Genomic DNA, 72,089 nt, shown 5'->3' with positions numbered 1-72,089 from the left:
GCTATTTCATTTTGTGTATTACAAAAATAAAAATTTGAATTAACAGTTTTATTTTACTGATGCAGGTTACTGAATATTTTAAGGAAATTATGTGGTTCAAAAGAGAAATAACAAAGACTTCAGGGCTATATCTGGCAATTCTCTAGGACTATTCCTGACTTAGTAGTTAAAAATTACCCTTAGAAATACTTGGGGTCCATGTTTGGTGCCAGAGGGATGATATGAGGTTCAATGAATCAAACTAAGTTTGACTTCACATAGGGCAAGTGACTTACCTCCTGTACACATTCAATCCCTAAAAACAAGAGATTATTTTCCCACAGAACATAAATTGATGGAGTTCTGTGGCATTAGAACTATAAGTCATCAAGGTTCTTTGTAGACACTGAAAACATGGTAGTATAACAAAAATAATGTTATTCTATCCAGCGTTTTGTGAGTTAAGAACAAAGACACAAAATGTAGTGTTAAAGGCTCATCTCTTGTCCAGCATCATGTGGCATTGTGTTCTAATTTGTTCTTCAGCTGGTTCTTCTTTAGGGGCTGGGGTGTTCAAAATGAATTCTTCATTCACTTAGCTCGTGCTTAAGCTAAGCTGTCCTGGATGAAAATGCTAAAACTGGTCCTTTCTGTTTCTCTATAAAACATCTTCATATAGCTTAGAATTCTGTGTAGTCAGAACAGTTACAAGTATTTGGAATTCTTGTTTATCTTCAATGGAGAAAGACATTATTTTTTGAATTTTATTTAATTAAATAACTATTGTTTACAAAATTATTGATAGTAGAGTTTTAGGCATATCATATTCTAATACCAATCCCACCACTAATGTAACTCCCATAACCAGTGCTCCCATACTTGGTCAACCTTACCCCCAGCTAACCTCCTCACCCACCTTCAACTTTAGATGACACAACAAAATTTGGTGGTTTCATCTTAGCTCTCATATTTTCAGTGTTGTTGAGTCTATGCCTTGGATGGACAGGTATACCATTCTTCTTTATCCCCAATATAATCAAAGACCAGACCCCTATTTCTCTATTACTTCCCTTTTCATCTTTCTTCCAGTGTTGATTTCTGTTTTCTGGAGACAGGAGGTTTTATTGATGCTAATTGGGGTAGGAAAAGTCCCCAATAACACAGAGGGTAGAGTGGGCACTTAGTCCTTTATTTTCTCAAGATACTATGGCTACTTCTTAAGAAACAGAATATTAGTGCCACGAGGATCGAAAGGAACTATAAGAAAAGGTTAGGTAATGCTGAGACTGCCTGACCTGAGAGAAGGCACCACAATAGGCGAGGACATCTGTAAAATGATGAATTAACTGGTTAGTAAGGGAAGATTGGAAGGGGGCACAGAGTTGGCTCCATGGAGAGGAGGTCCATCCTTGGCCTTGGTGAACTCCTGAGAATACCTGGTCTTCCCAAGCAGAGTGGGAAAGGGCACAAAGTCCCTTTGACTGTGGACCTATGTAAGGAGAAAAAGGCATTCATAGAAAAGGACATTTAGGGAAATCTCTGGCAAAGGGGCTCCAGAATTAGTACTTAAGTCATAGTTGGGCCAGACAAGATGGCCAAGGCACAACTGGTGATAGGCAAGGAGATGCATCTGAGCCGAGGGCAAGGATCTCGAGAGAACAAAGAGTCAACCATGCTTGATGGGTGTGGGCTGAAGCAAGGCTTAGATAGTTCAGCAAATACTTCTTTGACATTTTCTAACTGCAGGACCAGCACTCAAGTTAGCACACTGTATGTAACTGCTCACCCAGAGCCTGACCCTACTGAAGTTTAATGGACATTTGGCCCTTGAGGCACCATTGGTTTCATGCTGGGCTTTCAGGTCCTTCTTGGTGCTTATCATTAGTGCAGTGGTGACACACATTGAGATGCTTGTTGTGCTGCAGATTCTCATACGAGGGCAGACTGGTAATAAAGAGATGACAAAGATCTTAGTCTGGGTATAGCAGAGTGTGTGGGCAGTTGTACTCTCCAGGCCAACTCTGTCTCATAGGTTTGGGTTCATCTGTGCATGTTTATCAACCTCTAGGCAATATAACTGTTGAACACTGGGGGATGTACTCCTTGGGGAAGGTGTTCATAATGTAGCAGATTAGCATGTGCATCTTGCTAACAGCTCCATCGCCCACTACTACACACCTAATGTTTTACATGGTGGGTACCAGCAGCTCTACATGAAGGCAAGACCTTCTCCCACTTCTTCATGCAACCTGGTCTCCTCCCTTAAGTTCAGACATCTTGAGAAAGTAGTAGTTGTAACCTTTTTATAACTAGCTGTTTTATTTAGATACCACACTTTGCAAAGATTGTAGTAATGAGAGATTTGGACATTAATTTTTCAGACTCCAAATTCACCACCTGTGTCAATATTACTGCCACCAATCCCTCCCTCTCCCTGTGGCACCTCCTTAGAAAATTATTTTAATTTTATTTTCAATAATTTTCTTATTATAATTTGTTCATTTATTTTTAAATTTTGTATTAAATTTGTTTAAAGAAAATGCATCACATAATTGACATAACTGATCATAATGCATTTATTTCGAGATGACCAAAAACAAAGGTATTAAAAAATAGAAAATAGAAAGATAAACTAAAGAAATGGAAATGAAAGGAAAGAAGAAAAGTTCAGTGTTGTATATGAAAATATTTCCATAGGCTTATCCTTTGCCTATTGTCCCACCTTGACCTTCCAGGTGGAGGCGCTGTTGAGAGCCAAATAAATAGCTTGGGTGCCAGGCGTTCAGGGTCTTTTGCCAGAGTTGGCTGGCTGGCTGGAGGTGTGTTTTGGAGCTAGCAGTAGGCTGACAAAGGAGTCTCTTCGCCCAACCATTTACCGCTTAACCCTCCTGTCTGTGTGGATTATTTGCTGCAGATAAATATTACCAAGATTTCCCCCAAAAGGGACAAGGGGATGGGAATCAATTTCTCAATCTGGGAGCTCTTTGTGGATAAACAAACAACCAATAAAGAAGTAAACGGGACCCAACAGTTCAGTAGCAAGTATATTTATGAAAATAATTGTATCACCAATGAACTCATTAAAGCAATAGCAGAAGGTTTAGTAAGCTCTTCTTTTTTTTTTAAAGATAAGAGTTAAAGAAATACAGTAAAAAATGGTGTGAAAGTGGCAATTGTTTGCATAGGCCCAGAAAAATATGGGGGAAATAGAAAGGAAAGGCTTTGGCCTAAATACAAGGAGACCTTAACCCTGAAATATTCTGGCATAAGACCAACTCTGGGTTACAGGCATATTGGGTTGTCCTACCCCTGAGTCATTCTCTGTGGCAATTTTTTTTGCACACTCTCTGTTGTTGGTATCAGGTTTCTGTAGTTAGAGAGCTAGGTTTCTGTGCATATCCTACTTCGAAGTCAGGATGATGTGGAGCATCCTCTAGTTTCACCTCACCATTAGATTTTGTTCAATCTTTAAAAAGTGTTGCCTCTTTGACGTTGATGCACATAAGTACCTCATCTCTAAACCACAAAATATATAAGACCAAGGGATGAAATTGCAATTTTTTATGCAGTGTGAATCTGTAAGGCTTCCTATAATCTAACCTCAAAAGTTAAAGAGCAACTTTTTTGTTGTACTGTTGATAAATAAGTCATTAATTCATCCAGTGTTCAAGACAGAGGACAGTAGGCTCTACATTTCAATGGAATAAATAGCAATATTTAATATCTTAATATTTAATATAAATTAAAATATTATGAAATATCTTTTTATTAAAGTACATATTAATGTATCTCCCTATTGTCTAAATTGCAGTGTTCTCTTGGTGAAAAAAAGTGAGGGCAAATAATATGACATTCTTTGCATTCTGCCTGATTTTCAAAATAACGAATTAAACTTCTGTTTACTTAGTTTTTCTGCATCAGAGACCATTGATAACATTAATAGCTATTTTATGCAATTATTTTTGCTAGGCACTCTACTTTTACATATTGGTTATAAAACTCTATAAGAGATAGTTCTTACTATTTGAACATTACAGATGAAGACAGTAAATATACTTTTCTCAAAATTATAAGTGTAGAGATTATGTCGGTTCAAACAAGGTTTATCTATAATTACATTCATCCTAATATTTTCTTTTAGTAATTTTATATCAACTGAGTAGCACAGTGATTCCTAACTATAAAAATCTGATTATCCTTATTAAATTTATAGTTAAACCCAATTTCTCTGTGCTACAAAAATATCCTACTATAGTAGTTCCTTGGGTAAAGTCGTATTTACTTTCTTCAGCAAATACGTTGAATCTTTTTTCCCTTAACACCTTAAAGGCCTTCCCCACCTGCATCTTCCTGAAAACGTTATCATTTTTGTATCTTTATTCATACTAAAGACTGTGTTTGCAATACCCTATCCTATCTGCCCTACTTGACCATTCCTCATTTGGAAGTACTCTCAGAATATTCCCAGGGGCTTCACAGATGAAAATTGCCTAAATTAAGGGGACACAGCACAAGAATATGGGCCAAACTGGTAGAAACTGTAGGTCAATGAAGAAAACAAAGTAGAGAAAAGGCTGTAATTGGAAAAGGGTTGTGAAAAACTCTACTAGTTCATGTCAAACCCCTCTCTATTACTGTATACTTCAAGTCCTCTAGTATGTCCAGTGGCCTTCAAGATGCCTTTTAACCTTGTATTTATATGACACATAATTATTTATGTTCCTAAATTTCCTACTCTTTTTTGGATTTCCCATTCATTGATTTCTTCTTGAAGCTTTATTTTTTTCCTTCCATCTCCCGATTTTTGTTTCATTTTGTTGTTCACTTTCCAGTTTTGTAAGCTGTGACATTAAGTTATTTATGTAGGCATCTTTTTCCTTCATCATGGATGCTTGCAAAAGTATAAATTTTTCTCTTAATACAGCTTTTGCTGTGTCCCACAGATTCAAGATATTTGTGTCTTCATTATCATTTGTTTCTAGAAATCTTTGGATTTCTGTTTTGATTTCATCTCTGACCCACTGATCATTAAGTAGTGAGCAGTTTAATTTACAGGTATTAAAATTTCTCCTCTGTGTCCGCTTGTTATTCACTTCTAATTTCAGTGCATCATGGTTTGAGAGGTCGATAGTACAATTTCTATCATCTTTATTTTATGTTGGTATGTTTTATAGCCTAACATGTAGTCTATTTTGGAGAATGAGCTATTTGAGTTGTAAAAGAATGTATATTCAGTTTCCTGTGGTTGGAGACCTATATATATACTAGGCCAATTTCTTCCACTGCTCCTTTCAATGTTAGTATAATCTTCTCAGGTTTCAGCCTAGTTGACATATCAAGTGGTGACAAAGCAGTGTTGAAGTGTCTCACTATTATTTTGTTGTTTATTGATATCTTACTTCAAGTTTTTCAGTAATTATTTAAAATATTTTGTTGATCCCTCATTGAGTGTATATATGTTTAGGAGTATAATTTCTTCCTGTTGAACATATCCCTTAATTATTAGGAAATGTCCATTCTTGTGCCTGATAACTTTTTAAGTCTAAAGTCTGTCATCTGATTAGTATCTCCACTGTGGCCTTTTTAAGGGAATTATTTGCTTGAATGATTGTCCTCTGTTCTTTGAGTTTGAGTCTGTGTTTCTTGTAGACAGAAAAACGTTGGGTATTGACTTTTGATCCATTTTTGTCACTCTGTGTCTCTTAACAGGTGCATTTAGTCCATTGACATTGAGAGAGATGATTTTCATGGGATTTAGTATCATCATTTGGTAGGAGTTTGATATGTTGTGTCATCTCTCTTACCTTAAATTAGACATTTCATTTCATCCTTTAAGGCTGGTTTTGAGTCTGTAAAATTTCTAAACTCTTGTTAATCTTTAAAGCGGTGCATCTTTCCTTCAAATATGAATGTAAGTCTGGCTGGGTAAAGTACTCTTGGCTATGCAAACATTTCATTGAATTTTGTTACTATATCCCATCACTGCCTTAGGCCTTGAGGGTTTCTTGAGACAAGTCTACAGTAAATCTTAGGGATGCTCCTTTGAATAAAATTTTCCTTTTTGATCTTTATGCATTAAGTATCCCATCCCTATCTATGTAGTTCATCATTGTGGCTAGGACGTGTCTTGGGATGCTTTACTTTGGTATCTTTTGGGTGGTACTCTTCAGGTATTTAGGATTTGGTTGCATTCAATCTTTAGCTTTGGGAGTTTCTCTGTGATGATGTACTTGATTATTGAAAAGTCATGGGGGATTTTTTCCTGTGCCTCTGGGACTTCAATGATTCTTATGTTTTTTTTCTGTTGAGTTTATCAAATATTTCTATTTTCATCTGTTCCCATTTTTAGGGCTTTTCCCATTATTTGATCATTTGTTTTTAGGCTCTTTTCTATCCTCTTCTGTTGTATGGAGTTGTTATGCATCTCATTTTTCAGCTCACTGATTCTGTCTTCAACTGCTGTTACTCAGTTGGGGAGGCTTTTTAATGAGGTTTTCACTTTGCCTACCAAGTTTTTTTGCCCTGCTCTTTTGGTTTGAATTGTTCTTATTTCTACTCTTATGTTCACTTGATTCTTGTTTGTGACACATTCCATTTGTTCCATGCTTTCTTTGTGTTCTATGAACACCTTTCATATTTCTTCTCTAAAGTCCTTATCTGAGAGGGTCAATAGGTGTTGGTATTTTTCTAGTCATTAGAGCTACCATCTTTGTTCCCAAAGCATGGTGGGGCCCTGCATTGTTTTCACATAGTTGTGGTTGTAGTGTGATGTTTTCTATGTCCAGTGTAGGTGCTCCTTGACTAAAATGAGTGCGTGGTTGCAGGTGCAGAGAGAAGCAGAGTGGCTGTGCTGTGGTTGCTCTGTTTGTGTGTGTGTGTGTGGAGGTGTCATACCCAGTGGCACTCAGGAGATACTCCTGGCTCTGCACTCAGAAATTATTCCTGGCAGGCTCAGGGGACCATAGAAGATGCTGGGAATCAAATCAGAGTTTGTCCTGGGTTGGCCACATGCAAGACCACTGTGCTATCACTCCAGTCTTCTGGCTCTGTATTTTACTTGGATTCTTTTTCTCACCTGGATGCTTCCAATGTAACTTCTGGCTCCAAAAGTCTCCAGAACCTAAAACCTCCAGGTCTGCCTACTGCAGCCTTGTTTCTCTATGCAGCTTCCCTAAATTTCCTACTGTTAGACTCTCAAGTAGAGTAGTGTGTGAAGTTAACTTACACTGGAATATAAAGTCCTGTATTGCAAAAACAACGCTTCATTGCACGTTCCCTATTCTATCAAATAAACAATGTTTCACTGTTATATGTGTTGTTATTATAATTATTCTGAATACCTGAGAGTGGGTGTAATTGAAACAAAGTGATTTAAGCTGGGGGCCAGAGTCAGAGCACAGTAGGTAGACAGTTTGCCTTACACGTAGCCAACCTGGATTCAATCCCTGGCCTAATGGATGATCCCCAAGCCTTCTTGGAGTAATTTCTGAGTACATAGACAAGAGTCATCCTAGAGCATCACCAGGCATGGGCCCCAAACAAAAAAAAAGTGATGTAAGCTATCAAAACAGGCACTTATTTATGAAGATGTTGATAAATGGAAAAGTGAGTGTGAGATGTTAGGATAAAACAAAAGACTCACTGGGGTGAGGAATCAAGTTAAAATTAAAAGTAACTCGTGGCTTTACTTACTCACCTTTGGAAGTAAGAACTGAAGGAAAGCAATCCAGCATATTTTGGTCTGCCTAACTGTAACTCTCCAAATTATCTCCTTATTTTGACAATAGATATTCCCAGAAGCTCATTCAAGAGATTCCCATTAGCCTACCACTTCTCAAGGACAGTTCATAGTAAGAGAGCCACTCACTTGGATTTCTCTCACTTGTCATCATAAACACACTTTAGTATTTTGTATCTGATCCTCTTTATTGTCTATTGAACTGTATGCTTTTATCACTGTAAAGTGTTTTTATATCAATAGATATGATTTTAACTTTATCTGATTGTCTTTAGTCATAAGTCAAACTTCTCCATGTAGAAGTTAACACATGTGATCTGAAGAACATGTTAAATAAATGAAGTGAAAACTCTATAAATTCTTGATTAATTGAACCATGCACTACTATATACTGTGAAACATTTTAAGACTCACTGACTTAGATCCTGCTAGTTCTTGCTTGAGCTATGTGACCTTGTGGAAAGTAATCTCTGATTATAAAAGGCAACAATAACCAAGTCAATGAGTTTTGATAAAGATTATATGGCATTTCGTTTAAAGTAAATGCATTAATTGCCATACTATATGTAACATTGTCTCCTGAATATACGTCATTAAATGAAACAATTTGTGAAAATTAGGAATTTTGTGATAAAATCTTTTTTCCTATGAAAAACTGAGTTTTAATTGGTATAGGGGCATTATATAAAGAATATGAATATAAGTCTCAGATCAGCCAATTGTAGAAGAGATGATGCTCTCATATTTAGAACCTTCTATATGCTCCTCCATTCTTTAAAATTAAACACTAAAATAGCGTTAGTACATGTAAAGCAATAGATAATTTTACAGGATAGTCACATGAGTTTTCTATTTAAACTCCGTGAGTACAAAGTTGTTCATAATTGAGTTTCAGTCTTACAATGTACAGCACACTTTACCCGTAAACTTTTCCTACCACGAATACCCTCTGTTTCCCTTCCTAATACTCACACTCCACTGCCTGCCTCTTGGGCAGGGAAATTTGCTCCTCTTTCTCACTTTCTCTCTTTCTTTTTTAGACACTGTGGTTTGCACCACTGTTAATTAATCCAACACCAAGGAATTTTGTAATTAAATCTTAAGTAGGTTAATATGTCTTACTATGTTAAATGAAAATAGTTGTTAATATCTTTTTGTTTGTTTTGGGGTCACACTCTGCTGTTATCATGGCTCTGTTCACTTCTGTTCATTTCTGAAAGCTTGGGGGACCATATTGGTTGCCAGGAATTGAATCTGAGTCAGCTGTGTGAAAGGGTTTATCTGTTGTTCTATCTCTCTAGCCTAGAAATAATTAATATATCTCATATTAACCCATCAACCTTAACACATTACATGAAATTTTATTTTAAAGGCATCAATTAATTATAATTTAATATTCAAAAGTATAATTTCTCAAACATGTAATAATATATTACTAACAAATAGGCTTTATTTGAAATAAAGCAGCCATTTATTTGTAGTAGTTTGACTTCTTTTAACCCTAGTAATATAGAAGTTATTTGCCCTATTTTATGGTACTTAGTAAGAGTTTTAAAATGTCTACACTATACATGGCTCAAAAGTGTTTCACAATATATTTTGGTAAAAAAAATTTATACCATTTTATGCTCTAAAAGAAGTAGGGGAGTATATTTGGGATGGGAACGTTAGGAAAATGGTTGTGGGGAAAGATGCCTACTCTAGAGGCAGACTGAGGGTCAGAAGGGAAACTACGGATATTGATAAAGGTGAGTGAACACTGGTGAAGAGATTTATATGTCTAAAACTTCATAATGACATTATAAGTCTAATTCATGGGCCACCTATTTCACTTGTTCTCATTTTGTTTCTTCACTTCAAAATAAGATATATGCAGTGTGCATAGGAATTTGTTCATAGTTTTAATTTTTACTATAGGTCAGTGAACTGGCCCCCTGTTTAAAAAGTTTGAGGACTACCTCTATTCATTTGCTATTTAGTGTTTTCATAGAAATCTGTCTTCTCTTTAGTAAAAATTATCTGCATAGACACATCTACATATTTTGTATTGTTTCTTTTAACTTTATTATATAAGAATGCAGTAAAAATTTTTTCTTTCCTTTTAAATTATTCTTGGGCTAGTAAGCAAGCAAATAATTATCAGATTAGTAGAATAAAATTATTTTTAAAATAATATATAGAATTTGTGAGGAAATTATACCTCCTCACTGGAAATACACTGGAAATTCTTGGCTCTTTGCTTGGGAGTGACACCTATCAGTTCTTAAGAAACCATATCTGAGCACAGGGATTTAACTGGGGTCAGCAGTAAGTGTTTTAACCCCTGTACTATCAATCTATATATACACATGTAAATTTTATTTTATTTTTTTTATTTTTTTTTTTTTTTGGTTTTTGGGTCGCACCCGGCAGTGCTCAGGGGTTATTCCTGGCTCCAGGCTCAGAAATTGCTCCTGGCAGGCACAGGGGACCATATGGGACGCCGGGATTCGAACCGATGACCTCCTGCATGAAAGGCAAATGCTTTACCTCCATGCTATCTCTCCGGCCCCACACATGTAAATTTTAAATGGATGACGTTCTAGAGTAATTGAGACTAAGTGAGGGTTTATATTCTGAGACAAGGAATGAGATAGTATGAGGCATCAATGAGAGAGAGGAGGTGATCTCATTATGAGGAAGGTCTGAATTCATATGATGAAACATGCCCTTGATTGGTGTTTTTGAACCATGGACTATATAACCCCTCAGGGGCATATACATGGAAAAGATATTTTCAAGAGAGCCATAGATAAAAATTGCAGAAGACTAGCAGGGCAATCTGTGGGGTTGGAGGGTCACAGAAGGGATACAAGATAGGTAGGGTTGAATGAAGAATGAGAAACACTGCTCAAGAAGTTTGTCCTACCTTAATATGTGTTTAGTTAATAAATATTTTATTTCTGATGATGGTCCTTTATCTAATAACTTTTATGCTTTTTTGTTTGTTTTGAGGCCATAAAGGGAGGTGGTCAGGACTTAATCCTGTTTCTATACTCAGGGATCATTCCTGACAGATTTGTGGGACCAAATGGGGTGTTAGTGATAGAACCTGGGTCAGCAGAGTACAAGGCAGCTAATGTACTATCTTTGCAACATTGGATACTCTTTATTCTTTAAAAAATTGGTAATAGATTCTCTTGAGAGCAGTAGGACTTCTAATAATGTTAGTTCCAAAGATCAAGGTGACACATATTGAAAAATGTCTGCTTTGGGAATTTGGGGGAAAAGTCTATCTCAGGAGTACTGTCCTTCAATTATTAGAGGAGTTTACAATAAGTAAAAAACATCATGGAAAGTGGTGTTTGACCTCTTTTCCCTCTGTATGCAGTTACTCATAGACTGAAGATCACCGTAGATGACCTTTTCTGAGAGAGATTAAATGAGTAGAAAACAGAGGCAAAAAGGAAATAATGGGGGGCCCTGAGAGATAGCACAGTGGCATTTGCCTTGCAAGCAGCCGATCCAGGACCAAAAGTGGCTGGTTCGAATCCCGGTGTCCCATATGGTCTCCTGTGCCTGCTAAGAGCTATTTCTGAGCAGACAGCTGGGTGTGGCCCCCCCCCCAAAAAAAAAACAAAAAAAGGAAATAATGTAATTTAGTTGAAGTTACAGGGGTAGACAAGTGTCCTCTGCTTAGGGAAAAATTATTTTCTTATTTGAGAAAAATTCCCTTTACTGTACTTAATTTTACTGTTAATGATCATCTCTTTTATGTCAATTTAGTTGCATTAATCAGGCATTGCAACAAACTACAAGTGTATGCTTGCTGTAGAAAACAAACAAAAACCAAAACTCAATTTTTCTAGTTATTGCTTAACTAGCTTAAACATATAGCTTAAACATAAAGCAAATGGTATTTTTAATATATATTTGTCTGTGTGTTTGTGTGTGATACTAAAGTTTTTGTTGACCCTAACATTTATTTTCTATGAATAAAAGCCAATGGTTTAACAGATAATTATGCTGAAAGAACCAATTGATACCTGAAAGGAAATTATCATATTGATTATATATAAAAATTTCTAGGATGAGATGGGATAGGAAAATAACTATCAGTAAATTTCAGTATTGAAATATGAGTCTTACACCAGGATATTCCATAAAGAAAATAGACCTAGCATTGTTCATTGTCTTCTAAGGTTCAGTGTAGATTTATTTGTAATCAAAAACTATTGCAGGCCTGTATAATGTGGTAGAATAAAGGAAAATTGTAATCAAAACATGGAATTACATTTTAGATAAGTTACCACTGTAGGAATATGGATGAAGATTTTAATATATATTTGTGTAGATGATGGAAGGATGAGTAAACATATGAATATATATATATATATATATATATATGCACAGTCTATACATACATATATTTGTCTAGCCAGGGGGAAATGGGTGAATACTCTTATTGACGTACAAAATGCATAGCTATATAAAATATATGTATATACACATACACACATATTCTGAATATATATATATATATAGAAAATGACATCACAAATTCTCTTGGCTACAAGTTTTTTGAAAATATGCAATATTTTTGGCTTTTAAACTTTGGGGGGGTTGAGTCACACCCGGTGGCTCTTAGGGGTTACTCCTGGCTCTGTGCTCAGAAATTGCTCCTGGTAGACTCAGAGGATCACCTGGGATGCTGGGAATCGAATTAGGGTTTGTTCAGCATTGGACATGTGCAAGGCAAATGCCCTACCACTGTGCTTTTGCTCCGGTCCCTTACTTTTGGCTTTTAAAAAGAACAAATCATCTCCCATCTGTTATTATAGAGGGCAAAGCTTTTTAACAGCAAACAGAACTTGAAACAGACATTTTTAGGTGACAGAAAATGCAATTTAAAATATGTACGTATTCATATATATAATGAAAGTGCATCTTCATAGACTCAACATGAAGTAGGTCAAAAAGAAATAAAAAATAATACTGAAAATGCACTAGTAGCTATGACTCTTAGGAATATGACCTTCCCAAAACAACCACCTTTACTTTTGATAAATCACCTCCATACTATTCGCAGAAACATATTTTTCTAGCAATGACCTTAAGAATAAAAATTTTTATAAGCAACAAGATAAAAAGCTTTTTACAAGGTAGAATTAAGCTTTTATAAACAACAGTGTCAGAGAAGGGCATTTTTAACAATAAGATGGTAGACTAGAGGATGGCAGACTCCCATCCTAAAGAATTATTTTGCCTTGCATGCTCACAAGAGAGACTTCACATAGGAAAAGAAAGAAGAGTCTCCTATAGGAGAAAAAAAAAAGCAGGTTACAAATTGGTAGCTCTGAATTCCCTTGAGGGCAAATCCTTTGAAGTATATGCCAATGTATTTACAAAACTAAAGAACAATTTCTGTGTCACGCTGCATCTACATGGATTCTTCCTTTTATTGACTTTTGAAGAATGACATGATAATGGAAAAATTATCTACATTCTCATTGGCCCAAGTCCAAAGGAGTTTTCTGACTCTGGGTTTTGAATCCACTTGATTCTTTGGGCAGGGATTCAGTTTTTATTAGTTCATTAGCAAAATATTCCCAGAGCTACTTATTTTTTTAAAAATTTATGTTAAATTTCAACTTACTGAGAATGTTTCTGAGAATAATATTTTATATTAGAAATAATATAGAAATTACTGTGATTTGATCAATTATTTCAAAATATAATATTTTGGTGATTATAATAAGTTTGAGATGAATTTTAGCTTAGTCTTTGCAGGGAGCTGCATTTTTAAAGCACTTAGCCATTTAAAAATAATTTGAGTTTTAATTCTTTTAACTCTTCCATAAAAAGACATTAAATACAGTTTTATTTATAAAATATTAATATTTCTAAAATATATATACCTCTTATCTTATATTCTTGTACAGAAGATGTCCAAAATTTCTCGCACCAAAATCCATGATTTTCTATAGTATTACTGCACATTTTTATTTCACCTTTTCCTTTACTACACATATTCCATTCGTAATGAATATGAATTCATATTCTCTTTACAATAATTTTATTTATATTTAATAAAAAAGTTATGTAGAAAGAAAAGATAGGGTATTATATATTTGGGGACACAGGTCTGGCTCTTGGAAATATGTTCCAATTAGTTCTTTGCCATGTCCGAAATGGATATCATGATTTTATCTCTTAGCTTGGTCTTATATACTCATAAAAACTTTTATTAAGTATTGTGTTACAGTACTGTTTATGTAGGTGGTACCTCGCCTATTGTGGAAGAAATGGCCAACTCATTAAATATGGCAAAGGCTGAAGATGCTTAATGACTTTCCCAACCTTGGCAAACTAAGGCCAGTAATTGACCATATATTTGGTAAATAGAGTGTACACTAGAACATAATCAAGCATCGCTGCTTTACAGGGTAGAGTTAATCAGGTACCACCAGCCCTAAAAGTTTACTAAATAGAACTTTAATAAAATTCTAACCCTCATATTACAGAACAAGATTCAAATGCATTATCTTGTTTGTCATGTTTGGCTGCCCAATATTTTATTCGCTTTTATAATTTTGAAGGTAATCTTTAATTTGTGACACTTTTCTGATTAGAAAAGCCCAGCTCAATCTTTCACAGTAATTACATTAGTATTATCCTCCAATTTGTTTCAAATGCTTTCTGGCCAAATTGTTCCTATTAGAGAATGGCTTTCTTGTTTCCTTTTCTGTGCTCTGCCAGTATGGTCTGGCTCTCTTTCAGGCCTTTACAATTTATCTGGGAACTTGATAATTTCTCCAAGTCCCCTTGAGGCTAAAGATACTTCTATTTTCTTTACACTATTTTCTAGCCAAAGTATCCTAACATATATTAAGTATAAAAATACTTTCCTATCCATATTCAGGACTATGAAAAATTCCATCAAGTTTCATTCACATTGATATCATGATGAATGACACTTCTTGGAGTTATGCAATTCCCAGTACATTGTTGTAAAAGATGCAAGATCCCATTTGGTTTTCATTCATAATCTAAAAATCTGTCAATTATTTATGCAGACAAGCTGTAGTATCAATTAGTCTTCTTGTGATGTATATATTCCCACTGCCAAATGCAAGCTCTTCAATTTGTTCATCTGAAGATATAAATCCTTTAATGTTTTCCTAGATATCACTTACACTTTAAAACGTTTCCTGACACAGTATTACCCACCTACATATTTATAGTAAGTGATATTATCAAATATGCCCATACCACTTTGTGTACATTTATATCTAGTGATCTCATGATGGTTTTATGCTAGTTTTCTTTGCTAACCTGTGTACATTTGGATCAACCAGATCCATGTAGTTGTGCCTAAATAGAGAAGATTCTAGCATGATTAAAAGAATAGCTCTTTAATTATTATTTAGTACTCATTTTTACTAAATAGATCAAATAGTTTAAAACAGAATTCCTAATTCCCCATTAACCCATGGATATATATGTAACCATATTTAGTTATTTCTGCTAGTTTCCAATGTCAAGTAAAAACAAATCCCAATTTAATAAGGAGAGACTTGATTTTAAAGAATAATTGCTAGGTCTATAGCAATGGAGAAAAGAAGAGTATTGTACTAGGAAGAATGCTGTTGCCCTCAGATCTTTTAAATATCTCAAAGACTAATTTGTACGGATTTTGCTTCCATAGGGAGAAGTAAATAAAGCCAGATAGGGTAGAGGATAGAATAGAAGGATGAAAGAATGACTTGACAGGAGAGTAGATCAGAGACTATTTAACCTTGGTATCTGCCAAATCTTGGGGAAATTTGTTCGCGCAGGCTGGCAATAAGTGAGATTTCTGGATCCTAGAGTAAGGAATGAAGCTTTAACTAACTATAATTAACAAGAATTTTGTTTCTATTGATTAGCAGGAATATGCATTTTAGTTAATAATTTATGAGGCAAATGGAAGAGAGTTGAGAAGATTCATAAATTAAAAACAAGGGGAGTCTTTTTTAAGTTACACAGGGAGGCTTGGTTCTTTGCAATAAGTTATGTTCCACAATGCATATTAATTGTCTTATATAGTTACACAGTTAAGAGGGACAGTTTAGCTCTTGCTGTTTTTAACACTTATAGGATTCAGGTAAAATTGTCACTAATAATAAAGTTTTCAATATAGTGGAGAACATAAGATCTGTGTAATCATTTTTCTTTTACAGTGGTTATTGGACAGCCAGTAAGGCTTCTACTTGTTCAATTTACTCTTTCTTTTAGTAAGTTCCCTAAGGTAAATAGGTTAAGGACATTTTTTGTAAAGAATCACTTATCTCTTCTCTGTCTAAATTAGAATGTCAGCTGAGTATCAAACTTAACAGATTTCTTTCAAGTCACCTTCATTCACATGATAGAACTGTAGAGGGCACAATTATACTGGAACATAGCCTGACCAAAAGACTGAGAAGGTTATTAAATAAAATACACCTCACTAATATCTGAGTGTTTGCTTTTTAGTGATTCATATCTGCCTTTCAAAATAAAGGGTTTCCAAAAAATATGGTTCTATTGTTACTGGCTTCTTTTTAATTAGTGCTAACTGCATTTCATGTGGGAAAATGTTTGAAGAGATAGAATTATAAATTAGCCTAGCATTATTGTTGTATTCCCTTTGCACTAAAATGTTATTGTAAGGCTCAAGCAGGAATAAAAAATAGAAGATGAAGAGAAACTTGTTGAGGAGAGGAGTATGCATTGTTCACAGCAAGAGACAGGCTTTACTTTCTTTGAAATGTCATATAGTGGTCTAAAGACTAAGGAATTAGACAAGATGTAAGCTATTTGAATACATGTTTTATTTTTCCTTTGGATAACTTAAATTTGTATAACTTTTAAACATTATTTAGGCACTGTGATTGACCATACTGTTAAAAACAGCATTTCAGGCATCCAGTGTTTTAACTACATATATATCACCAGTGTCATTTCTCCTCTACTCTTGCATTAAATAATTAACGATGGAGCTGGATGGCGATGGATGGAGGCCTTTGTGCTTAGGCCCCATCCACGTGGCTTCATCCCCCATCCAGCCGGTGAGTTTCAGGCCCAGGTAATCGGCATAATCACTCACTCACAGGCAGGCGTCAGGAAGCAACAACTTTATTCATGCCCTATCCACCACATGTGTGTGGCCTACTCATAACCTTTCAAGCATTCAGCCATTCTTGGCTAGCCCTGCGTCTTAACTCACTTCAGCCATATTCAGGGCCAAAGGAAACGGCCAAAAGGGCCGAATTCCCTTGGTCCCAGCCTTATCTATCTTTTCCAAGACCCCTCCCAGGAATGGGAGGGTTTTGCAGGTAAGGTTACACCTAATATCCGGTTCCCAAGACCCCTCCCAGAAATGGGTGGGTCTTAGGTATCTGCACCCAAATTCAGGGTTTCAGCTAGGTACACCAACACTCTACCAATGTCTCTCTCAAAGTTACCTCCCCACAACCTACAGAAAACTTTAAAAAGTATTATAACTTGCATCACATGATTGTAATAGTATAACACGGTTCAGATGTATAATTCACCTTACCCCCACAAAAGTGTGCAATATAACATGTCCTTATATTATATCCAGACCACTTTATTTTTCCCTATCTAGTCCCCTCTATTTGACATGCTCGGTTATATTATTCAAGACCTAGGTCTGTAATCCAGGTCTGTAATTCAGGCCATTTATTCATACCTCCCATTTCCTTATCTTGTTTTATATATAAGCCATAGATGAGAGTAATTGGATCATATTATATTTGTTCTCCCTTTGGTTTCCTTCATTTAACAAGCACACCTTTTAAACTTTTATTTTATTGAATCATGTGAACTGTAAAGTTAGAGAAGAGTTTGTTGTATTTCAGGCATACAATGAACCAGCATCGTTGCTTCTCCAGTGTCCACTTCCTTCTATCAGAATCTCTAGTTTTCTGCTTACATCACAGTCTGCCTCTGTGGAAGATACTTTATAACCCCCTTCAGCTTTCTGTCTCCTTCAAAGTGACCACTTTACTCCACCAATATCATATTGTACCTTTCCTTGACCTATTCCCAACTCTCATCTCTCATTAAAAAAGCTCCCTATTGGAAACCAGTTCTCAAGCACAGGTTTTTAAAGGCTAAGTAAAGTTCTCTTGAAACATGAATTCATTCTCAGTATGTTTGATATGTGCCATCCTCACTGGTGTAAGATGATGTCTCGTTGTCATCTAAATTTTTATTTCCTAATGATAAGACATAATGAGCATTTTTTTTTTCATGTGACTGTTGGCCATCTGTTGGTCTTCCTGAAAGAGGTGTCTGTTCATTTCCTCTCTCAATTTTTGATTGGAGTTTTTAGATTTGGAGAGGGTTACCTTTTGTGAATATTTTAAATATCCTAGATAACAACTCTTTATCAGCTGAGTTTAGTGCAAATATTTTCTCCCATTTAGTTAGCTATCTTTGAGTTTTAGACCATGTTCATTTTCCCATACATAATGTTTTAAATTGATGTAGTCTCATTTATTCAGATTTGATTCTCTAGCCGTTGCTACTGGCATCTAAAACTGAAAAATATTCATTTGCATTATGGGAATATAATATAAACAGAAATTCTAAAATGTATGGGTAATAAATTTCTAAATATAAACAAATACATGCATGTATAAGAATATGCAAATACATTTTTGAGTAAAGATCACTCTAGTTAAAGATAACAATTAGGCTTTACTGGATCCCACAGAGTTCTTTTGTACCTATCTCCTCAATAATTTTTCTACACAACATTGAAGCTTTCTACTTATAGAGTTAAAAATAAAGACAATGACTCTTAGTTTTGTTCATTCCATTGATATTTTGGAGAACTGATTTGGTTCACTGATGTACTTTCAATGTTTAGATAAATAGTAATGGAAAAAGAAAAAAAAAGAATCCTTTGAGGTATAGATCTTGGTGTATTCTACCTATGTTTTCCTCTTTGCGTATTGTATATTCAGGTCTGATATCAAGATCTTTGATCCACTTTGAGTTGACTCTTTTAGTAAAGTATGAGACATGGTTTCAGCTTTAATTTTCTACACCAATTGTTAAAATGCTGTGTTTATTCCATTTTATGTTCAAGTCTCCTTTGTCAAAAATTCAATGGCCAGGGGCCAGAGGAATAACACAGTATATAGGGTGTTGGCCCTGTACTCAGCCTACCCTGGTTTGATCCCCAGCATTCCATATGGATCCCCAAGTCTGCTATGAGTGATTTCTGAGCACAGAGCCTAGAGTAAAACCCCTAAGTTCCACTGGGTGTGGTACAACACCCCAAATAGTTGACTATATACCTGTAGGGTTTTTATTGGTTTATTTTATCCTTTAAATAATTTTATTGAATCACCATGAGGTATAGAGTTAAAAATTTGTTGATTTCTGACACTCATAGAATATTCCAACCCTTTCACCAGTATCATATACTACCACTAATATCCCCAAATTTCCTCCCATCCCCATCCATCCTGCCTCCATGACAACTTTGCTTTCTCTCCCACCCTTTTTCCTTTTAGGCATCATGGTGTTCAATTCTGTTACTGAAAGGGTATAATGTATAGTACTTTACCTCCTTTAAGTACCTAGTTCTTGTGTGAATGGTTTTAAACATGACTAGTTCTGTGCTTTTTTTCTAAGCCTGTATCCTCTCTTGAATGCTTCTATATATTTTACCACTCTATAGTAACTGGTGGTCTCTCTTTTCTTTCTCTTTTTCTCTCTCTATGTATATATATGTATATGTATATATATCCCTTCACATAATTATAAATTTCTTTCAATAAAAATTTCTTTTTCACTAAGAAATAATAAACATTACTAGTTTATCAGCTAAATTTGTGGGATATAAAATGTACTTTCTTAATAATATTTTATCTCCTATTAATATACTTTTACCTTGAACTCTAAAACTTAGTAAAACTTTACATTTTGTCGATATTCCCATTTCTAGAAAAATATTGTTATTTATATCAGGAAGAAATACTTGAGAATCATTAAAATAAACATATTAAAGTCTACCTGTCTTATTCTTAAAATAATTTTCTGATAATGAAATCAACATCTGCTTACAAAGAGTCAAGGAACAAATTTATAACATATTTTAGTCCCTTCATTTTACAAATAGAAAAATATGAGCCTACTGAGCTAAGCAACTTAGCAAAGCCAACCAATTACATATTAAATATTAAGAAGCATTAAAATCTTAATTCACACTCAAATGCTCTAACTTTTGGCAAATTATTCTTACAGTTTTGACCATAATAACACATTTAATTTGTCCCTAACAGAATATAATATTTTGGAATTCAAAAGACATGCCAACTTAAAAACAATCTGACAAATAACTTTAATTTAAAATTTTGGTTTAGGCAGATGTTGAGTAATTGATTGGCAGCGGTTTGTACTGAAAGAAAAAGTAAGCCAACAATCATAAATATGTTTTACTGAATTTTAGTAAACATGAAGCTGACCCAAAGAACATAAAAAATGAACTTGGTTCTTAAACAAACAAACAAACAAACCAAAAATCCAGAAAACCTGCCTGATGAGAGATAGCTGAAAATGTTGAGAATGTCCCCTTATCTTGTCCTGAAAGAGAGGAAAGCAGAGGAAAGTGGACATGCTGGTGGAGGGTGTGGTGCAGGGATATTTTATTTCTGAAACCCTACATGAATTTGTAATAAACCACAATACCTAAAATAACTTTTCAATAAAGTCCTTAATTGAATCAATATGAAATACACAGTTACAATATCAGCTAAATTGCTCATAACTAAGTTCCAGTCATACAATGTAGAACACCCTTAACCAGTGCACATTTCTCACTAAAAATGTCCCTAGTTTCTTTCCCTCCTGCCCTTTCTTGCCTGTCTCTGTGGCAGACTACTTTCTCCTCCCCTTCCTCCTCATCCACATCTTCTTCCTCCTTTCTCTACCCTCTTCCACTTCCTCTTCTTCCTATTCCTCCTCCTCCCTCACTTTTTTCCTTCTAGATACTGTGGTTTTCAATATAGTTAATGAAGAGATATCACGAATATCACTTCATCTCCTTTCAGCACCTAGTTCTTGTCCAGAGTGATCATTTCCAACTACCATTTTTATAGTGGTCCCTTCTCTGCCCTAACTGCACTTGCTTGCTATTTGTAGCAAGCTTTCTACCATGGACTGGTCTCTCCCCCCACCCCAGGATCTAGTTTCTATTGCCTTTGGATATTATAATCTCACTATCTTTTTTATATCCCCCAAATGAGTTCCAATTAAAAAATAGGGCACAAGCCTTAATCAGACATTTCTATTTGCAGTTTCATCAAAAGTGTGCCTCAGGTGATCAGTCTATGTGTGAGTTACCCCAACTTTATCCCTCATATGCACTGGTCTGTAACCCACCCTTCCTAAAAAGTTCTTTATTAGTAGAAAATTTATAGAATTGGAAAAATTGCTTCATGTGATTATGTAGACAAAATGAATGTTGGCGTGTTGGAGGGACATAAGTCCACTCTTTTCTCAGGATGCTTCCCTCTGTACAGACTTACTTTGCTCACATCGACTTTTATCTTTTGAATATTGGTCTTCAAGAAGTATTCACTCCAGTACTCACTTAAATAGGAGTTCTGTAAAAGTATCGATTCTGTAAATAGTATTAAGAAAAAGAAAATATATGTTTCTCTGGAGTCTATTTTATATAGTTGTCTGTCTGTTTGGAATCTATTATTCAACTTATTTTCCTTTACCCTTTCACTCTTTTAGGTGCTTTTTCCTGTTTTCTCATTTTTAATTTTTTTAATTTTTGTTCTTTTGGGCCACACCTGGCAGTGCTCAGGGGTTACTCCTGGCTCTGCACTCAGAAATCGCTTCTGGCAGGCTCGCAAGACCATATGGGATGCTGGGTATCAAACCCCAGGCCCATCCCAGGTCAGTCCCAAGTCAGCTACATGCAAGGCAAATGCCCTACCACTGTGCTATCACTCTGGCCCATTTTCTCTTATTAATCTTTTATTATTTTTAAATATTTAATATTCTTAATCTATAATTTGATTTCCAACAATTTTCCATAGTAACTGTTTTCTACTGTTGTGCTACTACACTACCCATCTCTAGCTCCACCATCACCAGTATGTCAATAACCTCTGTCATGGTCCCAAGGTCCTTTCTTTCTCTGCAATTACAGCCTTAGTTCTCTGTTCTCTTGGCCCTCTTTCAGGATTTTTGTTTCTGTTTTCTCCATCTTACCAATCCTTCTAGGAAATTATAACTCAAATTCATTCATAATAAAACATAAATGGTTCACAAATCTCAAGGTGCTGTCATTCCCAGGGAAGTGTGAGGAGTAAGGTTGAAGAGAAATAGAAATAACAGCAAAATTCTCTAAATGTGAAATTTCAGGGAGCAGGAAGGGAATGCATATAAACTTTTAATTGTGGAAAGATATAATTACCATTGCTTTTAAAACCAATGCAAATTTTTTCTTAAGAAAAGATGTAAAACAGCAGATAAACACACAATAAATAAAATAATCAAACACAAAATCAAACAAAACTAATCAGACTTGATTGCAAAGAATGCAAGGTTAATGTGTTGAGCCCAGTTTATGAACATAAATGAAAGCATTTCCCTTAGTTTATTTAGGTATTTTTTAATTATTCTCAATAATATATCACTTGAACTTTTTCTGGGACCATGAAGAAATACCTTGTGGTTAGTCAATTAGTATGCCCATAACCTGTAGTTGTTCTTATGACAGTATGCTTAATGGGTAGGGACACCCTGTTTTTTAGGCCCAGGGTTTTTCCTTTCTAATTTCCCTTAATGTTTGCTGTGTCCATGCAAAAGAAAAACCCTTTTTTAAATTTTATTTTTATCTTCAAGATAGGGCTCCCACCTTTTTCTTAGAACCTTGGGACATGAATTACTTGTTTTACATATTTCTGCATTTTTCTATAAAATTTAAACAAAAGGGGCTGGAGAGATAGTATGGAGGTAAGGCATTTGCCTTGCATGCAGAAGGATGGTGGTTCAAATCCCAGCATCTCATATGATCCCCCGAGCCTTCCAGGAGTGATTTCTGAGCCTAGAGCCAAGAGAAACCCTGAGTGCTGCCGGGTGTGACCCAAAAACCAAAAAAAAAAATTAAAAATTAAACAAAAGAGGATTGGGCCAGAGCAAAGAGGTCTCATGTGCATTTGTGAAGATAAAAATGACAAAACTAAATACCCAAGCCAAACTCAACAACAACAGAATAAAGAGACTCAAACTATAACAAAGAGACTCAAGCTATAATCTAAACTTAAAATGGGCCTGTTACACTGACAGGCCAGGGGATTAGGGGTGGTGGTACAGGATGAATGCTGGGAACTTAGGTGGAGAGAGGTCAACACTGGTGGTAGGAATGGCCTTGATTCACTATCAAAGTATGCCTGAAAATCAACTATGAAGGATTTTGTAAATAACAATGATTTCAATAAAATTTTAAGAAAGTATAAATCATACATGGAGATGTCTCTAGTTTAATTTTATTTAAATATACTTAATTTTTCATATAATCTCTAAAGAGTGGTTAGCTGAATTTCATTTTCTTTCCTTTGTGGTAGTATTTAAAGGTGCTTAGATCTTACTTCAGACTCTGCACTCAGCCATCATTCCTGAAAATGCTCAGTGTGTTACCAGAGAATGAACCCTAGTTCTGCATGTTGTTGGTCTGCATAGATACAAATGATCTATAAACTGCCCTTATATTAAAGGTCACGTTTCAAAAAAGTAAAACATTCTCCAAAAAGAAAATAATAAATCTTAAATTTTACATAAATAATGTATCCCAAAATTCATATACCCAAATTTAACAGAAAATGAATATTATATTTAAATAATAATTAAGGTCTGCAATTTTTACAGTTTTCTAGTTGTATGTAGAAAAATCAGCTAGAAGTACAAAAGAGATTGTTAGCACAAATACAGAACTTAATCAAATTGAGATATATAAAATACTGATCAATAATGACAGAAATCTTGGGGCTGGAAAGATAGCACAGATGTAAGGTGTTTGCATTGCATGTGGTTGACCCAGGACAGATGCAGATTGATTCTGGAATCCCATAGGGTCCCCCAAAACTGCCAGGAGTTATTTCTGAGTACAGAGCTATGAGTAACTTTTGAGTGCAGCAGGGTTTGGCCCAAAAACCAAAAAAAAAAAAAATAGAAAAAGAGAAAGAAAGAAAAAGAAAAAATACCAAAATCAGACTTTTTTTGAAGAAGTGATTTGAACATTCTATTATGTGGTTTTTGCCCAACTGTATATCTTCTTTAAAGTGTCTCGTTCTTTTACCTGTGATTCTTTTTTTCAATTGAATTATCATAAGATAGAGTTAAAAAGTCATTGAGTGTCAATCACAAAATGTTCCAACACCCATCCCTTCATCAATGTTTATTTTGTTGAAGATACGATTGTCTATCCTATTGGGTTACTTGATTTCTCTGAAGATTATAATGTTGAGCTCAGAAATAGAAAATATTAGATGCTGCTGCTTCTGAAAAGCTGATGTTGCCTCTATTCTTTTGTGTAGCCAGAATAGATGCTGCAATTTCTGTTTTTTATTTTTCTCACTGGCACATTTTTTAAACATAAGGCATGTAGGTCTAATTGTTAGGCCCCACTTCTTTTTCTAATGATCTAATCTCAAAAGGAGGCTGAAAAAAAATACTTGAAAACTTTAGCTTCTATAGTGAAAGGTGGATTCGCCTCCTAAAGTTAGAGATTCCTTAAACATTGGGAATAGATGTTTCATGAGATTTATATCTGACATTCTGGCACACATATTTCACATGAAGACACTCATTCAAGTTTTACTAAGTTAACGCCTATGTACTTTTTGTTGAGTGTAAGGCCATCAAAATGAGAGAATGTCTACAATGTCAAGTCAGGGTCCCTATGAGCTGAGTTGTGTCAGACTCGCAAATTTGAGGCAAGTCAGTCAAGTAATAATGTTGCCCTATGAGACGCAAGCCCATTGTTTTGAGGCTCTCAGCATTTTAGAGTAAAGGAATAAAATAGCCTCAACCTTGAAACTTTGTTTTTGACATATTATAGGAGATAGAATAAACTCTAGAATATTTTAGCAAGCCTTTGTGGACAATAAGAAGTATTATTTCCTGAAACATATACTTAAAATGATACTTCTGTTTATGACTGAGTATCTCTCTTTAATGATACACTAAAAAACTAATGTGATATCTGTGGACTAAAGGGATTTACAATCCCTATGAGGAAGATCTAAATTAAAATGTCATCTGTCTAATCTTCAAATCTCCACCCTGAGCAGTAGACAATGATTGCATTGGCATTACCAAGAATTAGTACAATGAATGCTAGAGATTAGGATGTGAAAGAATAACTTTTGTTTTCTAGGTAACCATTCTTGGCAAAATAATTACATGTCAATTATTACACTAAAAAACAATCAACTCACTCTATAGTGAGATGGTCTTTTTCTTCTTATAAAATGACAAATTACTTGATCAAATATAATTATGATATATATTTCTATAAGTTTTAATACTCTATCTCATAAGTACATTTATATTATTTATTCGTTCTGAATTATTTAAAACAGTATAACATTGTCCAAGTATAAATTTGTTATTTCACACAGCAGGTTTCCCTTTCTGTAAGACTGAATAATATACTATACCTTATTTATTCATTCATCTATTGTATTCTTCAGTCATTTCCAGATCTTAACTATTGTAATATCACTGCATGCATAAAACATGATGAATTTCTATTTTTATTTTCATGGGACAGATACTAAGGACTGTAGAATTACTGTATCATGATAGTTCTAATTTATTTAATTGCATGACTGAACATATAGTGCAAGAGATAAGATGCTTGCCATACACACAGTTTACCCTGCTTTGATTTCTGGTTGTCCATATTCAATAGAAACATAAAGATAGCTATTAGAAGGCACCCTTCAAATTTAAAATTCTGAGTGTTTCCCATTCTATTTTGCCCATGCTATCCCTACATCTAAAATACCCTAAAGCATCTTATTTTATACTTGCCAGGCACATTTGAGCAGCTGGAAGATATTTATTGATTCTATCTTTTCCTGCTATATTATTTTTTCCAGAGTGCATTTTTACAAACCCTTTGCATTCTAATAACTAAACTAGCTTACCTAAGAGCCTCTCCCATCCTTACGATATTTATGTGATGGGGAAGAATCCCCACAAGCAGTGTGGCAGGAAAAGTTTAGCCATAATTAGACGAATTACTCAACAGTTTTCCAGAATTGACACAGATGTTAAAAGACAAGAAATCAAAATAGCTATTATAATTGTACCCTATTTTTTAAAATGCATAGAAATATGAGATATATAAAAACGTATCAATTTTAACTTCTAGGACTGATTATTGCAGTATTTGAAATTAAAAGAAACAAATCACTGGTTGAGATTAACAGCAGATTTGGTCTGGCAGAATAAACCGTTTTTGTATAAGAAGTGATAGTCATGCCAACCCTGCAATTCACTGTCACTCTCACAGGGCTTAAAGGATAATTCAGTTGGATAGAACTATAACCTGGAGAATGATTTGGAAGGGATTACAGAGAGCAGTTGCAAAGATAAGACATGGTTACTTCTTTGGGGATTTCTCAGGCTTAGATGAAGCAAGATTGAGAGGAAGCTCACCCTCTTTTCATGCTGAATTCACACAGCGAATCATGCTCTGGAATTAGGACAAAAGCAGTAAGATATTCTAACAACAGAAGGCTGCCAATTATGCCTTTAGTTAAAAGAGAAGGATGAATTCTTTTTTCCCTATTTAAAAATTAAAAACTCAGTTTGCAATTAAATAGCTGGTACTCAAAAAAAAAAAAAGGTTAAGACTTTTGCTGTGTAGAGTTGTCTTGAAAAGTGTCTCCATAACAATTATAGTATAACAATATCTTAGTAGCCATCATAATCCTAGATATATCTTAATATTTGCTTAAATAAATTTTTTTGTTTTGTTTTGTTTTGGGGTTACACCTGGCAGGGCTCAGGGGTTACTCCTGGCTCTATGCTCAGAAATCGCTCCTGGCAGGCTCAGGGGATCATTTGGGATGTTAGGATTTGAACCAACAACCTTTTGCATGCAAGGCAAATGCTTTACCTCCATGCTATCTCTCTGGCCCCAACATAATGATTGATTTCAATGATTTTCAGAGATAATATTTTTTAGTTTTGTTTTGTTTTGGGGGCACATCTGTTAGTTAGGAGTTATTCCTCTGCTCTCTGCTCTCAACAATTACCCCTGGCTCATTCAGGAGACTATATTGGGTGCTAGGGATTGAATCTAGGGTCAGCTACATGCAAGGCAAGTGCCCTACTTTAGGGAATTTTAATGTGATGCCATTTTCAAAAGATACTTTCTAATAACATTGGCATCTAATCAAGTATCATATTTGCACTTGATTTCACTTTATACAAAGAATTGAATTTTCAAAACTTAAAGAAACCTAGGAATGGAAGAGACATTTAAAGTTATATACATGAGTAATAAAACTGTCTTTTCCATGAGCAAGTTGAGAGATTGTGGCAATAATCCAGAAATTCTTCACATGAAAATGTACTCATTCCATAATTATTGGTGAAAAGGAAGTCAAACAGCAGTGAAAGAGACCTGAACAAATAGCACAGGGGCTTAGAGCAACTACCTCCAAGCATTTGGCCACGGGTTCATATTCCCAGTGTCTCAGCGGGCCAAACTCAATTCAGGTAATTCTGCATTTTCTCCTGCTGCTTGTGAGGTTTGGTGTTACCGGCTCTTTCCAACCATACTACAGCCAAGTGTTTGTGAGTACCACAATTAACAAGATGTGTGAGATCTATATTCAGAGAGTGTGACCTCTGGCAAACTCATAAAAGGGCACTATAATGGCTCTCAGAAACTAGCACAGCCATCATTTGTGTTTCAATTAAAAAGAGCAAATCTGGGGCCAGATATATTGCACAGTGGTAGGGCATTTGCCTTTCACACAGCTGATCCATGACAGATGGTGGTTTGAATCCAGGCATCCCAATCATCCCCCATGGCTGCCAGGAGCAATTTCTGAGCACAGAGCCAGGAGTAACCCTTGAGCGCTGCCAAGTGTGATCCCCCAAAAATACCCCAAACAAAAAGTGCAAACCCATTGAGCATGTGCAAGCTCAGACATTAATGAATTCAAATTCTTGGTAAGCAGCATGGCTAAGTGTGCAAACACACTTACCTGATATAGGGCCTCCAGAAAATAAGCCCCCCAAAATAATGTGAGCACTAAAGCCAGGTGAGTGTGTGTGTGCTTGTGTGTGTATATGTGGCCACTGCAATAGTAAGAAAAAACATTATCAAATAGCATTATCGGTAATCAAAACAATGAAAGGAAGGGAATGTCACCTCACATCTGTGTGAATAGCCTGTTTCAAAAAGACTAGCAACAGCAATTACTGACAAACTCTGACTTTGGAATTGAGATTACCAAACAGGAAATGGGCCGGGGTTGATGGGGAAGGGTATCTAAAGAACCATGATAAAGGGATGTTGGTACTTCGGTAGAAAGTGTGTTGTGGTACTATTTAGAAGAGGGTAATTTTACCCCTAAAACGTTTTTGTTATGCTCCCCCTTTTTGAGAAAAATGTTACTCAATACTTTCTTTAAGCTAACAGAGATACTCCCCATTGCCCTTGAGATCTTTTCATTTTCTATCTTTGGGGTGATATTACTCACTTTGGGAAAGCAACAATATTTCTGATGACCTTGGAAAGCAACAATATTTCTTCAGTGTGCAAAGATACAATGTAAAAAGAAAGAAAATAGAGGGAAAACAAAATATTGTGTTATTAACAACAATAAAATATGGGCAAGAAAGACATTTGAAAAAGTATAACTTAAAAGTTGTGAATTTTGGGACCGGAGAGATGCACAGTGGCGTTTGCCTTGCAAGTAGCTGACCCAGGACCTAAGGTGGTTGGTTTGAATCCCAGGGTCCCATATGGTCCCCCCTGCATGCCAGGGAGCTATTTCTAAGCAGATAGCTAGGAGTAACCCCTGAGCGCAGCTGGGTGTGCCCCCCCCCAAAAAAAAAGTTGTGGATTTGGGCACATTGTAGCTGCTATTATAATTGAATCATCCAAAATTTGCCGGCATATAAAACGACTGGGCTTATAAAACGACCCCCTAATTTTGCAGTTAAAACATAGGTTTAGGCCTACATTCGCTGTATCAGACAGAACGTTCCTGTGCTGCAACTGTATGTACCACAGTGAGCCAATCACAACAAGCAAAGGTTCAAAAGTTATACTGTGGTTTATACTGTGGGGCCGGGCGGTGGCGCTACAGGTAAGGTGCCTGCCTTGCCTGCACTATCCTTGGATGGACCGCAGTTCGATCCCCCGGTGTCCCATATGGTCCCCCAAGCCAGGAGCGACTTCTGAGCGCATAGCCAGGAGTAACCCTGAGCATCACCTGGTGTGGCCCAAAAACCAAAAAAAAAAAAAAAAAAAAAAAAAGTTATACTGTAAAAGACTTCCTCTCTGACTCTGGCCAATCTGAGCAGGCTTTCAACAGTGTAGATTGGGTCCAGAACATTGTCTAATTTGCATGCATAAAAAGCCTGCTTGGATAGGCTGAGTTAGAGAGGCAGTCCGAGCAGCCTTGCAGTGATTGGTGCAGGATGGAGTTGGAAAATTTGTTTTGTGGCAATATTCAGACAATTTTCGTTTAGCGGCATATTGAAACATTTTTCAGGATATACTCGGCATATAAGACGACCCCCGATTTTCGGTTGACTTTATTTTTGTTTCAAAAGTACTCTTATACGCCGGAAAACATGGTACTTCTAGCATGGATGACATTAAACCTCTGTTTGGACTACTTTCAAGTATGCTTTCATGAACTGCAAAGGGCTAATAGGTTAAAAATATTTTAGATCCTCTTTCAGCTTTGTAATCTTGATGTGAACGAAATTGTACAAACAGTGCACTCATGTGAGATTCAGAAGTTTCTTTTATGAGGGCAGTCATAATGGTGTTTTAGCTAGTGCATCTAGGAAGCATTATGCAGCGGACAATTAGTGCTCTTCTGTAGAAGCCTAAAAAAGCATTGGAATCTCCATTTTGCTCCTCATATAGGTACTTTTTATAACCTCTCACTCCCACTTAACTTCTGCTTTGTGTCCCAATCCTTAAAGATATTCTTCTTCACCACTCTATAATGTTATACCTGGCCCGGTTATAAATAGAAAAGGAAAAAAAAACTATCACAAAGCCTTCTGGAAAGACTCCTGAAGGTTATGCAAATTCCCAGAGATGGATGTTGTTTCAACACAATTTCCTCAAAGTTTAACATGGAGCATATCATTCTGCACTGAGGATTCATTAGCCCCTGATGCCAGGTTAGTCGGCCTGGAGACCGGATTTGCTTCTTCCCTCCCCATCACCAGAAATTTCTTATAACTTACTTTCCCCATCTTATATAAATTATATAAGAATAAGGTGAATTATGTCACTTAAAATTTGTGAGGTTGTTTTTTTTTGTTTTTTTTGGGTTTTTTTTTTTTTTTTTTGGTTTTTGGGCCACACCCGGCAGTGCTCAGGGGTTACTCTGGCTGTCTGCTCAGAAATAGTTCCTGGCAGGCACGGGGGACCATATGGGACACCAGGATTCGAACCAACCACCTTTGGTCCTGGATCAGCTGCTTGCAAGGCAAACGCAGCTGTGCTATCTCTCCAGGCCCAGTGTGAGGTTGTTTTTGTTTGTTTTTGTTTGGAGGCCATATCCAGAAATTCTCAGGAGTTAGCTACTCTTGGTTTTGGACTCAGAAATTACCCCTGGGGACCATATGGGATGTCAGGGATCAAACCTGGATCAGGTGTGTACACGACAAGCACCTTACCTGCTATACTATTGCACCAGCCCAGGTGTAAGTTTCGACACATTTCAGATATTATTATAATTGATTGATTCAAAATTTGTTTTAGAGTGAACAGCATTTCAGATTCTTTTGTTTGATTTTTTGTATGGTTTTTATGGTTTTCTTTCTTTTTTCCTTTCTTCCTTAAATTGATATTTATAGCCTCTAGAAGAACTCCTCCCGTTACTTTCTTGTTTGATTTTTATCCCCCCTTTTTTCTTTTTCTTTTTTCTTCCCTCCAAACAGAACCACATAACTTGAACCATCTTGTTCTGCCTCACAAATTGAGGGGGAAATAATGGAGGGTACCAATACCAAACCGGTATATGAACATTGAGTAGAAATAAAAAAACGATCAGACTTAAACACCAAATCCAAAGCCAAGGACAACAGAATCAAAACCCAATCTACAACAAGCTAGACACAGAAGACAGAAGCTAGACACTTGTTCTAACAGCCTGAGGGGCAAAAGAGGGGAATATGGGATGCATGTTGGGAACAGGGGTGGAGGGAGGACAACACTGGTGGTGGGAATGCCCTGATTCAATGTCACTAAGTACCTAAAATATTTCTGTGAAAGATTTGTAATCCACTTTGGTCAAATAAAAATTATTTAATTAAAGTAATAGATCCACTTTCAGCTTCACAGATCAAGTTTAGTTTTCTGGGACCAGAGATGCCACAGCTATTCTGTGAGTGTTGTCTGTGGCTTCCAGAAATGACCTGATTGGTGGGAGGGCTTTTTTCACCTTTCTCTTCCTCTGCAAAGAGTTGCTCGAAGGGAATTGTTAATGGAGAAATAATTACATTTGAAAAGACTTGAAGTTTTCTGAGATTAAGGAAATTTAAGGAGTGCCTCCTAGGAAGTCCACTGTTCTAGGCAACTGAGCCTTTTAGCTATTTGGGTCCACCATTAAAATTAGAATTACTTGGTCAAAATATGGTAAATGAGATGAAATATCTTCTGTCCAGGCTTTATACTATTTGATAACAAGAACTAAGAAGGGGTCCCACTTAATGGTATGGCAAGGAGGAAAAGGCACTGCTCCTCTCCATGGTAGCAAAGCCTCAGGGAAGTGGGAGGACAGAAATTTGAGGCAAAATTTAAATCACTTCCTCCTCCTTCCTCCACTGGCCCTGTGCCTAAGCCAACACTGTTTCAAGGCCAGTGCTGCCACTCTGACTAGCCTTCTTGCTACAGGCAATAGTTTACTAGCAGCTAAGGAAAAAAAATCACCAACTCTCCCCCTAAGAGTTAGGAAGGGAACTGGCAAGGATCTAAACCCTTTCATCCCCTGAAATCAGTTCTGATGCTAGTGGGAGTCCCTGTATGATTTATGTGAAGTGGAGATGAGAGAGAAGGTAGCCTGTAGCCTTGAGAAAGGAAACTGCTGCTTTCTCTCCACCCACCTCTGCCAGCCCGAATGGCTGGAGATATCTAAGACTGTGGGTCTTGCTGTTTGCAAGAAAGGAAAGTCAGTCCTAGACCTTGCCCAGGTCTTTCAGATCCAACTCCTTTCTCTCAGAAAAGAATTTGAGGAGTAGAGGTACAGAAAAGTAGAAACAGATTTTATTTAAAAATTCTGAGGAAGGGGAGGGAGAGAAAAAGAAAGAATGCAGGCTTCTCCAAAAGCAGAGAGCCCAGCATTAAAATATTAATTTTAATACTTATCTCAAGAAGGTAAAAGTAGGCTACATGTGTGTGCCCTGGAAACACATGTGCATACCTTTTATAGGTCATTGCCAACCTGCCCCACATAGGTCTTTCTACCCAGGTTAAGAGTTTGGTGCTAAGATGATTGCCAGGGAGAACTGTTGGGAGCAGTGTTAGTCTTCTTCAGTCCTTATCATTATTCTGTCTCTGCTCAAGTCTGTCTTCTCTATAAGGGCTGCATCCTTCTCTTCACTGCAGAGTCACTAAATAAAGATCTTAAGAGACCTGGGGGTTGAAGAGATAGCATAGAGGTAGGGCATTTGCCTTGCATGCAGAAGGATGGAGGTTCAAATCCCGACATCCCATATAGTCCCCCCCGAGCCTTCCAGGAGCGATTTCTGAGTGTAGAGCCAGGAATGACCCCTGACCACTGATAGGTGTGACCAAAAAACAACAAACAAACAAACAAAAAAGAGACCTTAGTTCCTGTTTTCACAAGGCAGGTCCTGGCTGAGTTAAGGCTAGTAACAAGAATAATTTCATCAAATCCATCTCTAGATTTTATTATGGCCCAAGAATTGATTGCCATGAAGGGGGCCCTTCCCAATCTATCTGCCTGTATGTTTCAGTTCCTTCAGTGACATTCTTGCTTTCCTCAAGAATGAAATCACCACTGTCCAGCCTGCACCACTCAAGTGCCAGATCCAGGCCCTTTACTCCACCTGGCATGGGAAGTGTGAAGAACCACCTCCCTCTCTCATATCTGGGAATTCTTGAAATTCTCTCCCCTGTGGCAGGACACTGAGTTTGGATCAGGAAATCTACCTCAGCAATAACCGCTGAGGTAGTTCCCTGTGGGAAGACTGAATGAGCAAAGGTAATAAAGTATTATTGGTCCTTAAGCACCTTTTATATTTCTGATTGTTAAAATTAGGAAAGTTTATATCAATCCAGGAGGACTCTCAATGAATGACTGATTTATTGGCCTCTATTTTTCCATGCCCTGACTTGTATAATTGTGCATGCTATCATCAACATTTTACTAAACATAGATGAGAGGAGACTAGTGATTCCTAAGGCAAAGAAGGGAATGACTGTGCTTCCAAAAAGATTCATAAGGAACTTTTGTTCCTGTAGGAGCTGTTCTACTTGAGATAAATTGGGGCTATATGATGGGGAATGATTCCTCTAGATAACTGTGAAATGAGCACCTCCAGATTGAGGAACATAGTATAGATAGAGGTTAGAGTTCATGCAAAGTTATGCACAAATCCCAGTTTAATCACCACACTACACAACTCTTCAGTCTGCTGGATGTGACCCTCGAGGGTCCCTGAGCACTCAGAAAATCACCAATATGGCCCTGGTTTATCCTAGCTCTGTAGGGTCTGAACAAAATATCAGGTCAGGCCCTCATATTTAACCACTGTCCTTAATGGCCAAGAATCACTAGAAGTAGCTCTAGGCTCTCTAAACATTACCTGAAAAGTACCTTTCCCTCTGATAAATAATAGAAAATGAAAGTGATGCATATTGGCAAGTCTCAGAGAAGAAATAGCCCCCCAAAAGGTTTTAAATATTATATTACAATTACAACAATAATTGAAGAATCCTAAGTTCAAGGAAAATTTTTTAGACATCTCACACTAAGATACATTGATCTAAAAGGTCCAGAGAATGTCAGAATGATAAATGTGCTTTTCACTGGGCATAGTACACCCAATATTAGGAGAATACTAAACTAATTAGAAGGAGCCATCATTATGTTATCCTTTAAAATAGGTAGACTTTAATTTTAATGATTACATTGCTAGAGAAGAGAAAGGATTGTGTCCCCTACCACCCTGCTGGGAAGGACAGGTGTTTCTTGGCATATCTAAAAGGAGAGAAAATAGAAGACCCTTGAATAGAGATCAATGTCAAATAATACAGGGAAAGACTATTTTGAAAAAGGGATTGCCCATATAGAAAGAGGAAAAAGAAAGAGGTGAAAAAAAAGGTGGAAAAAGACAGGTGGTAATTGAGAATCCAGATTTGGATGGTGAGAAAGACTCCTTTCTATCAATCTTCACAAATCTTAATTTCAACACAGGAAACTCATGTTCAACCAGTATACACATTGGTTCTACTTAATTTTAAATAAAATACAACTAAAAGCAGTAACCAGTCTCTGTCACTAGAGTCACCTGGAGACCGTAACAAAATACTCTAAAATCTATGAAATGTGGGGAGGGATCATTGTCATAGTTATATATGTCAGAATATCTGATTTAACTCTACTGGAATGCAACTTACTCATTAAGTATTCAAGTGACACTCTCTTTTTAAAGGAAGTCAGATCCATTTGTAAGTTCCAAAGACTGTGATCAGGGGTTTCAAATGCTGCTCACTGAAATTGAAAAAGAGTCAGTCAGTGATCCTACCAGAAAAATCACAAGATCATGAATATCTGAGTTTGGACAATGGAACTCTGAGAAGGACTAGAAATGTGGAACCAATAACTATGTAACTAAAAGAAGGTCATAAGTCTTCTAGAAAAAACAATAGTCTTTAAAGTGTGAAAATCTCAAAGGGATACAAATTATTTTGCAAATGTTTTTTGAAATTGGGGCTAATTTGACTATGCTAGTTCTTATACAAGATAAGGGAGATATGGGAGACATGCTGGGAAAAGGGGTGGAGAGAGGACGACCTTGGTGGTGCGAATGATCCTGATTAATTGTCACTATGTACCTCAAATATTACTGTGAAAGATTTTTTATTCACTTTTGGTCACAATAAAATTTATTTAAAAATGGTAATTGTTAGTAATTAAAATGTAGTTGGAGTAATATTGATTTGTAAAAGATATTTATCCTCCTGTGCCTATTACATACACTCTACATACTAATCTAGTTCTATCATACTATGACTGCTTCACACTACTATATTCTAAATGAACATTCTATGACACACACATAGGTAAAAGAGCAGTTCATGATTACCATTGAATGGCAGGATCTAGAGACAAAGTCCACATCATTCATTTCTGAATAGTTCTCTCTTAGAGAAGTAACTAGCCAACTGTTTTCAATGATGTCTTTGCAAAAGATATAAAGGCCCTACAATTAAAACAAGAGAATTCTTCTATGTAGGTAGTTTTCTAATTACCATTAACAGTTGTGATCATGGTTTGAAAACACCCAGTAGTGTATAACTTGAATATAAAATACCCACCCCGTAAGTGTAAAGATCTGGAGAGGCTAAGTTAGTTATTGGAATTTAATTTAAGGCCAAAAAATTATTTAATGGTCAACCATAAACAGGCAGTAAAAATTAATGACAATTTCAGAGATCAGAATACCTAGATTTTTGTAGCATCTTGTTTACAAATTTTGAACTTATTGCGAAATCCCTATATGAAGTCTCAAGAGGAAGGACTTTTAGCCTTTAAATTGGACAACTGAATGCCAGCAAGCTTTTGAGACCATCAAAGAAAATCTACCTCAGCCACTGCTTAGGGATTGTCAAACCTTTGTAAGCTCTTTAAGTGAAGACCTCAGGGTACTTGTTTAGATATTAGATAAAACTCTACAGTCCTGTGCATGTTTCTCAAAACAATTGAAACAAACTATAAAAGGTTGGCCACTCTGTTTGCATTTATTTCAAGAAATAGAAAACTTTTTTGGGGGGATAGAGAGTAATGGTATTGGTGATTGACTTCCTCCAAGTGTTAACTCTATTAAAGAAAAAAGGGCAATATTGGCTTACTGCAGAAAATACCAGCAATCTTGTTCCATAGCTATAATGTGGTATTGACCACCAAAGCTTTGAATTCAGCCACTCTATTGCTATTTGGTGAAGAATCCAATGCAGTGTGACAGGGCAGAACTGCATTATCGCTGAACACTGTTTATTCTAGCCACCTAGATCTGCCAAACCAGGCAGTGCCTAATCAAGATTGAAACCACTTCACTGATGGCAACAACATCAGGGAAGAAAGATGAAGTTGGATGTGCTTTATGACACTTTAAGAGACCAACAAGGCAAGAAGCCTGCCTGCTAAAACCTTCACTCACATTGCAGAGCTTGGAGTTCTCAGCCTCTGAAGCATTCTAAAGGTAAGAAAGTTACTATATACACAGCTGCTAACTATGCCTTCATAATAGCTGGTTTCCATGATGAAATTTTGAAAGAAAGGAGACTAATTACATCCCACAATAAGTACATCATGTACCTTCTGGAAATCCTAGCCCATTTAAAGACTGTATTGCTACCCAGTGTAGTAGCTACCAAGCACATCTAAGGCATCACAAAGACTATTCCATAGTGACAAAAGGGAATGAGTCAATTAACAAAACAACCAAACAGGCTTCACAGAGTTCAGCCACAATAGAAGTTCTGATGACATATTAGGCCTTAAATTTATTTACTTTGAGTTAGATGAGGAATATGAGTGAGGCTGGTACCATTGGGAAGGCACTTACCTTGCATGCTGCCAATCCAGATTTGACCCTCAGCCCTCCATATTATCCCTTGAGTTCTACCAAGGGTGATCCCTAAGCCAGTGCCTGGAGTAAACCCTGATCACCACACTGGGGCATTGGGGATCCCTAAATTAATGCTCAACAATTGATGAATGAATAAAAAGGGCAATGTTCACATAACAAAGTATAACTTGACTTTCTCCATTTTCCCATTTTTCTGGACCTATGCAAACAATAGCGATTCCCACTATCACACCTTTAATATATTTTTTACTCTTATCCTTTAAGGAAAAAAATGCAACTTACTGAACTTAAAAACAAATAACTGTAGAAGAATGCCTGTCTTGAATACAGGCAGGGGAGGGGAAGGGAGGAGGGGGTAATGTTACACTGGTGAAGGGAGGTGTTCTGGTTATGACTGTAACCCAAATATGATAATGTTACTTAAATAAAAATATATTTAAAAAAGTAGCAAAGTACTTATAAATGCTGCTGCATAGCTGAACCTTCAAAACAATATGATAATGAAAGCACCAGTTACAAAAGCTCTCATTTTGTGACTCTTTATATAAAATATACAGAAAAATCAAAGGAATTATAGGACAGGAAATAAATTTGTGGTTGCTTTGAATTTTTAGATGTTGGATATAGATATTGGGAGGTGATATCTAAAGTGTCAGACTTTTTCTTTGAGCTAACAGAAATATTCTAATTTGAGTGGAATGATAATGATATTTATTATTAAATATACTTAAGACAACTGGATTTTACACACTGAACACCTGGCTTGTTATGTGAATTATATTCCATTAAAAAACAAAATAGACAGTAGAGAACATCAATGTAGATCAGTTTTGTTTCTTTGAAGGTGAGAATTGCATTTTAAAAATGCTCAAAAAGGAAGAAAAACGTAGTATTTGCTTTGCATGCAACTGACCAAGTATCACATATGAATTGCTGTGTACCTCCAGGAGGGATCCCTGATCACTGTCCCAAGAGTAAGCCCTGAGCCCCATTGTGTCATTGTATGTGGCACCAAAACAAAATTAAATTAAAATCAAATATGCATTGGGGCCAAAGTGTTAGTAGACTGGAGTAGGATACTTGTCAGGTTCAATTCCTGACACAAGATGTGATCATCCAGGCTCGACTTAAGTGAACCCTGCATGCAGACTTAAAGGTAAGCTCTGACGACCACTATTGTGTGTATCCCCAAAACAAACAAAACAAAAAAGTTAAATGTGTATAGAGCTCGGAACAAACATTCTAAAGAAAAGGGATCATTACTGCCAAATACTTTCTATATTTCTAATTTTAGGAATAATATAATTAGGTCATTAATATTGAAGCTTAGAAAAAGGATTGTAGGAAGAATAAAACTTTCTCAAGTTGTCTCAAGAGAAAATAAAAACACAGTATACTAATACATTCAAAATGAATAGAGTAATTTAGTCAAATATCTACAAATATTGCTGTCATCAGCAACACACATTTTAAGAATGATTGTAATAGCCCATTCGGGGCCAACTTAAAAATTTTATTATAATTTTTAAAAATTTATGGAATAGAAAAGGAATGTCAACTTATATTTTTATTTTATAGCACCCATATTGAAAAAAATATTAAATACATTCACTTCTATGGTTAAATAAAATGTTCCATAAATAGTAAAACAGCAAGATTGCATGTGAAGGAGCACATACCCAAATGGATAATATAATAGAAAACAAAAAAAGAAGATAATGATTTGTATATAAAACAAAAGGAAAACTTGAGATTGGCAGGATTGTATAGTAGGTAGAATATTTGCCCTCTTGGGGGAGTATACCTGGCTGTGCTTAGGGTTACTCCTGACTCTGCGCTCAGAATTGCTGCTGGCAGGTTCTGGGGGCCATATAAGATGCCAGGAATCAAACCCACATCCATCCTGGGTCAGCTGTGTGCAAGACAAGCACCCTACAACTCTAGTAGCTCTGACCCTGGATCTTTGCCTTCCATGGAGAAACTCAGGTTTGATCCCTACACCATATACCTGAGCATGGCCAGGAGAGATTCTTCAGCAGAGTCAGGAATAAGCTCTGAGGATATCTGGGTGTAACCTCAAAAAAAAACAGAAAGAAAAATTATATTCTAGGAACTTGCTAGATATAAATTTCATGTACAAAAACAAAAAAATGTAAAATACTAAAATCAACCAGTTAGATAATGTGCCACTATTTTATTCAATTAATACTTTTACTTATTAATTTAATTTTACCTTATTTCCATAAATTCACATTGTACAGATATGTTATATATTTTTATGTAAAATGACGACAGAACATATTAACATGTGTATTTATATGTTGTGGATATATATACATTTTCCTTAAAATAAGAAGTACTTTATACAATACACTGGCTTTCTAGTTCTTTATATACTTGCAATAAAGTTACAGTGAAATAGTGAAAATCAAGTGGACATTATCAATAATCAAAAAGCTACACTACTCTCTCTCATGTGTACATCTACATATCATATAAGATTATGTACTCAAAAATAATTAAGAAGAAATAGAAAAATACCAAGCAGCAGAATGTGCTTCCTGATAAAAGCATTTGAGGTAGTCATAATAATTAAAGCAATTGAGTTTTGATATAGCAAATATGTGGATAGATATTTGAACTTAATATGAGAACTAAAGATTTATATATATAATAGATGTGGTAGCATTACAAACTTGTGATAAGAATATGAACCTTTGAATAAATATATTTAGATAATTGGAAATTCATTGGTCTAAGAATTAGAACTCTCTAAAGAAAACAATATCAATGCTATTTTAATCATTAGTTAAACATAAAATAACCTATTGTTTAAAATAAATATATAAATATGAATAAGGGTTATTTAACACACCATTAATCACAAATCAAAAAAGAACACATCTCGGAACTGATTTTTGAAAACTTCTACAAAAGAGAAAAGTGGTCAAAGAAATAAGCCAAAAGAATAAATTGAGTCCCCAGCACCAAGCTGAAGAAAATTTCAGTTATGAGTTTTCATTCTGAGAATTCTGCGGTCTTTTTGGAGTAAGGGAAAGATCTCTTTCTCTACCCACTATGTCCTTCCCAAGGCCCCAGCAGCAACATTCATATTCTACCCCACACCCATCATATAACAGTGTCCCAACTTCACATCTTCAGCACTAATTTCAGAAGAAATTCAAGTCAAGGCCCTGAAACTTATCAATCCAGTTGGACTGATCCTGGAGATCCTGGACAGGCAATCAAGTATGTATCTCCAATTTCCACAATCCCAACAGCCTTGTAGGAGCACACCAAATTAGATGGGAAAGTAGCATAGAAGCCAATTAAGTTCAACACACAAAAACTGTAACAGAAGTCTCAACTAGCAACAGCTTAATAAACCTTAGACCATGACACTACTGACCCCATGTGAGATATTACTGTTTCCACGTTTCTTTTACTATATGTATGTTTTGATAAGTCCACTAGCCATTTTGTTGTAGCAAGCAATATAAAATAAATTATTTTGTTCCTGTTAAAGTTCAGGCTTGAGGGAGTTGGTGGGAACCTGGGGACAGTGATAAAGGGAAGGTCACATTGGGTAGTAGGATTGGTGTTGAAACATTGAAGGCCTGAGACAATTGTATTATGAACAAATTTGTAAACCACAGTGTTCAAATAAAAAAAATTGAGTCTCCAAGAAATTTATTTAGAAGCAAGTTCAGACTATCACAAAGAAAATTCTTACCCATAAGTACTAGGAGCTTCAAGTACATTGAAGTTTTAAGGTAGTGCTGTTTATCATATAAAATAGATTTACCTGTGAGGAAAAAACAAATACGAAAAGCACAAAATCTTGGTTATTTTTTATATAGATATATATATATTATCTTTATTTATTCTTGTTATTATTATTTTTGATTTATTTATCTATTTTGGTCGATTTTTCTGTTTGGGTGCGATTATTGAAAGTGTTGTCCCCAATTATATTTATTTATTTTTCTTTCTTCCTTTCTTCTCTTTCGTTATGTGCTATACCATGTTTCTTAATTCAAGACCATGGCGTGATTTTTGTTTGTTTGTTTTAGTTTTTGTTTTTGTTTTTTTTTGTTGGTTTGTTTTGTCTGTTCTTTGAGGTGCTTAAACTATGGTTGGAAGTGGACATGATCCCCCTAAGAACAAGTATAAAATATATTCTTGGGGGCCAAGAGGCTCAAGGGGTTGAATCACATATCTTACATGAGAGGTGCTAACTTCATCTTCAGTGCTACTATTTCTCCAATCCCCAACCCTTCCAGAACTTCTGGGCAAAGCCCAGTACACAGTATTGCATCACTAGCTTGATACTACACTGTTAGTTTCCTAAATCAACAGAAAAGTATTCCTGGTACAAACCCCTTATGAGGTATGAGATTTACAAATAATTTTTCTAGTTTTGCCCACTTATTTGACAGTCCTAAAGGCTCAAATGTTTTCAAAGATATTCAATATTATTTCTTGTCACTTTTCTTTTGGTGCCATAGTTGACAAAGTGTTTAAGTCAAGGTCATCAATACTCCCATGTTTGTTGCTAAAGATTCTATATCTTATATGTAGAAGAGATACTTGTTTCATCTGCTTGTTGACCATATAAATGTTTTCTTTAGGAAAAGAAAAGAAAATTCAAAAAACTTTGTTTGCTTTTCTGCTATTGAGTAGTATGGATTCTTTTTTTGTTTTGTATTGTTTGTTTGTTGGTTGGTTTGTTTTGAGCCACACCCAGTGAAGCTCAGGGGTTACTCCTAGGTATGCACTCAGAAATCGCTCCTGGCTTGTGGGGACATATGGGACACTGGGGGATTGAAACGTGGTCCGTCCTAGGCTATCATGGACAAAGCCTTACTGCTTGCGCCATCTTTACCTAGTCGAGTTTCTTGTTGCTATTTGTTATTATTTTAGTATTGTTTGTTTAGTTGACTTCTCTGGAACAATCCTATAAAGTTTGTATTCTTTGTTGAAAAAAAAAGATAATTTAAAAAATAAGTATGATACATTTTTAGTAATAAAATATTTTGTACATCTCAATGGGTGTATATGATAACCATGCTGATGTTAGAAATAAACAGGAAAGGGTATGATGGTTTTAACATGAAGTGAAGTGGTATATGTGTGTATGTGTAGGCCATGGAGATAGTACAGAATTTAGGGTATATGAAAGGCTGGCATGTTCTATCCAGTAGATGATGCTGGGGACATCGGATCCCGTGTGAGTTTGCAACTAGGGGAGTTAGCATTTTGTCCCCCTCCCATTTTTTTCTTTCCTTCAAACAGAACCACATAACTTGAATCATCTTGATCTGTCTCATAAATTGAGGGGGAAATAATGGATGATACCAAGACCAAACATGTATATGAACATTGAGTAAAAATTAAAAAAATGGTCAGACTTTAACACCAAATCCAAAGACAAGGACAACAGAATCAATACCCAAACTACAACAAGCTAGACACAGAGGGGAGCACTTATTCTAGCAGCCCGGGGGCGGGGAGGGTAAAGAAGAGGGATATTGAATGCATGCTGGGAACAGGGATGGAGGGAGTAAAACACTGGTGGTGGGAATGCCTCTGATTCAATGTCACTATGTACCTAAAATATTACTGTGAAAGATTTATAATTCACTTTGGTCAAAATAAAACTTATTTAAAAAAGAATCAAACCAACCAGGTGATACTTTGATGAGATTACTGTTTATTTTAAGTGAGAATGGGATACTCCTAATGTGCCTTAGCCAATAAGGTTAAGGGAAAGTAGAGTGTGCGTTCTATGTTCAGGGAAAAGCAGGTTGTGAGCTCTCTATGTATAGGGAATTAACAGGGTGTGAGCTCTGTGTGTTTAGGGGATTAGGGAATAACAGGGATTGTGCTCTGTTTAATGGAAAACAGGATATGTGCTCTGTCTGTTTAGCTATCTTTCTCCCATTTCTGTGTGCTAAACACAAAAAAATGAGATGGGCTAGATAGGCCATGCTCTTGGTATGTACTACTTTTCTCCCCAAGAGGCAGGATCTCAAAATCAGTAATACCAGTGCTGCCAACAGCAAGGGAGGGCAGACCCATTATATTCAGAGCAGAGCTTATTATTAATCTAATACTTGTTCAATATTGTGATTGATCAGAATAACTTACATTTGTAGAGTCATACCCATTTTGTGTCTCAAAGTTGTGGCTGGTACTATATTGGATTCCACCTGAAGGCTTTATTATCCCTCTAAGTGCTCAGAAATGGTTTATTTCACCAAAACTGTGTCCTTAAAATTAATAATGGTTTCTTTCCATCTTTATAGTAAAAGTGGCTATTATTTTGCATGGGCACATTAAGTGCTAGGATAACTTTTGACCTAGATTTAGATTAGAGAAAGGTAGCTTTTCTCAGTAAGCATTTGGTCATATTTTTTCAACTGCTAGCTTCAGGCCAGACTTTTAGTTTGCTTTAACCCAGAGGGTCCTTCTTCTAGGTTTTGGGGAAATAAAAGGCTCCCTTTTCCCATTTTTCTTCTAGTAAGTGACTGTTGCAGATATCACACTTGAGCTCTTTGGCTCCCCATTGTCCCAAATCATTGCCAGAGTGGCACAAAACTTGTCTAATGTTACATTTGAAGTACTCTGTGGGCACATATTTTGGGAATTAGTATGTAAGACCAATCTCAGAGTAACTGAAACTTAAGTCAAGCCAAAATGACAAATGTTCAGGGTTCTGTATGTTTCTCTGATTAGGGCAAAGCAGAGCGTGTGCTCTGTGTTTAGCTATCCTGTGCTTGACCACACTTGATCTCCCAACCTTTTCTGTAGTCCTGGAGGCCCTTAGTCCCATAAGGATAGCCCATGTTTTCTCTGCTACCATAGAAACTTAATACTCAACTTTTGGCAGATTAACTTAATATCATTAGGTGTAGCCCCCACAGTCCACCAAGTGCTGCTTTGGGGTCCCTTTTCTCAGAAAGAAAAAAATGTACATACTATTAAATATGGCAATATGAACATAGGGGATTCCCATAACTTTTAATAGTGACTTTTCTAGTGATTGGAAATGATCTAACATGTTTCAGAAATTAAAATATCGAAAGGATGGTAAACTCTAAGTATATTTTAAAATTTTAATATATTAAATAAACAAACATTTTTTTCTTTGATTCTTTTTTATTTCTGCTTTTTTAATTTTACTTTTATATAATATCTTTAGTTAAGCACCATGATTAAAAACATTTTTGTTGTTGGGTTTCAGTCATAAAAAGAATACCCTCCTTCACCAGTTCAACATTCTCATCATCAATGCCCCAATTTTAATAGTAGAGGAGATTCTGCCTTTATAATCACATAGTTTTCCAAAGATGTTTGTTTTTAGTAGCTCAAGTGGTACTCAGAAGGCCAATGGGCCCTTCCTACAGGAAGTGGTTTTATGCTACAAGGCACTGTGCTGTTCTAGCTCTGCAATTCTACAGATAACCCTGGTTCAAGTTTGGGCTTGAGTAAGTGTTGCTATTCTTGCAGTAATTAGGTATGCATGGGATGTGTGTGATACTAGGGAATTTGGTCATAGATGTGGCATGTGCCATAATCCTCATACTTTCCCTCTGCCACCTGTTTGTTATTCATAATACATTTTACACTAATAGAAACTGAGAAACATCCAATGTGGGTGTAGTTGTTGACATACAAATCTATTTTCTTGAAGAGCTAATTATTTGATGTTATAGCAATGTCATTTAGTGAAGTGTTAACTTGTGTTCGTTTTCTCCCACACTTTAAGATGGAAAGCTACAGGTAATTGGTATTAGGGTGAAAGCTGATATTCCCTGAAATTGAAAGATTGTCCTATGATTTTTGAAAACTTTGAAATGATAGTTCTAGCTTACTTATATAGAAGATTAAGTAGCAAAAAGGAAGAGAAAATTTGCGGCTACTCAAAAGAAGTGGGATAGATGGTCCTCAGCCTAGAAAAAGACCATACCTTAAAAATAGCAGAAAGCTTAGGAAATCAATAATGCCATAGCACTAAAATTATAGCATATTTCAGAAAAGATAGTTGATGTCAGCCATGTAATGAATATTCTCAGCCAACAACTTTCCTTTATTCAAATTTATCAGTGAAGTAGTAGAGTTAACATATTTTTTTGTAGAAAGACAGATTGTTATACAGCAAATGTGTTGACCTTATGTCCTGATCCCATCAGTTATAGCTATATGAGACAAGGGTTCTAGATGTCTGTACTTACCATGGTTTGCAGAGTTTTGGAAAGATTAGCATGATAGTCCTTTTAAAGGATTTAAGAGTACTGGGTAGGGTGAACATAATTTTTTTAATTTAATTTTTATTTTGATCATAGTGGTTTACATATTGTTGACAATAATATTTTAGGTACGTATTTACATAAAATCAGGGGGGATTTCCATTACCAATTTGTCCTCCCTACACCTCTGTTTTTGTCCTACCTCCCATTTGCTCTTCCCTCACCCCTAGGGCTGCCAAAATATGTTGTTCCCTCTGTATCTAGCCTAATACTTAGTAGTCTTGCACCTGTTTGGTTCTGGTGTCTCCCTTATTTCCCCTTCTAACTGGGGGACAGGACTAGCTAGTTCAATTTACGTGGTTTTGTTAGAAGAAGGGAATAGTAGTAAACTGGGGTAAAGGTCTAATACGCAGAAAATAAGAAGAATTCTTCTAGAGGGTCTCCTCCTCAGAGAGATGAAGGAGAAAAAGGTGAAACACTCCACCAGTACAAAAAGAAGTGTCAAGTATCCAGTGAGGACTACCAACAATAACGCTAAGTACCACAAAAAAAAAAAAAAAAACACGCCACGGTCTTGAGATAAGAAACATGGCAGAGCATATAATTAAAGAAAAGAAAAGAAAAGAAAAGGAAAAATGTGTAAATGGGGGCAACTGCTTCAATAACCACACCAACACAAAGAAATCAATCAAAAATAGATAGGTAAATATAATAATAATGATAATAAACGAAGATAAAAATAATATATATAAAAAGATAAATAATATTTTGTGTTTTGTTTGAACATAATTTTTAAATAATATTTTATTTAAGCACCATGATTACAAACATGTTTGTAGTTGCATTTCAGACATACAAAGAACACACCCTTCATCAATGCAACATTCCCACCACCAATGCCACCCATTTCCGTCCTCCTCCAACCCCTTCCTGTACTTGAGACAGACATTCTACTTCTCTCACTCATTAACATTGTCATGATAGTTATTAGTGTATTCATTTCTCTTACTACACTCACAATATTTATTTTAATTTTTATTGTGACCAAAGTGCATTACAAATTTTTCACTGCATCATTTATGGTACATGGTGACAATGAATGAGGGGCATTCCCACCACCAGTGCTGTCCTCCCTCTGCCCCTGTTCCCAGTATGCATCCCATATCTCCCTCCTCTACCCCCCAGTATGCTGGTGCAACTAGTCTCCACTTTAAAGCTTGTTGTAGATTGAGCATCTATTCCACCGTCATTGAAGATAAAAAAGATTTAAAAAGGGGAGAAAAAAATTTGGTGACAAGCACCAAAAAAAGAAAGAAGAGAGAGAGAAAAAAAGAAATCCCCATGGGAATTCCCTTTCTTCCCCAATGCTTACTGTGCCTATGCAAAAAAAAAAAAAAAGTGGGGGGAACGCCAAACTCTACCACTCCAGCACCCATACTTTTTTTGTTTTGTTTTGATTTGTTAGTTTTTGACTAGTTTTTTACTTTATTTTTCTTCTCTTTTTTCTTCCACTTTTCTCTTTCTTTTTCATGCTTGTGGTTATTATTTAGAGATTTATTTTTATTTTTATTTGCCGGATCCATTTTTTCTTCCATTTTTCTTTCTTTTTTCTTCTCTCTCTTCTTTCTTTTTGGTAGTTGTCACCAAATTTTTTTTCTCCCCTTTTTCTTATCCTTTTTATCTCCAATGATGGTGGAATGGATGCTCAATCTACAACAAGCTGTAAAGTGGAGACCAGTTGCACTAGCATACTGGGGGGCTAAAGAAGGGAGATATAGGATGCATACTGGGAACAGGGGCGGAGGGAGGACAACACTGGTGGTGGAAATGATGCAGTGAAAGATTTGTAATGCACTTTGGTCACAATAAAAATTAAATAAAAGAAAAATGGAAGAAAAAAAATGGACCCAGTGAATAAAAATAAAAAATAAATCTCTAAATAATAACCACAAGAGTGAAAAAGAATGAGAAAAGTGGAAGAAAAAAGAGAAGAAAAATAAAGTCAAAAACTAACAAATCAAAACAAGAAAAAGTATGGGTGCTGGAGTAGTAGGGTTTGGTGTTCCCCCCACTTTTTTTTGCATTAGCACAGTAAGCATTGGGGAAGAAAGGGAATTCCCGTGTCCTAAGAGATTCAGAGTTTCTCCATTCTTGAAGATTACTGTCATGGGATCAACCCCTGGCTTCATATATACTCATTACTCCATCCCAAAGGCATTTTTTGTGATGCCAGGAAAGTTTCCTCCCAGTTGTGTGTGAGAAAATCAAGCCACTGTAGCTAGTGATCTTGGTATTTGCGCAGGTTATAGGTCAGGGTCTAGGATAGAGTCTCTAGGTTCTAGCGGTTCCTATCCATCGTTGTTGTGGTGTTCAGTCTTTTGTAACACTTGCTCCCTGTTTTCTTTCAGTCCCTAAGCCGAAGCCTAGGATATTTATGGATCCAAAGGTTCTGCTCAGTCTCTGTTGTTCTAGTTGGACCTCTGCAATAAGACATCTTGTTGTTGTTGTTGTTTTTTTATGTGTCCTGGACTATGGCTAGGGTAGGGTATTCCTTATTAGTTCCAAGGTAGGCTCTGTTCAGTCACGGTTATCAAAGTCAGTTTTCTGTTGTTGGTGCTCTTATTTATCACAGTTCAAAGGAAGATATCTCTTCTCATTTCCATTTAGTGTTAGGTGATGTGATAGGACAGCCTGGTCTTAGGTCAAGTTTTCCTTTCCTCGTTGTCATATCAAAACTGGCACAAGTTAGTGCCAGAGTAGTGTTATAAATCTCCCAATGGAGCTTAGTTCCTGGTGGTGTTGCCTGGAGCTGTATCATTTCTATGTCGGGGATCTGGGGTTTCAGATTGGACTAACACTGTCTAAACTCCTGGGGACTGATTGTATCCACATGACACATGTCCAGGATGGGAGGCACCCTTCTGCTATAAAAAGTGAGTTCTTTTTTTTTTTTTTTTGGTTTTTGGGCCACACCCGGCGGTGCTCAGGGGTTACTCCTGGCTGTCTGCTCAGAAATAGCTCCTGGCAGGCAAGGGGGACCATATGGGACACCGGGATTCGAACCAACCACCTTTGGTCCTGGATCGGCTGCTTGCAAGGCAAACGACGCTGTGCTATCTCTCCAGGCCCAAAAAGTGAGTTCTTATCCCAAGAAGATAAGATCTTGCTTCTGTGTCTATGGTTTCCCCCTTTTTTACTGTGCCCATACAAAAACGTATGGTGTAATACTGTGTTGCTGGTGCTATTCTGGGTAAGGATGAGAGGCTGCACACACAGTCTCTGTTGTCTGGTTTTGTTCTGAGCTTTTATCCCAGTCAAGGCTTTTTGTACCAAGCAGCACCAAAAACGGTAAGGAAAGAGAAAAAATGTATATATTAAAATAGAACAAATAAATAAAACTTAGTTAAAAAGAAAAGGTATTTGAATAAAACAGGTGGTGGAGGAGGCTACTTGTATATTTAGGAATACAGGTATTGAGCTTCCATAGGCAATATAAGACTCCCAACTAAGTCTTTTGATATATTTTTGTGGGGAGTAAAAGCCAAGGTACTTTTCGATTCACAGGCCTTGGAATTGAGTTTGAGAGATGCTTTGCTGCATTACGAGAACATATAATGTCTTTGATCTGGGACTTTTGCTGAGGCCGATTCCTGTATCGTGCAACAGTCCACAATTTGGTGGGGGTGAGAGGGGCCATCAAGCATGAGTCAGCAGGCATGCTGGTTGTAGTTCTTTGCCGATGTATGAGAACGGGGACACAGAGGGTGTCTTTCACTGAGAAGCTGGAAGGTGGTCTGTTGGGACAGGAGGTAACTCTTGGTGCCTACAGGGTTAGGAACTGAGGGTAAAGAGGGTTAAATTAGGGGAAGATATTGGATCAGGATTGGGAGATGAGGGGATAAAAGAGACACACGGTCTCCTGGATTAAGTGGTCAGCCCAGAAGGCCATTGGCCAGCTTTCTGCCCAGATTCCCTGCCATACCCATAGAAGAGGAGCAGGAATCCTGGCAACTCACAACTCTTTGTGGTAAGCTTAGTATTGTGAGCTGATTCTTCTAGTCCTCATCTCTATTGTCTCTGAGTATTAGAAAAATAATGTCTTTTATTTTTCTTAGATCCCATAAATGAATGAGACTATTCCATGTTTATCTCTCTCCTTCTGACTTATTTCACTCAACATCATAGTTTCCAAGTCCATCCATGTATAGGAAAATTTCACGACTTCATTTTTCCTAAGGGCTGCATAATATTCCATTGTATGTATGTGCCATATTCTCTTTAGCCATTCATCTGTTGAAGGGCATCTTGGTTGTTTCCAGATTCTGGCTATTGTCAATAACACTGCAATGAATATAGGTGTGCAAAAGGCATTTTTGTATTGCGTTTTTGTGTTCCTAGGGGTAGCATAGCTTGATCATATGGAAGCTCAGTTTCCAGTTTTTTTAGGAATTTCCATAATTGTTTTGCATAAAGGCATTCCCACCAGCAGTGAATGAGAGCTCCTTTCTTCCCATATCACCTCCAGCACTGATTGTTCTTGTTCTTTGTGATGTGCGTCAGTCTCTGTGGCATCAGATGGTACCTCATTGTTGTTTTATTTGCATGTCCCTGATGATTAGTGACGTGGAGCATTTTTTCATGTGCCTTTTGGCCATTTATATTTTTGCTATGAGGAAGTGTCTGTACATTTATTCTCACCATTTTTTGATGGGGTTAGATTTTTTCTTGTTAAGTTCTGTCAGTAATGTGTATATTTTAGATATTAGCCCCTTATCTGATGGGTATTGGGTTAATAGTCTCTCCCACTCTGTACGTGTCCTCTGTATCCTACTCACTGTTTCCGTTGAGGTGCAGAAGCTTCTCATTTTAATTTAGTGCTATATTTGTTTAGCTCTTTTACAATGGTTTGGACAGTGGTGTTTCCTCTATGAAGATGCCATTAGTCTGAATATCATAAAGTGTTTTGCCTACATGTTCTTCTATATAAATTGTAGATCTGATTTGATATCAAGGCATTTAATCCATTTGGATTTGACCTTTGTGCATGGTGTTAGATGAAGTCTGAGTATGCTTTTTTGCTTGTGGTGATCAGTTGTCCCTAACCCACTTGTTGAAGAGTTTTTCCTTGCTCCATTTCACATTTCTTGTACCTTTGTCAAACATTAATTGATTGTATGTCTGGGGGACATTCTCTAAATATTCAAGTGTATTCCATTGCTTTGAGGGTCTGTCTTTATTCCAACATCATTGTGTTATAATGACTATTGCTTTGTAATACAAAGTAATGCGTCTCATCTTCTTTTTCCTAAGATTTGCTTTAGCTATTTGTGGGTGTTTAGTTTATTATTCCAAATGATTTTCAAGAGTATTTGATCCCTTCTTTGAAGAATGTTGTGGCATTCCTTAGAGGAATTGCATTAAATCTGTACAATGCTTTGGAGAGTATTGTCATTTTAACAATGTTAATCCTTCCATATTCTTGTGTCAGAGTAACATATTTAAAGCCATAATACATTTTAACATGTATGTATCTATATAAGACCAAAATATAGAACTACTTTATTGTCTAAAGTTATTGAAAACCTCCATTAATATTAATATTAATTTAGTTAAATAGATGGACTTACAAATGGTGTAGAATTCCCTCATCTTATGCAATGAGGACTTGGGCATTATTCAATTAGATTTAAAATGAAAAAAGGTACCACTTTTATTTTTTGGTTTTGCTTTTGGGTCACACCAGTCAGTTATCATGGTTACTGTTGACTCTGCACTCAGGATCACTTCTGGTGGTGCTTGGGGGACCATATGTAATGCTGAGGATAGAAGTCTGGTCGACTGTGTGTTTAAGGCAAGGACCCTATCCACTGAAATAATGCTTTGGCCCCAAAGGTACCACTTTTGGACCAAACGAAAGAATTACCTTAGAGTATCAACATGTTATAGTAACATATTTGTATCTAATGCTGAAAAGGATCCCAAATATTATTAATAAAGCTCTTAATTTTTTTAAATAATGACTCCAAAATTGATCAAATGTGAACAACTTTAGTGTTCTGGTAATAAGCTGAGATTCTTATTCAGGTCTCTTGAATTAAGTTCTTGCTTGTGTGAATTAAAGTAGAATTGACATCTAACATTCTATTTATTTCAAGTTTATGACATAATGACTGAGTATTTATATATATTGCACAATGTTGGCTACAGGGAAAGTATTTGACCTGTAACACCTTAAAGTTAGAAAAATTATTCTTAGTAAAAGATAAATGCCATGTGATCTCACTTACTTTCAGAGTATAAGGAAACAAAGCAAGGGGTCCTCCAACTTTATAAGCTGGGGGCCAGTTCATTGTCCCTCAGACCAATGGAAGGCTGGATTATAGTTTATAAAAACCATGATCAAATTTCTATGCCCACTGCACATATCTTATTTTTAAGTATTTTTTGTGGGTTTTTTTGGGGGGGTCACACCTGACAGCACTCAGGGGTTACTCCTGGCTCTACACTCAGAAATCACTTCTGGCAGGCACGGGGGACCATATGGGATGCCGGGATTCGAACCACCATCCTTCTGCAAGCAAGGCAAGCACCCTACCTCCATGCTATCTCTCCGGCCCCACATATCTTTATTTTGAAGTAAAAAAATAAATGAGAACAAATCCAGTATTTCAAAAGAAGCATATGTTAAGCACAAGTTAATTTACCAGTATTTCAATGAGAACTGTGGGCCTGCTTTAGGCAGGCAATAGTTTGAGAACCCCTGCCTAAGACTAAGAGAAGGACTTGAGAGATAGAGAAGGAGGGAGTTGGAGAGTGTGACACACATCCCACACATGTGTACTGCTGCAAGGGACTAGTTGGTTGCTAAGCAAATCAGTCAGAGGTGGCATAAACACCAAATTGGACAGATAGATGTCTGGTGGGCTACATGTGGCCCTTAAGTCACAGTTTGAGGACCCCGGAATAGATAATTCCCTTGTTAGCAACATTGAGATAAGTCAATATATAACACTGTCACTTAAAATAGCTCGGTAGAGAGGCTGTGAGGTGATCTTAATGAAAGGGTCCAGGTCCTTTGCCAGTGGACATGATGTTCTTTTTACTAAACAAGTAAAATAGTAAAATTGGTTCTATTATAACTACACAAATTTTAAATTTTCTTGTGTAAAAACATTCAGGTCTACTTTTTGGAAGCTTTCAAATATGCAAGATAGTATTATTTACTAGTCACCAAGTTATAGTCATTGTACATGTACTATAATTTACCACTTTCTCTGATGCAGGTTGTTCTATACACACATTCTCTTTGTTGGATTTATGATTTATCACTATCTGGTTTAATTCCGTATTTTCCAAACTAGACATTAACTATTAAATTACCTGAAAACAGTATGCTTTTAAGGTCTACTCTTAACACCAAATAAGATCACCTTGCATGGCTTTATGGTTGTTTGTGTACTGTACAACTCAAATGTCACATTGACATAGATGATAATAGTAAGAGTGACACTTAGCAATGACACAAATCAATATTTGCTTGTTTCTTGAGTGCTTAGATCAATGGTTGACATGTGGCTATGTAGTAATTTTTTTTCTAAATGCCCAATTCAATGTAATGGTATGCTGTAGAGCAAACTGTTGAGATTCATGCTGAAGGCTTCTGCTCCTTACTATTTTTCTACAATTCTACCATTTGTATCCTTACACATAGTTTCTGGTAGGTTTTTTAAAGCAATATAATAGTTCTCAAATTTGTATCTCTATGAAAAGATACTCCTCTAATACTAAAGAAAAACTGGCAGATAAATTCTTCAGTTGGACTCATATTTCTAAGTCCCCATGCTGCACTTTGTGAATTCCTTTTCCCCAGCAAGACTTCCCTTTGAGGTTTATTTTAACCAGCTTTTACCCATATGAGTTGTGGACATGATAGTGAAAAAGGTCAGCATTCTTAGCATCAAATAGCTATGTACAAACAACAAGATACTGGCATTGTATATAACCACAATGATTGCACAACAGGAAGTGTATTTCTTTTTCTATGGGGCTTTTAAAGTAGTGATTTGCAGCTCTGTTGGATATATCATTCTTCTCACAATGGGTTAACAACTACATTGCTAACATATAATAGAAAGGTTATAAGGTACATGGTACATTACCTTTCTGTCGAACATCCTTAACTATGGATGATGAATCAAAACAACTGTCTTTTATTTACTTATGGGGCCACTGATGTGACTCTAACCGTATACAAGTCTTATTCTAGAAATCCATTCTTTTTTCCATTTGATTCACTTAAATTATCTTTCCCATCATTATTTTTCATCTATTTCTACTCTGAAGTGTTTGCTCATTCTCTCTATATTAGTTACTTTCATAAAAAATTTGTTGAACTATGGCATTCAGTAGACTTTGAAAATTTTAGTTTTCAACACAAACATAATACCTGATACTGACAGATCGCATGTACTGACTTTTTTTTTTAATTTCTAAAGAAGGACAGTTTTAATGATAGAAACATTTTTTTCCTATGGGAAACGGAAGATGAGGTAGAATAATAAGTGAATGGGATCAAGAGACATAAACTCTCTGGTTATAAAATAAGTAAGATATTGGGATGTAATACACATCCTGTAATAAGCTCAAGTTAATAATATTTATCAAAGGACTGGAGATACAGTTTGAGAACTAAAGTACTTGCTTTACATGCTACTAAGTTCAACTAAGACCCTTTCATGGTCACCCAAATACTATTAGGAGCAAACCCTGAACAGAGCCAGGAGTAGCCCCTAGCACAATCAGCTGTGGTCACACCCTCCATAATAATAATAATAATAATAATAATAATAATAATAATAATAATAATAATAATAATAATAATAATAATAATAATAATGTGTTAAATTTGGAAAATTGTTAAGAATATATAAGAAATAGTTTTTATTGTTATTGGCAAATACTCATATGTTGTGTACCTAAACAAATGATAGTTGTGTATGTAAAATATATTTACTATAAATATTAAAATTAATATAAATATAATTAATATAAATCAAAATGCTTACTAACCCACAATTAAAGTTATACTTTATGAATCTATATTACAAACTATATTAATTTAATGTTGATTTCTTGGGAATAAGAATACATTAGTATATTTCTCTCTATTAAACTTTTATCTTATTGTGCTCTACAGAGAAGACGATGCATTGTAGGATACCATCTCCACAATGTCTTCTCTGAAACTTGCTGAGCAGCTGTCTTGAAGTAGTGGACAGGTAGACAATTTCTTTTTAATATATGAATTGAAGATTAGTCATTGGCAGACTTTCCTTTATTTTCAAGTGTGAGAAAAGTTATAACAAACTGTCAAATATTATTTTTTCAAATAAAGATAGAATAGTATCAACAGATTCTGGACTTTATGCACATCACATGTTACAACTTACTCTTTAAGAAATGGCATACTGACAGTGGCTCCAATATTAGCTGGACATTTAAAATAGTTAAATCAAGCTAATACAGAACTTACAGAAAATTTAAATAATGTTATAGTTAACACTTATATACTTATTTAAATGAGTATGTTAACACGTTCTGTAATTTATTACATGTTTACTCATCTAGCTCTCAATTCTTCAAATCAGTTTGATATATAATATGCTAATTAAGTATACATCAAAGTCAACTATGGTTGTCAGTATATGTTTTTCAAATACTATTTTATTATTTAGTTGTAAGACTATATATATATAGTTAAATATATATATATCGATTATGGAAATTGCCTTTTAATTTTTAATTGTGTTTATAAAGATGCATATATGGAAAGTTGACCAAAGTCAACTTTCAATTGTTATTATTATTTAAGTGTTATTTTTCAAATTCCTTGATAACAAATGACTTCATTAATGAATAAACAGTTGATAGTATGAATGTGGTTTTGTAATTCATGTAGAATTTGATACTCTGGTACTAAGTGAATATATTTGACTTGTAGCATTATTGCATATTCAATTATTTAGATGTGATATGCATATATAATAATAGAAAATATTTAAAGTCAGGATTTTCTTCTTATCTGTAGCCTATTCATTTTCAACACTCTGAGAAGTATAGATTTTATCTTTCTTAACTAGCACAAGGTCGTTGTTGGGCACAGAGGAGGCAGACATGGATAAGAAAGAGAGGCTGTTAAAATAGACTGTTCTCTGTGAGAAAGGATGAAAGTGTGGATGGGTAAGAATGGTCCTGTAGCACAAAGGAAGAGCAAGGACATAATAGAAGAATCCAACTAATTATGAGAAAAGGGATATATAAAATGTTCTGGAAGTCTAGTTTCATACAGTCTATTGTGTACCATATACTAGGATATGCTGCTGCCACCTCTAAGACAACATGTTTCAGTGCTTTCTGTAGTTTTGGTTTGCAGTCATCATTATCCTTAAACTATGTTTTTCTTGGTTCCCAAAATTTTTATGGAATTAATTTCCAATTCTTTTTTTCCTCCTGCTGTTATTTTCCCACATACATAGTTCTTGTTGACAAATCACAAGCACTTTTGGTTATTTCTCATTATGTCTAATCACCATAATATTATTAATATAATGGACTATCTTAATTTTGTAATATCGAGATAATCTCCCTATGAATTATAATATTTTAATATGAAATTTATTTGTTATGTCATGCTCACATGTATATGACCTAACAATTATCATATTGTCCATTTTTACTTGTACTATTCAGTGGCATTAAGTATATTCACATTATTGTGCAGATAATATTGCCCTTCATATCTAGATTTTTTATTTTCCACACTAAAACCCTGCATTCATTAAATAACTTTCCTATCATTATCTGACCCCTAGCACCTGGTAAACTCTATTTTATTTTTATCAATATCTCACATAAAATGGCAGTATTTGTCATTTTGGTTCCAGATTGTTTCACCTAGTATGATGTCTTCAAATTCATCCATATGTTTTAGAATTTCTTACTTTTAAAGATGATTAATATTTTATTGTGTGTATATTCTACACAAAAATTTGGTTATTCCTCTCTTGATGGACATTTACATTGTTTCTATGTGAATAATACTACCAGTGTACAAGTATCTCTTCCTATCATTTCAGTCCTTTTGAAACTATCCTCAGTTTCAATAGCTGGGTTATGGGGCAATTCTATTCTTTTAAGAACTGCTGTATTTTTCCACAATGACTATAACATTTTACATTACTATGGACAGTGCATAATGTTTTAAATTTCAACACATCTGTGTCACTTGCTTATTATTAATAGCCACTATAAAGTGTGTGAGGTGGTGATCCTTTTAATCTTAAAATCTCTAATTTTCGTTGGAAAAAAATCTGTCATTTTCCCAGTATGTCTGCACCAAGAATACATTCAGAAATTTGGAAATAAACATATTGCAGTTTACAGGTCATTCCTACAGTGCTCCTAGTGGCTTAATCTTATGCCAGTACTCCAATGATCACATGGCTTATTATCTGAACACAGAAATGTTTTTGATCTTCAGGTTTAGTAATAATCTCTGAGGTAATTTTTACGTGTTCCCCTTTCCCAAACATCAGACACTGGAAAAGTTTGTAATTTCCTTGAGATAGACTTAGAAGAGAGTTTATATTATCTAGGGATTTTTTTTTGTTTGCCTTAGGGACACACCTTGTACTGCTCAAGAGCCACTGTTAGCTCAGAAATGGCTTCTGGCTTGGTGTTCAAGAATTGCTTCTAATGGTGCTCAGGGATTGTACCTGGGATTCCTGCATACAAAGAATATATCCCAGTGTCCAGCCTCATACTGTATACTTTTTGTTGTTGTTTTGGGGTTACACCTGGCAGTGCTCAGGGCAGTGCTTAAGGTTTACTCCTGGCTCTGCACTCAGAGTCACTCTAGGTGGGATTCAAGGGACCATATGTGATGCTGGAAATCGAACTCACTTTGATCACATGTGACGCAGGTACCTTCCCTGCTGTAATAGCTGTTTTCCCTGTTATACTATCTACGGATACAGTTTTGAGAGTACTTTACTAGAGATGTACTTAACTCATATTAGATTTACATGTAGTGCAGAATATAATTTTCTCTGAAATGAATATAATTTATTTAAAAATTAATTAAAACCCATGATGTGTTCTTCTCATTGTGCTTGCATTTTATTTTATTTATGTAGTGCAAATATGCTTATCAGCTTAATTCATAATGTATATGCTACATTATCTTTGGGTCAGAATATAGCCATAATGCTTAGATGGATGTCATGGAAATTGTTCTCTGATTCTGATAGCAAATGCTGCCACCTATCCTCTGCTGTTCTGAAGTTCTATTGTTCTTGTTAAGATTAGGGACCATACCACTCCTAAGAATATACCCAAAGAGCACATAAACACAATACAAAAATGCCTACTGCATGACTATGTTTATTGCAGCTCTATTTACAATAGCCAGAATCTAGAAACAACCCAGATGCCCAACAGTAGATAAATAGCTAAAGAAACTGTGGTACATATACATAATGGAATACTATGCAGGCGTCAGGAAAAATGAAGTCATGAAATTTTCCTATACATGGATGGAAATGGAAACTATTATGCTGAGTTAAAAGAGTCAGAGTACAAGAGATAGATACATAGTAGTTTTGTTCATATGTGGGATTTCAGAAAAATAAGGCAATATGGAAATAATACCCAGAGACAGCAGAGATGAAGTTTTAAAAGGACAAGCCCATGATATGAAGCTTACCACAAAGATTGACGAATGCAGTTAGATAAATAACTACGCCAACAACTATCATGACAATGGTAGTTAGTGGGAGAAATAGAATGCCTGTCTTGAATACAGGCAGGGGGTAGGAGAGAGGGAGATGTGGGGCATTGGTGGTAGGATGATTGCACTGATAAAGGGGGCATACATTTTATGACTGAAATCCAACTACAAGCATGTTTCAAATCATGATACTTAAATAATGATATTAATAATAAAAAAGAAAATATCCAAAGACAAAATAATAAAATGTCCAGAAATCTGTATATTTCAGTAATAATAATAAATAAATACACAAATTACCAGGATCTATGAGACACAGCAAAAGCAATACTGAGAAGAAAATGTATTCCTTTGCTAGCACATATCAGGAAGGAATAAGGGGCCTACCTGACAGTGTAATGATAAACAAAAGGAACCAAGAGTAGGTAGACAGGAGGAAATAACAAAGCTGAAGGCATCTTCAAGGAGGAAACAGCACACTCCAAACAAGTGGAAGCATGATAAACAGATGGGACTATATTACATGAGAAACTTCTGCACCTCAAAGGAAATAGTGCCTAGGATAAAAAGCCATCCACTGATTGGGAGAAACTATTTATTATTCACCCAATATCCATCAGTTATGGTGCTAATATCCAAAATATACAAGGCACTGACAGACCTTTACAAGAAAAAACATCTAAACCCATCAAAAAATGGGGAGAAGAAATGAACAGACACTTCCTCAAAGAAGAAATACAAGTGACCAAAAGACACATGAAAAAAGTGGTATGCTAATCATCAGGGAGATGCAAATCAAAACAACTATGAGGTACCGTATCATGCCACAGAGACTGGCACCCATCACAAAGAACGAGAACAAGCAGTGATGGCAAGGATGTGGAGAAAAAGGAACTCATGTTCACTGCTGGTGGGAATGCCGTTTAGTCCAACCTTTATGGAAAACAATTTGGAGATTCCTCAAAAACTGGGAATTGAGCTTCCATATGATCCAGCTATACTACTCCTAGGGATATATATATATATATATACCCTTAGGAACACGAAAATACAATTCAAAAATCCCTTCCTCACATTTATATTCATTGCAGCGTTATTGACATTAGTAGACTCTGGAAACAACCAAGATGCCATTCAACAGGGGAATGGCTAAAGAAATGGTGGTACATATTCGCAATGGATTAGGTGTACATGGAATCTATTATGCTGAGTGGAATAAGTCAGATGAATAGAGATAGACACAGAATAATCTCACTCATCTATGGGTTTTATTTTAAATAGCGACATTATTGTAATAATCCCAGAAACAATAGAGTTAAGGAACAGAAGGATGGCTCACCATATGAAGCTCACCTCAAAGAGTGGTGAATGCTGTTAGGGAAATAACTGCACTAACAATTATCATGACACTGTCAATGAATGAGAGAAGTAGAATGCCTATCTTGAATACATTCAGGGGTCAGGGAGGAGGGAGAGGGCATTTGTCATAGGAATGTTGCACAGGTGTAGGAGAGGGTACTGTTTATGACTGAAACACAACTACAATCATGGTTGTAATTATAAAAATTTTATAAAAACAAATTAGGGACCATTTTAGTGGTGGCAGCACTGTGCTATCTCTATTACATAGAAGACAGACACCACAGATATTTGCAAGGATCCGTGCAGTCTTCATGCTAATATCTTGAAAAAGAATGTCTCCTGGGACTTGTGCAGGGGCATAACTATGGCAGTATGCTGTGGATTGTATGTAATCAAACTTCACTATTCTTAAGTGCATGGACTGCTTTCTATCCATTTGTATGTAGTGTGCCACAACTCAGGTACTTAAGGGCTCTGTTTTCTGAAGTCATTTCTTGTCATTCTTGGGTTCTGATATGACTAAGTCTTAAAAATATATTTTTTGAAAATCAAACATTTTAATGGATATCTTAGAGGTATATTTTAAAGGGATGTTCGATTTCCTTAGATGAGGAGGAAGAAGGATGGCTTCAACTCTTTGAGAGACCACAGGAAGACATGGATTAAATGTTTTAACATTGATTCATATTCAATTTATCTTCATTGTAAATTCATGATGATTCCTCATCATCTTTCTGTGCTAACCTTTGAAACTCAGAGCAAATGTGCACTGCACTTGCATTTAAGTTCTGAAACATACGCTTCTACACTTGATGCTTACTCTTCAGTTGTGTCTGGTCTGGCATGAAGCATGTGAAATTAGAACTGGTATGTAGCTCATTGGTAGAGCACCCGCCTCGTATCTGAGACCCTGAGTTGAAGCCCAGCAATGCAAAAGGAATGACTGAATAAATAAATAAAATACAGAAGAAACTTTTATGACCTTACAGTGTCTCTTTGTTTGCTCTTGCTTTGATATAAGAGTGAACATCTGACAACATTTTTATTTTGTTAACTCTGTGGTGCTATCAGAAGCAGTTAGTGAGCACCGTAGTTTTTGTAGTTATTACCATAATAGACTAAAGCAGCAGGCTCTTGATCTCTGAAAGTATTGTTGTCAAATGGCGACTTATGCAAAATCAACATTTGTGGTAATTCAAATAATCACATTGCTCCTGCTTAGAAGCACTTGTCTTTTTAAGGATAGCAATGAAGTCACTAGTGCATTCATGTTCAAGCAAATGAACAACTTAATTCCAGATTTTCATCTTGAGAGCCTCTATCCTGGGACTGCTCAGTTTGAGTTAAACCAAGAAAGCAAGTCTGCTTCAGGATGTTTAGGAAATGGAATCTTTTTTACAAGAAAGAATTTTATGTCAAGTATCAGAAAAGTAAAGTATTTGGAGAGGTCCGATTATGTATTTGCCTTGTAGCATCAGGTCCTGAGTTCAATTCTTAACACTAGACATGAACAACAGCAACACATTCCTCACAAAGTTAGAAAAGTACAATATATAAGAAGGGAATTTAGAATTTGCTAAGAGGGAGTCCAGGGAGCTGGCCTGCAACAAATGTAGATGCTGCTGGTAGATGAAGGGAACAGGGAAAGTACTGAAAAGGAATTGGACCCAGGAAAGAGACAAAGTATCAGTTGCACATGATACGTTAAGAAAGAGGCCATTATGTGTTCCATATCGCTTTCCTGTCTTTGACCATATCTTTCTTTACTGAATCTTAATGTGAAACTAGTTGTCAACTGGAAAATTCAGATTCAGAAACCAGTGCTTAACATGAAAGATCGGCAAAGAAGAAAGGAATGAATAAGGTCTCGTTAAATGACACAATTCTGCTCCTCTTAGAAGATTAGTAAGGTAAGTCTGACATCCTTCTAAAATAGCTTTTCTCCTAGTTTGGTTGTTCAAGTACTCTAACACCATAATCGAACTTTGATGCAGTTTCTACTTTGTTTTCTTCTAATATCCTTTGTGACCTTCCTTATTCTTTAAAATTCCAAAGTTCATTATCTAATAGTGTGCCTTATCCCATTTTCCCTTGCTTCAGTGCCTTTTAATTATAATTAATCTCAAGTGAACCTGAATCATAATTTTCTATTTGTTTTTAGATTTCATTTGCTTTCTGAGAAGAGTACATAATTTTTAAGATGGCTTCTTTTATGAATTCTTGATCATTGACCTACAATATTGTCCTCTAATCCTATTCATAAATCTGAGCCAATAATTCTCCCATTCTCTACAATGCGTTATTCTATTCCTTTGCACTATATTTAAATGGCCTGTTCACACCATTTGCAGTAATACCAGGAGATAATATCTTCTAATTCACAGAAAAGAAAATAAAAGTCATTAGAGGGGGAAATTTCCTCTTAATGAGCATAATAGAATTACTACATCTGCTTCCATCTTAATCTCCTTTGGTATTTTAACAGAACAAACGGCCCATTCCTGCTAAAGACAATTTCCTAAATCTTGCTTTGGATTAAATCACCTTCCAACTTCTATGGACCCTTTTATTGTTGATTACCTTCTCTCATCTGGATCTTTTCTATTAGCTGTTAAGCTTGCTAACAACTTCGAAATTAGAAACAAAATAATAAAGCAAAAGCAAAAAAAAACCAAACTCACCATTATTCCAGTCAACCCTTACCATTTCATCTCTTCTTCAAGCCATAGGGTTTGGTGGGAGATGAGGGTCTTTGTTTGATTTCTGGGCTACAACCAGCTGTGATCAGATCTTATCTCTCTGTGCTCGAGTTTGGGGAAAACCATATGTGTGCCAGTGATCAAACCTGGGTCTACCTCCTGCAAAGCTAACACCGTACCTTCTATACTATATCTCTGGCCATAATATCCTTAAATTTATATACCTCAAAAAAAATTTTTGAAAAAAGTTAATTTAAATTTTGTGGAATTTCAAAAGACTAACTTTATTCATCTAAATGTATATAGCTGTCACTAGCGAAAAAGAGTATGTGAGAGGAGAGAGGGAGAGAGAGATGGGGGAGAGAAAGAGAATAAGAGATGCATATCTTCTCTATATAAAAAAATGTAAGAGGACAACTAATGATCAAAATCATCAGAACTGAAGTTTTTATGATGAATTGTACTTATAGAAAATTGGGATGGGAAGGGTCCTTGCGATATTGGTGGAGAAAAGCAGGCTCTCTGGTAACCAAATGGTGCATGCATGCAAAATGGGATTAACATTATTGCCAATCCCAATATCTCTTTTCTTTTTTTTTTTGATCCCAATATCTCAATATCTTAAACTATCCTGTGGTATGAAGTGATAATTTCATTATGATTCTGATTTATATTTCCTTTATGATCAGTAATGATGAGTATGTTTTCATCCCTGTTGGCTATTTGTATATCTTGGAAACATCTATTTAAATTCTTTACTCATTTTTTTCTTTACCCATTTTTAACTGAGATGTTTTGTTTACTAATTGTTTGGGAGTTCCTTATATAATTTGAATATTAACCCATAAATGCATATATAATTCTTTCATTTCACATGTTACCTTTACAGCCCATTGGTTGTTTCATTGGCTATACAATGATATTTTAGTTTTAATCTATTTGTCTAGTTTTGTGATTTTAGCTTGTTTTTCACATCCCATCCAAAAATTATTGAAAGACCAGTGCCAAGAAAATCTTTATAAATGCTTTTCTGCAATGAGTGATAAATATGTAGTATATAGTTACAATGGAATGTAACTCAGCCTTGAAAACTATAAAATAATCTATTTGTGACATTATAGATAAGCCTGATGGACCATTTACCAATTGAATTAAGACTGTCACCGAATGACAAATGCTACATGATTTCACTTGCGTGAAGGTACTATCAGGCTAATAGAAACAGAAAATCGCGAAGTAGTTTTCTGGGACTGATGTAAAAGGTGAAAGGGGAGTTGTTCTGATATTTGAGGAAATCTCAGTTATGCAAGATAATATATATTAAACAGCTTCTGTGTAGTATAATGCCTTATAGTAATAACACTGCATTGTTTCCTCCAACATTAGGAAGTGGCATCAATTTCATGTTAAGTGTTGTTACCATCATACATATAAAGTGTCTAATATACGTTTTTGGAGCTGATGGAAGGTCAGTTACCTTTGCTGTGCTGATTATTTTCATTCTTCAGCCCATTCCCAAGAGAACCTATATATATATATATGTGTGTGTGTGTGTGTGTGTGTGTGTGTGTATGTATGTGTGTGTATAGTGGGGTTTTTTTGGGGGGCACACCTGGTGATGCTCAGGGGTTACTCCTGGCTATGCTCTCAGAAATTGCCCCTGGCTTGGGGGACCATATGGGACGCTGGGGGAACAAACCATGGTCTGTCCTAGTCTAGCCTGTCTTAGGCTAATGCACAAGGCAGACACCTTACGCCCTGCACTACAGCTCTGGCCCCAATAACCTATATTTTTAAGATTCCCTTAAGCTATTTCCAAATCCACATATGCAGCAGTAAGATTTTTATCTTCTAGTTACTTGACTGAAAGTAGAATTTGCCTTTGTCTTTTACTCTTATTTCTCTTGACCCAAAACTCCTCTGGATTTACTTTGACTTGAGTACCTGCTCATTCTCTTTATTCTTCATAGGTACTCTCATTTCTCCGATGATATAAGTATTACAATTCTTCAAAATTCAATTCTACATCACTGTTTTCTCACTTTGGAACTTAGATATGCTTTATAAAAAATTCTTCAAAGGGCTAGAGGGAAAGTGTAGCATGTATGGCTGTCTTGCAAGCAGCCAACCTGGTTCGATCCTTGGCATCCAATGTGGTCCCCTGACCTCAGCAGAAGTGATCTAAGCACAGGTCCAGGAATACAGGAATAAATCCTGAGCACAGGTGGATGTGGCCCTATCTCCCCATAAATGTATCAATTGGTAAGTTACTTTCATAATTAAGGTGCTCTCCCGGTATGTGACCCCCTTATCTTCAATCCTCAGCACCACATACCCTTAAGCACTTCTAGAAGTGATCCCGGAGCACTACTAGGTGTGACACAAACAAAACAAAAAGTACATAAAACGCAGCATACTCGTGGTCTCTCTAAACTCTCAAATGTATCCATTATTATCTTGTTTTAGTATGCCAGGAACATATATTCAGTTATTTTTATGAGATACCTCACAATAATCCTTGACCACTTTATTATTATCTATAGTATCTTCTCCATTATTTCTATCTTCCTTCCTAAATATTTCATTAACCTTTTCATTGTTCAAATATATCTGTCAGTATAAAGGGTAATTTAATATGTGAATCTTCATTTCCCTGGTTGGTCTACTTACTGTCAATAATTTTTATGGCAGTAACATTTGTGAATAAAGTTTATGCTTATCGTCCTTGATCTTTTATTCTGTTACAGTAAAATATAAAGGACTTACTAAACTTATTTCACTGGGAAGCATCAAGGTATAAAGGAGGAGATTACAAGGCAATTTGAGTGTTAAAGGTCAGTGGGTAAGCAGTGCTTGACCCAGATAAGCAGTTCTTGACATTGTCGTATAACTTGATAGAGTTCAGGAATCAAGTCATGAGATGGACACTGCAGGAGAAAGATATGGAAAAATCCATAAGTTGAGCATGATATATCAGTCTTACCAGACACCAAAGGAAACATTTTTGAGACATGAGCTGCTGATCTCAGAAGACTAGAAAGACCTCTATAACACCATTCACCATTGGGGCTTTAGAGATAGAATAGCCAGTACTGTGCTTGACTTGCATATGACTGAACTAACTGGGTTTGATACACAGCATCCCATATGGTCCTCCAAGCCCTGCCAGGAAGGATTCCTTTGCACTATGATTCCCTTGAGTACAAAACAAGAAATAAATACTGAAAATTTCCAGGTGTAGCCAAAAATTAAAATTAAAAGAGCACTATCTTGGGGCCAGAATGATAGTACAGTGGTTGGGCATTTGCCTTACATGCAACTGACTCAGGACGGAGCTCTATTTAATCCCTGGCATCCCATATGGTCCCCAAATCCAGGAGCAATTTTTGATCACATAGCCAGGAGTAACCCCTGAGCGTCACCCGGTGTGGCCTAAAAACAAAACAAACAAAAAAACCCAAAAAAGAACACTATCTTATAAGATTTGTTATACAACTCTGCTTAAAGTAAAAAAAAATTTACTTGGTTTATAACAACAGTTTTGCTTAATTTGTACAAAAGATTTATAGCTAAATCATGGAAATTGCCACTGATATGTGATAAATACTTTGCTAGTATAATTTTTATTAACCAGAATAAAATATCTTCTATGGGAAAAGAGAAGCACGAATGAACTTGGGAACCAATTTTTTTTAATTCTTTGATCTTTTTCTTTCATAAAGATTTGTAAGATTTGATATTTTATCTCTAAGAGGAAGAAAAAATAGCTGTTTGTTATTACCCTCCTATGTTCAAAGAGAATAGAGATTGATAACTGGTTGTCAAAATTGAGCTGACCCCAGTAACGAGTGGAGGGTAGATAGATGGCTGCTGGATAAAGATGGTTGTTTGAGGTGGGGTAACACTGGTAGAGGATGTGGCGTTAGAATGTTGTGTGTATATTAACAGTGTTATAAATTGTGGTACCTAAATAAAACTAATAAAGGTAAATTTTGCATGAAGAAATATATGCTCAATAAATACTTGTAGGTATACAACTTTTTTAATCTAGAAAATCAGAGATTTATTTCTTTACCTAAAATCAAAGATCTTGTACTGTGTATTTTACAGTGTATTATCATTAGTTAATATATAGAAAAATGGCCTTGTAGTCCTAATGGGAAAGTAAAATGATGATTTGAGTTCCAGGATAATTTATAATAAAAATATTTCAGTATTGTTATATACAATTAGAGAACATGTTATTTAAAAATGTTATGCCATCAAATGTTAAATCAAATATTTTCCGATATTTGGAGCAGTTTTATTTCAGCTTTTTTTTTGTTTGTTTTTGTAGGGCACACCCAGCAGTATTTATATCAATTCTACACGCTAGAGTTATGGGTGGGCCGGCATAAGCAAAGCAAGTGTCCTACTTATTTTACTGTCTATACAGACTTAAATATAATTTTTATTTAAAAAGTATATACATATAATGTCCACACATTTAAAGTAAGTTGTTGAATTGTTGATATTTTTCTCAAAACTAAAATCTGAAAGTCAGATCTGAGAAGGGCCTCTAGAGGGCGACCAAGTTGCATCACTGAACCACTGCATCCAATTTTTCTTTGTCTTCAAATAAAGCGTGGGATTTCTGAAGTTAAAACCTTTAACGGCAGTGGTCATAATTTAATCATTAAAATATTCTGCAACCGTGAACTCTAAATATCTCTGAGAACATTTGTTGTTTTAAGAGGAAGACTACTTATACTTTGGTACTTTAGCAGAGTCTTTGTTTTGCTTTGTTGCCACTCCTGGCAGTGTTTGAAAGTTACTCTCAACTCAGTATTCAGGAATATGCTAAATACTCCAGTGTTCCAGGGGCTATATATGGTTTAGGGTTCAAACCTGGGTCTCTTAAATGCAATGCATATCTTGTCTCTCCTTCCTGGGCTGACCAAGGGAGATAACACAAGACCGGGAAATCAGGAAGAGGTATCATTCATTAGTTCACGAATCTCCTATCTTTTTGCTCACATAATATATCTATTCAAAGAACTTTATATCAGTAAAAAAATCATTTGTCTCTTTGTATTACAATAGACATTGATTCAAATGTCAGCTCTGCAAGTGCCTGGAATATTACCTTATATACAAAGTTTCCTATGAAGAATGAGGTAATATCTTTCTCATAGCATATAGTTTTCTGAGAATTAAATGAGATAAACAAATTTAAGTATTTACCACAATGATTATTGGGCATGTGTTACTTTCTGCCCATTTTGTGCCTTTTTTCATCTTTAGACTGAGGGGAAAAATACTGGGCTACTATGACAGTTTAAGTAGGTGCTAGTTTTACACATGGCCAGCCTGGTTCAATCCTTGACAACCAATATGATATATATGCTTATCTTGCAGGATTGATCCCTGAGAAAAGTCATTGTGGCCCCAAAGCTAACAAACAAAAACTAGATTGAGGGAAAATGACCTAATTATATTATTTTTAATGTTTGTTTATTGGCTTGGGGCCTCCATTTGAAGTACTCAGGGATCAGACCTTGTGATACTGAGGAAACCATTTGGGATATGGAGGGATTTAGCCTTGGTTAACCGTCTGCTATGAAAGCACTCTATTTGCTGTACTATCTCTTTTATTATGACCATGACCACTGACCTTCAATGTTTTAATGAAGTATCACTATTGTGTCCTTTGTTCCCGTAGTATGTTTTATTTTATTTATTTTATTTTTAATGTCCTAAATTCTTTGACAAATAAATATTATGATCTTTAAAACCATTATAGAATACCTAAATATTTAAAGTATATTTAAATATTATATCCAATGAACATAATAGGATGCAATATTCTCATTCTCAACTATAGCAAATACAGATGAGCTAGGAAGGTTTCCTTACCATTTAACAAAAAGACAAGTCCAAAATATTTTAAAGCAAATTCCCTACCTTCCAATGTCAAGTTACTCAAAACTCCTCCAACCATTAACACTATGATTTGATACTGAAGGCAGTCAACCTCTTTTATCTTTCATCTATAAATAAATTCAGATTACAGAGTTGATGAAGTAAAATATTTCAATCAGCTTAAAAAATAGGTAGAGGTGAGTCTTGAGTAGTCTGATCAGTCAGAAGACAACTAGAATTCTACTTGAGATATAATTATTGTCTTAAATTATTGAAATAAAATTTCCAGGACAAAAATATTATGGTCATTAAATACTCAAAATATGGATGGTCTCCTGGCCTTCCTGTGTAACTATTCATCTTTTATGTTTAACGTTTGTTGGTTGTTAAATAAAGAAGATGGCTTAGGAATAGTTTTCAGAGTTATATCCACTTAATATTAATAATTTGTGTTGTTATTTCTATATTAGCAACCGAGTTACTGGCCAAAGTGTCCTTCATGTGCCCTCAACTTGATTAAACTTTAGATATTTTAAACTTTAGATATTGAGATATTTTGATTAAGTTTTAAATATTAGGTATTTTCTCCTTAAATTGGATCCTCTTGCCTCCTCTTTCCTTAAGGTATTTACTTTAACCTCTATTTCATCATTTCAGTAGAGGTAATATGGTTACAATAGTGTTAATGCTCATAATGTACAAATTTACTGCATCTCCACCACCATCAAGTGCCCTAGATCCTTTATCCTTTATCAATTCTAGTTTACTTATTCCTGCCATTCCCCACTAAACCCCCCAGCATCCACTCTCTGTTTAGCAACCAAAGTCAGTTCTGTAGTCAAAGACCAAGAGTTTTCTATCATTATATACAGTCCTTTTCCTTGTTTTTTTTGTACTGCATGAATGAGATAATCTAGCATTTGTCCTTTGTCTAATTTTGATTTAAACAGCACTCATTTTATCCAAATGATAGCAAAAGTCAAGATCTGAAAACACTTATGTTATTAAAAACTTGAAATTGTGCATCATTTATCTGCCTGTTTGATATGTAAATTTTCTTGCAAATCTGATATTTTATAATCTAATAATGTCTTTCTCAAGGACATGGAATTTTACTCTTTGAAATCTAATCTTCAGGAAAGATAAGCCCCTTATTTCCCTAGCTCTGTGGGAATGTAGGGTTCTAACTTTGATGAGTCAGTTACTAATCAAAGACGCTCTAAACAAGTTGAACAACCCCTTCAATATCTCAAAGCACTTTCCTTATAGTTCACCCTGGTACTTAAAATGTCCCCCAACTTCTATTTCAGCAGAGCTGAGATCAGTCTTTATCCTTTTGCTATAGTCTTGACTACTATTATAAAAATCTTGAATAAAGTCTTCCTAGCATGTTTAAAATTGAGTGCAATTTTTCTTTTATATAATTCCACTACCCTTTCCAAAGTACATACTACTTTCAGAATAAGCTTTATAAAATAATGAATTGCTCCATATTTTCTCTGACAAATCCACCATCTATAATCTATACTCTTACATATTCCCGGCTCATTAGTCCTATTTTCCAATTCCTGAATTCCTTCCTTTAATAAAATTATTCAATTACTTATATAAATGTGGATAGTATTTTCCCAATTTGAGATCTTTTCTTATATATTTTCTAACATCCAAATATATATCTTTCTGCTTTGGTGAACATGCCCAGTGGTGTGCAGAACTTTCTTGGGGCTCTGTGCTCAGGGTTCACTACTGGGGGGCTTAGGGGACTATATGGGTTACCAGAGATTTAATATGAGCCGGATTTATGCAAAAAATGGCCTACCTATTGTAATATCTCTCCAGCCCCATCAAAATATTTTATCTTTCACGGAACCAGATTTATAGCATGTGGGTAGGGTATTTGCCTTGCACACAGCTGACCAGGGTGCGAGTCCTGGACCACAGGATTAATTTCTCAGTGCAGAGTAAAGAGTAACCCCTGAGTGCTTCTGGGTATGGTAAACAATGATCTCATCATGTTTCACAAATAAAACAGAAATTGGGGGCCTGAGAGATAGCTTGGAGGTAGGGTGTTTGCTTTGCATGCAGAAGGACAGTGGTTTGAATCCCGGCATCCCATATGGTCCCCCTAGACTCCAGGAGTGATTTCTGAGCATGGATCCAGGAGTACCTCCTGAGCGCTGCTGGGTGTGACCCCAAAACCACAAATAAACAGAAATTATTTATTCTTCATAAATAAGAAAGTTTAATAGCATCATTAAAGCTTGTGATTAAGCTATTGAGAAATCAAGAAGGGCCAAGATTTTAGAAGTAGGAGTAGAAGTGGAAAGGATATGTTGAGGAAACGATTGTTGAGAAACGATTGCTTATTAAATGTTGGACAATATAAGGTCTATATACAAGTTTTTTTGCACTATTGCTTTCTTTTAATATAATTTTTATTTCGATCGTAGTGGTTTACATATTGTTGACAATAATATTATGGGTACATATTTACATAAAATCAGGTGGGTTCCCATCACCGATTTGTCATCCCTACCCCTCCGTGTTTGTCCTACCTCCCATATCCTCCTCCCTCACCCCTGGGGCTGCGAGAATATGTGGTTCCCTCTGTACCTAACTTACTGCTTAGATGTCCTGCTCTTGGTGCCTCCCTTGTTTCCCCCTCTAACTGGGAGGAAGGACTACAGAGTTTAAGTTATGTTGTTTTATTTGAAGAAGAGAAAAGTAGTAAACTGGGGTAAAAGTCTAATATGCTGAAAATGGGCAGAATCCTTCTAGAGGCTCTCATCGTAGGTTTGAGAGATGAAGGAGAAAAATAAGGTGAAACACCCCAACAGTACAAAAAGAATTGTCAAATATCCAGTGAGCACTCCAGTGATAACGATAGGCACCACAGAAAAAGCCATGGTCTTGAGTTAAAAAATACGGCGGAGCACCTAAAGACAAAAAAAAAAAAAAGAAGAAGAAAAAACAATATAAATATAAATGGGGACAACAACTTCAATAACCACACCAAAACAATCTAAAATGTAGATAGGTAAATAAAAATAAAATAATAATGATAATAATAAATGAAGAAAAAATAATATATAAAAGATAAAAAATGTTTTATGCTTTTTGCATTTTTTTCCCTCCTGCACTGGCACAGTAAATATTGGGGTCATTTGAAAAGGAATTCACTTGGCCTAAGTGCTATGGGGTTTCTCCACCCTTGGGGTATATTGTCACATGATTAACTATAGACTCCGTTCATGTTCATTTACTCTACCGGTGGTGCTTTGTGATTGGAAAACTTCTGCTCCGTCCTGGGTGATGAAATAAGAACTCTGTATCTAGAGATCTCAGTATCTGCACAGGTTCAGGAGTGGGACTAATGATGAAGTCTTTCTTTGTGGTTCTAGAAGTTCTGTTCCCTTAGTGTCATTTTAATTCATCTTCTGTGGTTGGTGGTCTTGGTCTTTGCACTGATCCTGGGATGAAACTTAGGATAGCGTTTTTCATTGTGTTCCCAGAAGCGCCATTCGGTTGCGATTGTCTCTGCTGGACCTTTGGAACTGGGGATCATGGTTGTTGTGCAGGTCGTATTTCAAACCTTAGACTAGGGATTTTTTATTGGTCTCAAGATGTATTCAGTCCAGTCATGGTTCTAGCAGCCAGTCATCTGTAAATCGCGGTCTTGGCTTTTGGACTGACCAAAGGCTGACAAGTCTTTTGATTTTGACTTATCATTAGCTGGTGAGGTAGGATAACCTGTTCTTAGGTCAAGTTGTTCCCATTTTCTTTGTTGTCAGGATATCATATTAGAGCAGGCACTTGTTGGTTATATACAAGTTTTGTAGGAGGTAGAATCACAGAGAGTTTCGCAAGGTAGAATAGATGCAGAGAAAGCATTTGATAAGGTCCAACACCCATTCTTGATCAAAACTCTAAGCAAGATGGGAATGGAAGGAACCTTTCTAAATATAGTTAAGGCCATATACCACAAGCCAGTGGTAAATATTATCCTCAATATAGAAAAACTAAAAGCCTTCCCCCTAAATTCTGGCACAAGACAAGGCTGTCCTATCTCACCACTCCTATTCAACATAGCACTGGAAGTAATTGCTGTAGCGATTAGGCAACAAAAAGATATCAAGGGAATCCAGATAGGAAAAGAAGAAGTCAAGCTCTCACTGTTTGCAGATGACATGATACTCTACTTAGAAAACCCTAAAGACTCCACCTAAAAGCTTCTAGAAACAATAGACTCATATAGCAAGGTG

This window comes from Suncus etruscus, chromosome X (genome assembly GCF_024139225.1).
Source record: "Suncus etruscus isolate mSunEtr1 chromosome X, mSunEtr1.pri.cur, whole genome shotgun sequence".
NCBI classification, from domain to species: Eukaryota; Metazoa; Chordata; class Mammalia; order Eulipotyphla; family Soricidae; genus Suncus; species Suncus etruscus.
This window is presented reverse-complemented; position numbering follows the sequence as displayed.